We start from the raw sequence: 72,089 nt of genomic DNA on the forward strand, positions 1-72,089 counted from the left end.
CCAGAGAACAGCTGTTACAATGTGAGTCTCTTTATTCTGATGTAACTAACAGTCTCTTTTTACTGACACTCCTAACAATCCCTCTAGAAATATATAGCAATAGTAGATCTAATCAAAGACTGGGTATCTATCTGACTCCTCATATTTCTCTGATTTGATCTCTGCTGTGCTCTAATCAAAGACGGGGTAGATACAGTATCTGACTTAACTTATTGTTCTAACTCCCCTCATTGGTCTCTGCTCTGCTCTTCTCCCAGATTCCTGTCAGCTCACACTGGATCCAAACACAGCAGACACACTCCTCTCTCTGTCTGAAGGGAACAGAAAGGTGACCTATACAGGCCAAGTCCAACCATATCCTGTTCATCCAGACAGTTTCACAAACTACTACCAGGTTCTGTGTAGAGAGGGTCTGTCTGGACGCTGTTACTGGGAGGTGGAGTGGAGTGGGTGGTGTGTTACAGCAGTCTCATATAAAGACATCAGCAGAACAGGGAGAGGTAGTGGATTTGGAGAGAATAACAAGTCCTGGTGTTTACACTACTATAGAGGTAGTTTTTGGTTCATACACAATAATGTTGAGACTAAAGTATCAGGCCCTCAGTCCTCCAGAGTAGGAGTGTACCTGGATCACAAGGCAGGTACTCTGTCCTTCTACAGTGTCTCTGACACAATTACCCTCCTCCTCAGAGTCCAGACCACATTCACTCAGCCCCTTTATCCTGGGTTTAATCTCTATAATGGTACTGCTGAGTTGGTTAAACTGTAGTAGGGTCCACATAGATACTAGTCATGCTGGTGTAGTCTATAGCTGAGCTGGTTAAACTGTAGTAGGGTCCACATAGATACTAGTCATGCTGGTGTAGTCTATAGCTGAGCTGGTTAAACTGTAGTAGGGTCCACATAGATACTAGTCATGCTGGTGTAGTCTATAGCTGAGCTGGTTAAACTGTAGTAGGGTCCACATAGATACTAGTCATGCTGGTGTAGTCTATAGCTGAGCTGGTTAAACTGTAGTAGGGTCCACATAGATACTAGTCATGCTGGTGTAGTCTATAGCTGAGCTGGTTAAACTGTAGTAGGGTCCACATAGATACTAGTCATGCTGGTGGTGATGGTCCCCAGATGTGATGATTCATTCTGCTCTGTTTTAAGTTTGCAATCTTTTATTCTCCCATACTGCTCAGTCAAGCAACATTAAACCTGTCCAGCAGGTGGTGCTATTAACCAAACAATAAAAACAGCAGATATCTTGACTTGCCACTCAGTATATCAGTAATGTTCAGAATTGTACTTTAATATCATTGGAGATTGATGGTCTTTTTAATCCACTATCTAGAGTCAGGAACAGATGAAGTTAGGTCTGCTACTGTTCAGTTATTAAATATGATTCATGGTGATGGGAAATAAAAAATACATCTAGTAGTAGTTTTCCTTTGCTATTTATTCCAAGGTGTTTCTTTAACTTGTAAATGGATTGTGTTGAAGCTGGCATGTGGTGTGGATGATAGAATAGAGTGAATAGAGGAGAGAAGAGAGGAGGAGAGGAGAACATAATATAGAAGACAGATAAGATAGAGAGAGAATTCATACCCAGGGGAGTTACTGACTCTGGCCCAAATGACACCCTGTTCCCTACGTAGTGCACTAGGCTACTTCTGACCAGATCTAAAGTAGTGCACTACATAGGGAATAGGGTGGAGATTGGAGATTTGTGTGTCTTTAACTAGTAAATGTGTGGAAGCTGGCTAGTGGTGTGTCTTTAACTTGTAAATGTGTTTAAGCTGGCTAGTGGTGTGTCTTTAACTTGTAAATGTGTGGAAGCTGGCTAGTGGTGTGTCTTTAACTTGTAAATGTGTGGAAGCTGGCTAGTGGTGTGTCTTTAACTTGTAAATGTGTGGAAGCTGGCTAGTGGTGTAGGTGATATAATAGAATGAATAGGGAGGCTGGGAGGGGAAATGGGCAGATATATAAGACAGATGAGGGAGAGAGAGATTTCCATACAGGAGTTACTGACTCTGTCCCAAATGACACCCTGTTCCCTACGTAGTGCACTAGGCTACTTCTGACCAGATCTAAAGTAGTGCACTACATAGCAACAGGTGAGGAGGGCCTCATCCTCCAGCTGCACAAAGAAAGCCAGGGACTGCCTTGTGCTCCAGTCTCCAGCAGGGGGCAGCAAAACCCTATAGACCTGAAAGGGAAAGTGAGGAGTAAAAACCTAAGGTGAATTTACATTGATGTTTCCATAGAGACCTGAGTCGTATTCACTAGGCACCAAACTGAAGATAATTAGCTGAAAGTCATCATTAACACTATACTGAGTGTAGCCTATGGATATAATATATTATCATATAATATAATACAATGATCTTTGACATCGTTCAGTAATTGAGTCATGTAGGGGATGGATGATCTTGGACATCGTTCAGTAATTGAGTCATGTAGGGGATGGATGATCTTTGACATCGTTCAGTAATTGAGTCATGTAGGGGATGGATGATCTTTGACATCGTTCAGTAATTGAGTCTTGTAGGGGATGGATGATCTTTGACATTGTTCAGTAATTGAGTCATGTAGGGGATGGATGATCTTTGACATCGTTCAGTTCTTGCTCTGACGGGTCTGAGTTTGTGTGAGGGGCGTGTTTTTCTTTCAGAGGTTGTGATGATTGGTTGTGGTAGGAAGTTCCTGTTGTCAGACTGGACGAGAGGATGGTCAAACTGGAGGCAGACTGTTGGGTTCTTCTCTCAATCAGGGGTCAGAGGTTGAGGGTTCAGTGTGCTGATGCATAGCTGCTGTATCATGTGTGACTTTATACATCTCAATTTGATTGAAATTACAGCTTATATACTCAGTGAATGCATCTGAATAGATAAGGCCTGACAAAATACTAACTCTATATGCTGTGGTCTACATCCTGGGGTTTACCCAGGACATCCTCCAGTATTACTACCATCACCACAGCAGCTAGATAACTGTGGTCTACATCCTGGGGTTTACCCAGGACATCCTCCAGTATTACTACCATCACCACAGCAGCTAGATAACTGTGGTCTACATCCTGGGGTTTACCCAGGACATCCTCCAGTATTACTACCATCACCACAGCAGCTAGATAACTGTGGTCTACATCCTGGGGTTTACCCAGGACATCCTCCAGTATTACTACCATCACCACAGCAGCTAGATAACTGTGGTCTACATCCTGGGGTTTACCCAGGACATCCTCCAGTATTACTACCATCACCACAGCAGCCAGATAACTGCCTATGCAAGACTCTAAGCCAAACATACTGCAAGCCAAACATGTTGAATAGCAGGTTTATTCATAGGGGCACAGTCATCATGTGACTCCCTAATGGATTACAATGAAAACCTTGTAGACTGATGTAGGACACTTTTATCCAAAGGTGAATGTCTTTAAACTGCATTTTTCTCATGATGTATAGCATGTGTCAAAGAAGTCAAGTTGGGAACCACTATGTCAAATTCTCCAAACATGTTTAATCCATCATGTGACACCTGCAGTGGCGATTTTAGCATGTAAATCTTGGTGGGGCAAATAAATAAAAAAGTGGGATGCATGCCAGCAAAGCCACTACACAACACAACACTAAACAATACATTAATTGCACTATAACGCTGACAAACGGTGCCCACAAACTGATAGAGCCTCCATAAAGCTGTCCCAACAGCAGTCCCAACAGCAGTCCCAACAGCAGTCCCAACAGCAGTCTCAATACCTTACCACTGCTACACCTGGCTATCAGTGGAGCCTTGTCTGGCTGCGAAACAGTTCATTCAGCCTAATTTACTGCCTTTAAAAAAAATATAGCTGATATGGCTGACTTGCTCAAACAAATGTGGTTTCTACTGACAATTGAGATGTACAAACTATGGCATAAGGGGACGACAAGTGGATAAGAGGCAATCCGTAATTTCGATTAAGACATTAATGAGCGATCTAGGACGGAGGTAGTCAATATAACTATTTGTTCAGCACTTTTGAAATGTACAGCGACAGAATTCAGAACATGGGCCGTTCTTACAGTGTTTTCCCTGTACACCAAGTCAGAAGCGTAGGATAAATAAAGGGGGCATATAAGCAGACAATGAAAGCTCTTACAATATTCAATGATTACATTTCTCTAAAACAGGTTATAGGCTACATGTGCACCACCAAGTCAGAACAGTAGGCGAAATTAAGAGGTGAAAATATACCAAATTATTAGGGTGAGGCACATGGGCTACTAACAGCTTACTACACAACATACATCTCCCTGGCATATTAAATCATTTATGCAGCAGCATACAAGACATGTTTGGACTCACCTTGTTGTGCTGTGCTCACTAGAACAGGAAGGTGGCGTGGCGGTCCTTCGTGGGCAAATGTTGTCATCAAACTTTGTCATCAAAGTCTGGCATTCTCTGGATTTATGGTGCTTTCAAGACAACTGGGAACTCAAAGAAAAAAAAGGTTGAATCATGATGACGTCAGTGGTCTTCAGGTCGTAGCTCTAGAAAGATGCCAGAGTTCCCGATTTACAATTCCGAGTTTGATGAAAGTTCAAAACGTATTTTCCCAGTCGTAGCTCGTTTTTCCCGAGTTCCCAGTTGACTTGAACTCAGTTGACTTGTCTTTTTTTTTGGGGGGGGGGGGGGGTGGATCAGCTTAATATTGCAGATAGATTGTATCTTCTATCAATGTAATTGTCAGCATCACTTCCAATCCCCCATGTTTTTTATATATATACTCCCCTTTATTACTTTTCAACCCCGCCATCCTTTCCCTGCTTGGAGTAAATTAGTGAACAACAATGCCCAGGCCTCTACTTCCAGCCTATACTTACTATGTACACCTTATGGACACAGTTAATTTTACAATAATTCTATTATATATATTTCTTTTTAATTTTTTTTGCTCCTGAACTTCTTCTACTCTCAACCTCTCCGATCATTTTCATGATGTCCATCCGGTTTGCTTCTATATGCCATATCTTTCTAAATGTGCTCTTTCCCAAAAGCTCCCAACATACAACCTATATACTTATTATGGACACAGTATGCTTACATTATTAGCTATCTTTGTTATTATTTGTTGTTATTTGTTATTAGTCCCATCCTTCAACTCTATTCAATACCTCCCATCTATCTCTTAACACCATCCATATAGGATTTCTATTTGCCATATATATTTCAACCGTACTGTGATGTTTTACAAAAGTTCTGAACCTTTCTATTCTCATTGCTTCTACAGATTGTGAATTAAAAATAAACATTTTTGCTAAAAGTATTATAATATTATTGATAGATTGACTATGACCTTTCAGATCACCCATTAATGCTATCTGCAAGGTTAGCTCCAGGTAAATATTGCAATCCTTTAGCCATTCCTGGACCTGTGTCCAAAAACAAGCTACAAATGGACAGAACCAAAACAAATGATCTAATGATTCTGTCTCTTCACAGCAAAATCTGCAAAGCTGGGAAGATTGTATCCCCCATTTAAATAACATTCTATTGGTAGCAAGAATTTTATATAATAATTTTAATTGAAAGATTCAAATTTTTTAATCCGGTGTCGTTTTGCGTGTCAGTTCATAAACACTATGCCATGGGATCGGTACGTCATAAATCTCTTCCCAACTATTCTGCAATCTATATGGGACGGCTGTATATCCTTTGGTCCTTAAGTGAAACTGATATACTTTTTTATTTATCACAGTTTTCCTTAACCAATTATGTTCTTTAATGCAAGGCCGACAGACAAGTTCCTTACTTTCTCCCCCTTCCACTTTCCTCTTCCACTTTTGCGGTAAGGCTGCAATTATTTGGTTGTAATTTTGGGTAGAGCAGACATTTCCATATGTTTTTGTTAGCTGCATGTGCGACATAACTCCACCAGTCCTACCGATGATATCATTTATGAAGATTATACCTTTTTTAAACATTCTGTCAAAAAATAAAGTTTTTTTGTCAATTAGTATATTTGAATTTAACCACAATATTTGTTGCATTATTTGTTCTGTCGTTTCTGGAGGATTAAATTGAAATTGCAACCAACTTTCTATGGCTTGTTTTAGAAATAGTGATATTTGGGAGATTATTTCCTTTTCAAATAACTGCAAATGAGTTGTTGTAATCTGAATAAAGGGAAAAAGGCCTTTCTTGAACATTGGGTGAGACAATCTTACTAATTTGCTTGAGAACCAATTCGGATTTAAGTATAACTTTTGTATGACTGAAGCTTTTAGTGATAGGTCTAATGCTTTAATATTTAATAATTTCTGTCCTCCGAATTCATATTCATTATATAAATATGCCCTTTTAATTTTGTCTGGCTTGCCGTTCCAAATAATATTTTTTTCTCATATAATTTAAAAAACTGTTCGCTAGGCGTAGGCAAGACCATAAGCAAATAGGTAAACTGGGATAATACTAAAGAGTTAATCAGGGTGATTTTTCCACAAATTGACAGGTATTTTCCTTTCCATGGTAGTAAGATCTTATCTATTTTTGCTAACTTTCTATTAAAATTTATTGAAGTGAGATCATTTATTTCCTTTGGGATATGTATTCCGAGTATATCCACATCACCATCAGACCATTTTATTGGTAAACTACATGGTAATGTAAAAATTGTATTTTTTAGTGATCCAATACGTAATATAGTACATGTGTCATAATTTGGTTGTAATCCAGAGAGGTTAGAAAATGTATCTAGATCCTCTATGAGGCTGTGGAGGGATTCTAGTTGTGGATTTAAAAGAAAACATGAATCATCAGCATACAATGACACCTTTGTTTTTAAGCCCTGGATTTCTAATCCTCTGATATTATTATTGGATCTGATTTTAATAGCTAACATCTCGATGGCCACAATAAATAGATATGCCGATAGTGGACAACCTTGTTTCACTCCTCTTGACAGTTTAAAACTTTCTGAGAAATAGCCATTATTTACTATTTTACACCTAGGGTTACTATACATGATTTTGACCCATTTTATAAGAGATTCTCCAAAATTGAAATGCTCCAGGCATTTATATATAAACCCCAGTCGAACTTTATCAAATGCCTTTTCGAAGTCTGCTATGAATAGCAGGCCTGGTTTCCCATATTTTCCATAGTGTTCTATTGTTTCCAATACTTGCCTTACAGTATATTATCTCCAATGTATCTTCCATGTAAAAAACCTGTCTGATTAGAATGAATAATATCCGACAATACCTTTTTAATTATATGCGCTATACATATTGCTAGAATTTTTGCATCACAACACTGAAGTGTAAGGGGCCTCCAATTTTGTAAATGGACTGGATCTTTATATTTTCCACTTGTATCCTGTTTCAGTAATAATGAGATCAGACCTTCTTCTTGAGTGTCAGATAATCTACCATTTCCATAGGAGTGGTTAAAACATGCTAATAACGGTCCTCTTAGTATATCAAAAAAGGTTTGGTATACCTCGACTGGTATGCCATCCAACCCTGGAGTTTTCCCAGACTTAAAGTATTTAATTGCATCCAGAAGTTCCTCCTCTGTAATTTCACCTTCACATGAGTCTTTCTGTGTGGCTGTTAATTTGACATTATCAATAGAAAAAAAATCTCTACAATTAGCTTCAGTTAGAGGAGATGGAGGCGACTGAAAAGAAAACATATGCTTAAAGTACTTTGTTTCTTCCTTCAAAATGAGTGGCGCAGTGGTCTAAGGCACTGCATCGCAGTGCTAACTGTGCCACTAGAGATCCTGGTTCGAATCCAGGCTCTGTCGCAGCCGGCCGCGACCGGGAGACTCATGGGCGGTGCACAATTGGCCCAGCGTCGTCCAGGGTAGGGGAGGGAATGGATGTAGCTCAGTTGATAGAGCATGGCGTTTGCAACGCCAGGGTTGTGGGTTAGATTCCCACGGGGGGCCAGTATAAAAAAAAAAAAAAATGTATTCACTAACTGTAAGTCACTCTGGATAAGAGCGTCTGCTAAATGACTAAAATGTAAAATATCATTTGGTGAATTATGGGTGACTCCGTCAATTGTAACCAGTTTCATTAAGTTCTTTTTGGTAGCATTCCTATGTTGAAGATTAAAAAATAATTTTGTGCATTTTTCCCCATATTCCATCCAGTTTGCTTTATTTTTATAACATATTACACTTGATCTTTCTTGAATAAGTTTCTCCATTTCTTTTTGTTTTTCCTCTAATTTATTCTGAGCCTCTATGTTACAGTTTTTATTGCCATCTATATGTTCTGTTAGACTTTCTATTTCCTTTGTTAGTATAAACTATTTTGACCTAAATTGCTTTTGTTTTCGAGATGAGTACTGAATTGCATGGTCTCTAAAGGCACATTTAAAGGTGTCCCATACCATAAGGGGATTTGCTGTACCTATGTTATGTTGGAAAAAGTCAGTTATAAATTCCTTTGTTCTAATTATAAATACATTATCATCCAATAGGCTTTGATTAAATTTCCAATATCCTCGCCCACGTGGAAATTCAGTAAGAGTAATGTATATGCCTATTATATGATGGTCCGACCGCATTCTGTCCCCTATCAACACTTTTTTTTACTTTTGGTGCCAACGAGAATGACATAAGAAAGAAGTCAAGACGACTAGCTTGATTGAGTCTCCGCCATGTATATCTCACTAGATCAGGATATTTAAGCCTCCATATATCTACTAGTTCTAATGTATCCATGACGTTCACGATTTCCTTAAGAGCATGTGGGTGATTGTTTGTGGTGTGATTTCCTTTAAGGTCCATTGAGCTATTTAAAACAGTATTATAATCACCCACCATAATAATATTGTCTTGAATTGCTTGCAGGGTTGATAATTTATTATATATATTGTCAAAGAATTGTGGATCATCATTATTTGATCCATAAAGGTTAATGAGCCATATCTGTTTATGGTCCAATAACATATTTAAAATAATCCATCTACCTTGCGTATCTATTTGGACAATTTGCACATTCGGATCGAAATTACTATTAATTAATATCATCACCCCTTTTGAATTTCTTTGCCCATGGGAGAAGTATATTTCCCCCCCCCCCCCCATTCTTTTTTCCACACAACTTCATCTCGAATTGTTGAATGAGTTTCCTGTATACAATAGATATTATATTCCTTCTCTTTGAGCCATGTAAATATTGTTCTTCTTTTGTTATTATCAGCTAAGCCATTACAGTTATAACTGGCTATACTTATTTCACCATACACCATAATGAGATACAAGTTTCAAGTCTATTTATCATTATATATGTTTGTAAATTTACCAATAAAAAAATACCGTAATGATTGAGTGTCCATATAGCTGTACCGTGATATTTGCATTGCTACGGAGTAACCCTTCAATTGTTCTCCACTAATTCCCCCGCTAAAGCCCCTCCCCATCCCAAATGAGCCGTCATCCCAGTGATCAGCATCCCACACACGTCCCTCTGGATCCCTAAGGCCCCGAGAGGCCAGGACCCATCCATCGAAAACAGCACACAGTGCCACCCACAAAACAGAAGCAGATTAACCGCCAAAAGCATTTCCAATGCTGTCACCTCTATATATATATATATATATATAACTATAAAAAAAAATATGCATATCCTATTTTCCATCATTATCAATTAATATGCGTAATAATGTCGGCAGTTCACGCGTAGGATTTTAACATTTAACCCGGATTGCCATTGTATTACATTTAATTAATTGACAAGCAATTATTATCCTAGCAAATAATTCCCGTGGTCCATCCCATACCCCCCCCCCTCCCCCCCAACATCCCCACCCCCCAGAACAGATGCCAGACAAGCACACACGCACATACTCACATACTCCAACACACTCAACCCCCCTCCTCCACAATCCACCATAAAATCAGATACTCAACGGCTGTTATATCCCAGAGCCCAACTCGAGAAATAACCTGATTTACGAGTGCACATACAGTTAAAGCTGATTGAGAAAGCATGCAGGATGAGCAGAAATTGATAAGAATGTGAGATTTGATTAATCTACTTAATCTATGTCAAGTCCTAGGTGATGGAGATCAGATCCACCCTCTTCACCTGAGACACAAACACTCTGATCCCCTGTTGTAACCATTTTCCCAAGCATCTCCGTGCGGTCAGACCTTTGATTATTTTGTGCCACCTGGGACACAATGATAAACCCCCTCTTTGAGTCGATTTTCTTTCTAGTTCCGAGTTAACAGTTGTTTTGAGCTTGGCACAAATAATGCTTCATTGACAGCATGGCAAATGTTGAATGTTTATCATTTTAAACTAGGAAAAGAGACCCTTAATCTAAGACTTGGGACCACACAGCCACCACTGAAGCAATGCTTGCAGTTAGCCACTGATTCCTTCCAAACCACTCATTGTTGAATTTGCGATTTCCAACTTGTTGTGTAATGTTTATGTCCAATGGCCGATGAGCACCGATAGGTTTTATCTATAATTTCTCTTCATTATTTCTCTTCATATGACAAGGATTAAAAAGCATTTGCCAGTAGATTGTCGACTTGATTCATAATGATGACTGCTAGCTAAGATTTTGAAAGTATGATGTTCACATGATCAGTCCAATCAAAGCTACTGTAGATATAACGTGATTTGATGTAGTTGTATCTGTGGCCAATGACCTTGAGCCTTCTTGGATGGGCATTTCTAATGTAACTCTATGGCAGCACCCAAGGGGCTTGAATTTTCTAGTTCTACCCTTAGACTTGGCGGTGACTAGTCTCCCCATGAGTGACAGAACACTGAGCCAATCACGGTGCAACGCTCCGTATTTTCTGCTGGCTTGTCCCACCACCACAGAAAGCACTGAGCTAGGCTGAAACACCTGCATTTTGGAGCTGCCTTACTCAAGAAAACAAAAAAGAGAACATGTTTGTATGCAGCTTTATTAATTCAATGACATATTATTGTTTAATTTTTTTTACATTGTTTGCAAACTGATATGTGACACATTATTGCCAAAATAACATGCAAAACAGGCAAGCCCCCCCCAAAAACAAAAAACATGTTTATTTTTTCATTTTCTTTAGCTAAATATGTGGGTCTCAAAACAGAATGACGGGTCGCCACTGGACACCTGTCCTTGTTCTCATCACATAAAGGGCTGTGAAAACAATGAACACAATATATTTTGGGATGTAAACCAGAAATATGAATCACTGATGATCCATACTGTTCTGATCTAATGAGATGGATGTAGGGTCTTCTGGGCCTTTCCCAGTCATGGAGGACAGAAACATGCAGCTGTGCACCTCACTGAAGACCACTACTGAATTGGGGGTAGGGAGGATATTGTGTCAGTAAATACATTTATGACAGGTTAGGGTTAGGCAGGATATTCCATGTCAGACTCTTTAATGCCACTTTTCTCAACATCATAGACCCCAAAGGATGTTAATTAACCCTTTTTAAGCTCATATGACTTGTAATATTTTGATAGAGGGCTGAAAACCTCAGCCGAATGGGTTACAATTGACAATTTCTCTCTAGATGTCGCCTCTTCCACAGATCGCAGGTTAGGGTATATATTCTGTCAGACTTTTCAATACCACTTATCTCAACATATTAACACCCCAAAGGATGCCAGGTCAAGCTGTTTCTCGTAAGAAAAAACCAACATGTACAGAAATACAGTGATGAAAAAAAGCAGAAGTCCATTTTATAAAAAAGCATGAGTAAAAACACTGTCTAAGCTCTGTCCCACTCCCAAAATAATATGACCCAGGAATACACTGGGTATGTACCACACCGCTCATTCAGCTCTCCTCTCCTTCTTTCCTCTCCTTCTCCTCTCCTCTCTCAGCTCATCCTCCACTCTCACCCCAATCTAGGTCAAGTGAGGGCCGAAGGAGAGTGTATTGAGAGACCTGCTGCTGACTGTCAGGCAGTGAGTGATCCGGAGGGCCGAAGGAGAGTGTATTGAGAGACCTGCTGCTGACTGTCAGGCAGTGAGTGATGCGGAGGGCCGAAGGAGAGTGTATTGAGAGAGCACAACAGCTATTGGCTGAGTCACGTGAGCGAGAGGAACGAGAGCATTACGCACGTTGTTAGAACTTTTTCCCAGTTGTAGGTAGGATATTTAGATTCTCATTATGGAGACACCTATTTCCAACTGTGGTGTATTAACATTATGACTGTTTTGGAGGAACAATGAATGTTGTTTATGTTAGTATCAAAAGGGAATGTTTTAGGGTGACGCCCCCGGGGAGACTGGTGATTGGCCAGAAGAGGGAGCATCATTGTTATAAATAGGGGGGAAAACGAAGGAGAGGGCAGAACGAGCAGCCATTCTGAGGCGTCACTCTCCGGGTGTCATGTCACCTGTCACTCATGCTGAAGCTTGTGGTCTGAATAAACCTTATGATCAACGTTCAGTATGAGCAGACTCCTTTTGTTCATCAGCAATAATTGCCACCACTCACTCGATACGACACAACCCTTTTCCCATTAAACATATTAATACGCTACAACTGATGCACGTCAAGAAATAATGGAGACAAAGCACTGGAAAACGACTCTGAGGTGGTTTAAACTGCATTCTAATGTTGACTGCTTAAAGAAAACAGTATGAAGTGAAGCGCTTTATGCATGCTCAGTTCTTGGGTCTCGGGGGCTGCCAGAGTGGAACTTTGAAATGGAAGTTATGGAACTCCCTCGCGTGGTTCTTTTTATGGGGGAAATTCCTCAATGAAACTGACATTAAATGAGGAGAATGATACATTTGCCTCTGTTGGCCATCAAGTAGCCTATTAATGTATATGCCATTATAGGCTACCATTTGATACAATAAATATGTTGAAATGACGATATCACTCAATTAGTGCCACTTGTGTAGCCTACCTGGAGCTGAAAAACCTATTTAATAAGTAGCCTATAACTTCAGTTTGTTGTTGTTGTAGACTTGTGTTATTACGCAATTATTAATGGACATTTTTAGTTAATTAAATTGGAAATTATCAAAGCCGATCAGTTGTTAGAACGCATTAGATTGATGGTAACAGTAGTCAGATTAGGCTATAGGTAAAACTAATTCTAAAAAATAAACACTGGCTGTTGTTGACAAGCATATTTAGTTCATATACATATTATTAATATTTAAATCAGTGATTGGTAACCAGTTTATAATAGTAATAAGGCACCCCGGGGTTTGTGTATATGGCCATATCCCATACCCCATTGTGCCTTATTGCTTAATCATAGCAGTTAAACGAGTTAAATCAACGTCCATTGATGGAAAATGATCTGGCGATTTTAATTAGGGCGAATTATCTTTTCTCTTGCCACATATTCAAATTCCTTTATTATGTTATGTCATAGCTTGCAAAAATTATTATTTTGAGGAAACTCGAATTTTGCTTCTAAAGCTGTTACAAGTTACTATGATATTCCTTCTTAATTGGCTTGATAACATTATGGAAAAAGGGTTTATTGTATAATTATGGCAAGTCCTCTTGCTGTGAAAAAAAAAATGGACACGAAGCCGGCGCAGAAGAGTGTTATTGGTGGGAGATGGCACAATGATGCCATCTGTTGGTAAATGTTAATTACTGCAACTCCAGTGTTTTACCGGTGTACTTGAGATACCCGGATGTATTGCAATATACTGAACAAGACTGGTTACTCGCATCAATGCCTCTGTCTCGTCATTGAACATTCAAACATGGTGTCAGAGTCGGATAACTAACCATGCTTTCCGCAAATTAGAGTCACCTGTTCTGGTTTACAAAAAAAAAAAAAAAGCTTAGTTGAGTAAAACTTTGCCGGAATTGTCCTTAGCTAGATTGAGTTTGCTAGTTAGCTTCCGTGTTGTTAGCACCGTTTAGACATGGCAGCGAACATTCCCCCTCCCGCCGTTATGAAGCTCAGCGGAGATTGGAGCACAAACTGGGATACGTTTAGAGGTGAATGGGAGGACTATGCACTAGCAACGGGACTTCGGGAAAAGGACGATGAGGTAGTGGCTGCCACTTTGAGGACTATAATGGGAGCTGAATGCCGACACGTATACAAACACAACCTGAACCGAACAGCAGCTCAGCAAGGTAACGCTACAGCTATTCTTGATGCTCTCGAACTTTACTTTAAGCCAGCAAAGAACGTTATCTACGAGCGTTATGTTTTCGGTTGTTGCAAACAGGAGGACGGGGAGTCCATTGACAGCTTTGTCACTAGGCTAAGGGAAAAGGCAGCTACATGTGACTATGGTGCTTTAAGAGATGAACTGATCAGAGATAAGATAGTGCTTGGCATAACTGATGAGGTCACCCGCAGACGTTTGCTGAGAGAGCGTGACCTGACACTGGTCTTGGCAGTGGAGACATGCCGTGCAGCAGAGCTTACTGATATACGGATACGGTCCATGGAGCTAGAAAGGCAACATATGGACAATGTCAATGCTACATTCAGGCAGCCAGTAAAGAAATTCCCTTTTGCCACAGCTAATGCTAATACTACAGCCAACTCTGCAGTAGACAACCCCAATGCATGCCAATATTGTGGCATTTCTCATGGACGAGGAAAAGAACACTGCCCAGCCTATGGAAAAATATGCAAATCCTGTGGTACAGCCAATCACTTCGCAAGGGCCTGCATGAAAAGCAAGAGAAAGGAGGGTAAAGTGCACTCCATTGAAATAAACACAGATGAAGGGAACAACAGCACAGAGGATGTATATGCTAGCGAGTGCATAGGGGCAGTAAGGGCAAAAGGGAAAAAATGGTTTGTCACTCTGCTACTTAATAATAAACCACAGCAATGCCAGCTAGATTCAGGGGCCACATGTAACGTTATGAGCCTTAAAGATAAAAGGAGGCTCGCGCCCAGAGACAAACTCACACAGAGAAGCACCAAGCTGAAACTGTATTCAGGCCAGTTCATGACCTCTTTAGGCCTGTTTGTGACAGAGTGTGTTTTACGTGGCCAGAAACACACTCTTGAGTTTGAAATAGTTGAGGCTAGTCAACAGCCATTACTGTGAGGTTCTACATGCGAGCGCCTTGGGCTTATTAACTTCACCATCCCAGCTGATCTTAACATTATAGACAAAGTCCAGGCTGGGCCCCTGAGCAAGGAGACACTCCTAAGCAAGTACCATGATGTCTTCAACGCACCGGTCGAGTCAGTTCCCGGCGAAGTCCACTTTGAGTTGGATGCAGCAATCCAAAACAACTGGTCACCCAGACACCTGTACTGCGATACTACGATGTGTCAAAACCTGTCACGATTCAGAGTGACTCAAGCCAGTGGCATTCGCCTCTAGGGCACTCACTCCAACAGAGCAGAACTATGCCCAGATAGAGAAGGAGTGCCTCAGCATTGTGTTTGCATGCCAACGCTTCCACCACTACCTGTACGGGCGTGACAATATTACCGCAGAGACAGATCACAAGCCCCTTATTGCTATATTCAGCAAGCCTCTCCTGAATGCCCCGAAACGACTGCAGAGCATGCTACTGGCCCTACAAAACTACAACCTCAAGGTGGTGTATAAGCCAGGGCCAGAGATGTATGTGAGTGACACGCTCAGCAGGGCTACTGCATCAGGCACTCACACACGCTCCATGCATGAACAACACGCAGTGTGCAGCTTACAAACAGAGCAAGTGGATGTTGAACACATCAACCAGGCTGACTACCTCAATGTTACGGACCAGCGCCTTATACAAATCAGACAGCACACAGACAGGGACGAGCAACTCCAGGCATTGAGGTCTGTGATTCTGATGGGCTGGCCCGACTGCAAGGAAGAAACTGCTTTAGCCACCAGAGAATATTGGCCAGTCAAAGAAGAGCTCAGTGTTCAAAACGGAGTAATATTCAAGGGTCAGAGAGTCGTTATTCCCCGGTCTCTACGCCCTGAGATGTTGGCGCGCGTGCGCTCAGGTCACATAGGAGGTGAGGCCTGTTACAGACAAGCACGTGACACACTGTATTGGCCAGGAATGCAGAGTGAAATCAAAGACTATGTCAGTAAATGCACAATCTGCAATGAATATGCCATTGAGCAACAGAGAGAGACGATGATGTCCCACGAGCTACCAATGCGCCCCTGGCAGATAGTAAGTCTAGATCTCTTCCAGCACAGTGGCAAAGACTTTCTGCTGGTAGTTGATCATTACTCAGACTTCTGGGAGATTGACCTCCTTCCCGACCTCTCAGCAGAGACAAGAGAGTATCAAAATGTGTTAAGTGGTTAACTGAAAAAAATATATATATCTAAACTGTTCATATTGGAAATTACTACTAGGTTTGTTCTGTTAGTGAATTGACAGTTCCTGTCCTATTTTATAAAAGGGAAGATGTTATGGGTGGAAGATGGCACAATGATGCCATCTGTTGGTAAATGTTAATTACTGCAACTCCAGTGTTTTACCGGTGTACTTGAGATACCCGGATGTATTGCAATATACTGAACAAGACTGGTTACTCGCATCAATGCCTCTGCCTCGTCATTTAACATTCAAACAAAGAGTGGGAGATCTCAGCTTAATGCACGATTCTTGTACGGCTCCGGTTAACTTGAATAAAGAAGTACTTATGTTTTAAAGAACAGTTGTTTTCTTTAGTATTTCTTAGACAAGAAGATACAACATGGTACCAGGAGTGAAATAACTCGCCTTTGACTCATCCATCATCGAGTTTTGGTCGAAAATGCTGAACGCCGCCAAGAGGCTTCACGTCAACTAGCTAACTTGACTAACGTTAGCTAACTAGCCACTGGGCTAACGAGACTGAGGTAAAAATAACCACGCCGGAGTTAACGGAGCGTGCAGTGCATGTAGCTAGTCGTTTTGCAGTGCTAGCTGGCTAACGACATGGAGCAGCTAAAGCCGCCAACAGAACTGAAACTGAACGTCAACGTTGAAGAGCAATGGAAGCGGTTCAAGCAGCGTTTCACCCTCTATCTGACGGCGATATTAGCGGCTGGAAAAGACGACGCACAGAAAGTCGCACTGTTTCTCACAGTCTAGGACACTATTGATGTCTACAACAGCTTTCAGCTAATGGATGAAGAGCAAGCAGATTATGAACTGGTATAAATCAAATTTCTGTCTTTTTGAACTCCCAGAATAAATTATTATGGACTTGAATCTGAAATGTCAGTGGTGTAATTTCAGTCAAATTGCAGACTTTCTGATATGAGAGAATTGTCATGGGGGTGAGAGACAAGGGGCTGAGAGAAGTTATTTGGTGAGAATGAATTGACACTAGAAAGAGCGATACAAATGTGTCAAGCTAGAGAGGTGACTCAGAGTCGCATACGGCCAATGGACAGCGGTGTTCTTAGTGACACCGTATGCAAAGTGGAGTACGTTAGCGAAGGAAGAGCTACAGCTAAACGGCTAACTTCAAAGGACAGCAGCGCACTTCAGGGAACCAGCGCTCCTGCAGCAGTTGTGGAGGAGAGCACAGACCTTGCCTGTGCCCAGCATATAGAAAAGAGTGTTATAACTGTGGCATGAAGAACCCCTTCTCACTCAAATGCAGGCAGCTGAGACAACAAAATACAGTACACTGTGTCAACGATGACCAGGACAACAGTGGTGACAACAAGTACAGTGAGGGGTCTTTGGGTGACCTCTTTGTGGGAACAGTCGCACTTGCAGGACCAGACGAGGACTGCTACCTACAAGACTAATGGAACTGATATTGTGTTCAAACTTGACACTGGAGCACAGGTCAACATCATTCCAGAGACTGAATTGTTACGGTTACAGGTAAAACCAGTGGTCTTCAGGGACATGCAGGTTGGTGCTGGAGGTAGGTGGCATATCTACTGAGGATAGAGTCCTTAGATATCCTAGACAAAGTAGAAGAGCCTACTGAATGGGTCCACTCACCTTACTCACTTACCTCTCAAAGCTAGACGCCTCATCAGGGTTTTGGAAGATCAGTCTAGACAAGGAGAGTACAAGGCTTTGTACTTTCAATCCTCTTTTTGGTAGGTAGTCATTTAAAAGGTTCCCATTTGGTCTCACTTCAGCACCAGAAGTCTTTCATAGGACAGTCCAACAGATATCTGAGAGTGTGTCAGGCACCACGGTGTCCATTGATGATGTGCTAATATGGGCTCAGACTCTTGAAGAGCACAACACCAGGTTGAAAGCAGCACTTGATCTAGCCAGAGATAATGGGCTAAAGCTAAACGCAGACAAATGGGAATTCAGAAAGACAGAAATAACCTTCTTGGGTGAAAAACTAACATGCGAAGGTGTTCAGATAGACCAGAGCAAAGTGACCGCCATCAAGAACATGCCACTGCCTACAGATCAAGAGGACATACAAAGGTTCTAAGGGCTGGTTAACTATGTGGGCAAATTTGTACCTAATCTGGCAACTCACACTAGTCAGATGAGAAGTCTACAGTGTAAAACTACAGATTGGTGTTGGAACAGTAATCACCAGAAAGAGTTTTGAGGAGCTCAAGGCATTGATCATGCATGCTCCAGTACTTTGGTTCTATGATAAAAAGCGCAAAACCAAAATCTCAGCAGATGCCTCTAAAGTAGGTTTAGGTGCAGTGTTGTTACAGCAGTATGGCACTAGATGGCGCCCAGTTGCATATGCCTCCAGGGCTCTGACAAATTCTGAGTTTAACTATGCTCAGATTGAGAAAGAGGCATTGGCACTGTCATATGCATGTGAGAAATTCAGTGTGTTTATCTGTGGTAAAACAGTGTGGGCTGAAGAATTGTGATACCAAGTGTGTTACAGAAAAACACACTGATCAATATATATATATATATATATATATATATATATATATATATACACACACACTCCGGACTCCAACATTGCTCGTCCTAATCTTTTCATATTTCTTAATTCCATTCCTTTACTTTTTAGATTAGTGTGTATTGTTGTGTATTGTAAGTTATTACTGCACTGTTGGAGCCAGGAACACAAACATTTCGCTACACCTGCAATAACATCTGCTAAATATGTGTATGCGACCAATAAAATGTGATTTGATTTTTGAAAGTGTTCCATAATTCTCAATCCGTGTTGCGTTGTGCCTAAGAACAGCCCTTAGCTGTGGTAGTGTATATTGGCAATATACCACACCTCCTCAGGCCTTATTGCTTAATTTAAAGAAGCAAGTGTATTATAAGGCATTATAAAGGTCATTAAAATAATTAAACATATGTACTTCATAGAAACTGTTACCCTTTATATTTTCTAACAACTCACATTTTAAGATTCATTATTTCATTTGTTCCATGTTAAGGGCTCTAACCTAGGAACAAAGCTATTTGTCTCCCTCTTCCTGTTGCATGCAGTTCCTCTCTCTCTTCCTCCATTCCTCAAAGCTCTCCCTCCTTCTAACCCCACCCCTCTGGCAGAACCAGGAAGTCCCTCCCCATCCCACAAACTGTCTTCTGAGGAAATGAAACTGATCTGAGTCTCTGTGTCGTCTGTCTGTGTGAGAGTGAACAACCGTCCAAATGGCTCAGCAGGGAGTTCTGCTGGACCAGGACCAGTTATGTTGTTCTGTCTGTCTGGACCTACTGAAGGAGCCGGTCACCATCCCCTGTGGACACAGTTACTGTAGAAGCTGTATTGAGGGCTGCTGGGATCAGGATGTTCTGAAAGGGGTCTATAGCTGTCCTCAGTGCAGAGAGACCTTCACTCCAAGGCCTAATCTGAGAAAAAATAACATGTTGGCTGAGTTGGTGGAGAAACTGAAGAATACAGGACTCCAGGCTGCTCCCCCTCCTGCTCTGTGCAATGCTGGACCTGGAGATGTGGCGTGTGATTTCTGCACTGGGACCAGAAAGCAGAAAGCCCTTATGTCCTGTCTGGTGTGTCTGGCCTCTTACTGTGAGACTCACCTCCACCCTCACTATGAATTTCCTGCTTTCAAGAAGCACAAGCTGGTCAAAGCCACCGCACAACTACAGGAGAAGATCTGCTCTCATCATGACAAACTGCTGGAGGTTTACTGTCGTACAGATCAGCAGTGTATCTGTATGCTGTGTACAATGGATGAACATAACGGCCATGATACAGTGTCAGCTGCAGCAGAGAGGACTGAGAAACAGGTAAGACCAGAACTACTTGTTGGTGACTATCTGATAAACAAAGAATTAAAGATACAGTAGGAACTAAGGCTGTTTGAATATGAGAGAAATCAAATGAAATTGATCCTCAGCAGAACAAATATGAACACAAACCTTGAGTATATTGAGTTTGATCCAAATGTATCACCATTTTCTGTGGTCTACATCCTGGGGTTTACTCAGGACATCCTCCGGGATTACTACCATCACCACAGCAGCTAGATAACTGTGGTCTACATCCTGGGGTTTACCCAGGACATCCTCCAGTATTACTACCATCACCACAGCAGCTAGATAACTGTGGTCTACATCCTGGGGTTTACCCAGGACATCCTCCAGTATTACTACCATCACCACAGCAGCTAGATAACTGTGGTCTACATCCTGGGGTTTACCCTGGACATCCTCCAGTATTACTACCATCACCACAGCAGCTAGATAACTGTGGTCTACATCCTGGGGTTTACCCAGGACATCCTCCAGTATTACTACCATCACCACAGCGGCCAGATAACTGTGGTCTACATCTTGGGGTTTACCCAGGACATCCTCCAGTAGTACTACCATCACCACAGCGGCCAGATAACTGTGGTCTACATCCTGGGGTTTGCCCAGGACATCCTCCAGTATTACTACCATCACCACAGCGGCCAGATAACTGTGGTCTACATCCTGGGGTTTACCCAGGACATCCTCCAGTATTACTACCATCACCACAGCAGCTAGATAACTGTGGTCTACATCCTGGGGTTTACCCAGGACATCCTCCAGTATTACTACCATCACCACAGCAGCTAGATAACTGTGGTCTACATCCTGGGGTTTACCCAGGACATCCTCCAGTATTACTACCATCACCACAGCAGCCAGATAACTGTGGTCTACATCCTGGGGTTTACCCAGGACATCCTCCAGTATTACTACCATCACCACAGCAGCTAGATAACTGTGGTCTACATCCTGGGGTTTACCCAGGACATCCTCCAGTATTACTACCATCACCACAGCAGCTAGATAACTGTGGTCTACATCCTGGGGTTTACCCAGGACATCCTCCAGTATTACTACCATCACCACAGCAGCTAGATAACTGTGGTCTACATCCTGAGGTTTACCCAGGACATCCTCCAGTATTACTACCCATCACCAGAGCAGCTAGATAACTGTGGTCTACATCCTGGGGTTTACCCAGGACATCCTCCAGTATTACTACCATCACCACAGCAGCTAGATAACTGTGGTCTACATCCTGGGGTTTACTCAGGACATCCTCCGGGATTACTACCATCACCACAGCAGCTAGATAACTGTGGTCTACATCCTGGGGTTTACCCAGGACATCCTCCAGTATTACTACCATCACCACAGCAGCTAGATAACTGTGGTCTACATCCTGGGGTTTACCCAGGACATCCTCCAGTATTACTACCATCACCACAGCAGCTAGATAACTGTGGTCTACATCCTGGGGTTTACCCAGGACATCCTCCAGTATTACTACCATCACCACAGCAGCTAGATAACTGTGGTCTACATCCTGGGGTTTACCCAGGACATCCTCCAGTATTACTACCATCACCACGGCAGCTAGATAACTGTGGTCTACATCCTGGGGTTTACCCAGGACATCCTCCAGTATTACTACCATCACCACGGCAGCTAGATAACTGTGGTCTACATCCTGGGGTTTACCCAGGACATCCTCCAGTATTACTACCATCACCACAGCAGCTAGTTAACTGTGGTCTACATCCTGCTAGTTAACTGTGGTCGACAGCTGACACTCGTTGCCTCTGATTGGGAGTCACTCTAGCCAACATAGAAATAAACACACCAGAATTACCAACATAGAAATAAACACAAAGAATGAACACACCCTGGCTCAACATATAGAGTCCCAGAGCCAGGGTGTGACAGTACCCCCCCCTAAAGGCGCAGACTGCGACCGCGCCTCAACCTGAACAAAACAGGGGAGGCTGGGCGGGCATACCTCCTCGGCGGCGGTTCTGGCTCCGGCCTTGACCACCACCCTCCAATAAACCCCCCGTAGCGCCCCTGGTCCAGTCTGGCCCCGCCGGCTGGAGCTGAACTGGACTTAGCAGGAGCGGTTAGCTTCAGCTCCGTAGTGGAGCAGTTGACCGGTACCTTCCCAGGCACAGGTGGCCCAGGCACGGGTTGTGCTGGACTGACGACGCGCACCCCTGGCCTGGTGCGTGGAGGAGGAACGGGCCTTACCAGGCTGACGACTCGCACCCCTGGCTTGGTGCGTGGAGGAGGAACGGGCCTTACCAGGCTGACGACTCGCACCCCTGGCTTGGTGCGTGGAGGAGGGACGGGCCTTACCAGGCTGACGTCTCGCACCCCTGGCTTAGTGCGAGTGGCAGGAACAGGCCGGGCCGGGCTGGCGACGCGCACCGTAGACTTGGTGCGAGTGGCAGGAACAGGCCGGGCCGGGCTGGCGACGCGCACCGTATACTTGGTACGAGTGGCAGGAACAGGCCGGGCCGGGCTGGCGACGCGCACCGTATACTTGGTGCGAGTGGCAGGAACAGGCCGGGCCGGGCTGGCGACGCGCACCGTAGACTTGGTGCGAGTGGCAGGAACAGGCCGGGCCGGGCTGGCGACGCGCACCGTAGACTTGGTGCGAGTGGCAGGAACAGGCCGGGCCGGGCTGGCGACGCGCACCGTATACATTTTCTGGGGTTGCCTCTCGCCTGTCCGACGTTGACCCGTTTGGCGCCGCTGCTCCTCTCTACGGCGCGCCTCCACCTTCTCTTCTCCCGGCGCTTCCTCCCATGTCCAGCCCAAGAGCTGCCCCTGGACACGCTGCTTGGTCATTGCATGGTGGGTTCTTCTGTCACGATCGTCATATTGAACAGACCAAGGCGCAGCGTGATGAACGAACATACTTTAATTAGTTAAAGTGTAAACACGATACAAAAACAAGAAACGACTCGTGAAGTCCACGGTAACAATGACCGAACACGGAACAAGAACCCACAAACACAAAGGGAAAATAGACAGTATAAATATGGCTCCCAATCAGAGACAACCAACGACAGCTGACACTCGTTGCCTCTGATTGGGAGTCACTCTAGCCAACATAGAAATAAACACACCAGAATTACCAACATAGAAATAAACACAAAGAATGAACACACCCTGGCTCAACATATAGAGTCCCAGAGCCAGGGTGTGACACCTAGATCGCTCATTAATGTCTTTTACGGATTGCCTCTTATCCGCTTGTCGTCCCCTTATGCCGTAGTTTGTACATCTCAATTGTCAGTAGAAACCACATTTGTTTAAGCAAGTAGATTGTATCTTCAATGTAATTGTCTGCATCACTTCCAATCCCCCATATTTTTTATATATATACTCCCCTTTATTACTTTTCAACCCCGCCATCCTTTCCCTACTTGGAGTAAATTAGTGAACAACAATGCCCAGGCCCCTACTTCCAGCCTAGACTTACTATCTACACCTTATGGACACAGTTAATTTTACAATAATTATATTATATATATATATTTATTATTATTTTTGCTCCTGAACTTCTTCTACTCTCAACCTCTCCGATCATTTTCATATTATTTGTTGTTATTTGTTATTAGTCCCATCCTTCAACTCTATTCAATACCTCCCATCTATCTCTTAACACCATCCATATAGGATTTATATTTGCCATATATATTTCAACCGTACTGTATTTCAATCCTTCAGTAGCCTCCAACTGCTCTTAAATACTAGTAAAACTAAATGCATGCTTTTCAATCGAACGCTGCTGGCACCCGCCCACCCGACTAAAATCACCACTCTCGACGGGTCTGACCTAGAGTATGTGGACAACTACAAATACCTAGGTGTCTGGTTTGACTGTAAACTCAACTTCCAGACTCACATAAAGAATCTCCAATCCAAAGTTAAATCTAGAATCGGCTTCCTATTTCGCAACAAAGCCTCCTTCACTCATGCTGCCAAACATGCCCTCGTAAAACTGACTATCCTACCGATCCTTGACTTCGGCGATGTCATTTACAAAATAGCCTCCAACACTCTACTCAGCAAATTGGATGTAGTCTATCACAGTGCCATCCGTTTTGTCTCCAAAGCCCCATACACTACCCACCACTGTGACCTGTACGCTCTTGTTGGCTGGTCCTCACTACATGTTCGTCGTCAAACCCACTGGCTCCAGGCCATCTATAAATCACTGCTAGGCAAATCCCCGCCTTATCTTAGCTCATTGGTCACCATAGCAGCACCCACCCGTAGTCTGCGCTCCAGCAGGTATATCTCACTGGTCATTCCCAAAGCCAACACCTCCTTTGGCCGCCATATATTCCAGTTCTCTGCTGCCAATGACTGGAACGAATTGCAAAAATCTCTGAAGCTGGAGACTCTTATCTCCCTCAATAACTTTAAGCATCAGTTGTCAGAGCACCTTACTGATCACTGCACCTGTACACAGCCCATCTGAAATTAGCCCACCCAACTACCTCATCCCTATATTGTTATTTATTTTGCTCTTTTGCACCCCAGTATCTCTATTTGCACATAATCTCTTGCACATCTAGCATTCCAGTGTTAATACTATTGTAATTATTCTGCACTATAGCCTATTTATTGCCTTACCTCCATAACTTGCTACATTTGCACACACTGTATATATATTTTCTGTTGTATTTTTGACTTTATGTTTTTTACCCCATATGTAACTCTGTGTTGTTTTTATTGCACTGCTTTGCTTTATCTTGGCCAGGTCGCAGTTGTAAATGAGAACCTGTTCTCAACTGGCTTACCTGGTTAAATAAAGGTGAAATAAAAAATAAAAAATAAACTGTGATGTTTTACAAAAGTTCTGAACCTTTCTTTTCTCATTGCTTCTACAGATTGTGAATTAAAAATAATATTTTTTGCTAAAAGTATTATTATATTATTGATCGATTGACTATGACTTTTCAGATCACCCAGTAATGCTATCTGCAAGGTTAGCTCCAGGTAAATATTGCAATCCTTTAGCCATTCCTGGACCTGTGTCCAAAAACAAGCTACAAATGGACAGAACCAAAACAAATGATCTAATGATTCTGTCTCTTCACAGCAAAATCTGCAGAGCTGGGAAGATTGTATCCCCCATATAAATAACATTCTATTGGTAGCAAGAATTGTATATAATAATTTAAATTGAAAGATTCTAATTTTTGAATCCGGTGTCATTTTGCGTGTCAGTTCATAAACACTATGCCATGGGATCGGTACGTCAAAAATCTCTTCCCAACTATTTTGCAATCTATATGGGACGGCTGTCGATCCTTTGGTCCTTAAGTGAAACTGATATACTTTTTTATTTATCACAGTTTTCCTTAACCAATTATGTTCTTTAATGCAAGGCTGACAGACAAGTTCCTTACTTTCTCCCCCTTCCACTTTCCTCTTCCACTTTTGCGGTAAGGCTGCAATTATTTGGTTGTAATTTTGGGTAGAGCAGACATTTCCATATGTTTTTGTTAGCTGCATGTGCGACATAACTCCACCAGTCCTACCGATGATATCATTTACGAAGATTATACCTTTTTTAAACATTCTGTCAAAAAATAAAGGTTTTTTGTCAATTAGTATATTTGAATTTAACCACAATATTTGTTGCATTATTTGTTCTGTCGTTTCTGGAGGATTAAATTGAAATTGCAACCAACTTTCTATGGCCTGTTTTAGAAATAGTGATATTTGGGAGATGATTTCCTTTTCAAATAACTGCAAATGAGTTGTTGTAATCTGAATAAAGGGAAAAAGGCCTTTCTTGAACATTGGGTGAGACAATCTTACTAATTTACTTGAGAACCAATTAGGATTTAAGTATAACTTTTGTATGACTGAAGCTTTTAGTGATAGGACTAATGCTTTAATATTTAATCATTTCTGTCCTCCGAATTCATATTCATTATATAAATATGCCCTTTTAATTTTGTCTGGCTTGCCGTTCCAAATAAAATTGAATATTTTTTTCTCATATAATTTAAAAAACTGTTCGCTAGGCGTAGGCAAGACCATAAGCAAATAGGTCAACTGGGATAATACTAAAGAGTTAATCTTTCCACAAATTGACAGGTATTTTCCTTTCCATGGTAGTAAGATCTTATCTATTTTTGCTAACTTTCTATTAAAATGTATTGAAGTGAGATCATTTATTTCCTTTGGGATATGTATTCCGAGTATATCCACATCACCATCAGACCATTTTATTGGTAAACTACATGGTAATGTAAAATTTTTATTTTTTTGTGATCCAATACGTAATATAGTACATTTGTCATAATTTGGTTGTAATCCAGAGAGGTTAGAAAATGTATCTAGATCCTCTATGAGGCTGTGGAGGGATTCTAGTTGTGGATTTAAAAGAGAACATGAATCATCAGCGTACAATGACACCTTTATTTTTAAGCCCTGGATTTCTAATCCTCTGATATTATTATTGGATCTGATTTTAATAGCTAACATCTCGATGGCCACAATAAATAGATATGCCGATAGTGGACAACCTTGTTTCACTCCTCTTGACAGTTTAAAACTTTCTGAGAAATAGCCATTATTTACTATTTTACACCTAGGGTTACTATACATGATTTTGACCCATTTTCAGGGGCGCTGTGTTCATTAGGGCTATATGGGCGACGCACTGCCAAACGGGAAAAGGAAGGGATTTTTTTTCTAATCAATTATATCACGGCAACAGTAGTTATCAGTGTTCTAATCTAGACGTCTGATCTGCCACTAAATGTCCAATCAGGCTAAAGTCGTGCTTCAAATGGCCCCGCCCCTTTTGGGGCGATTTCAGTCAGGTTGAAAATCGCCCAGGAGTCTCTCATAGACTATCATGTAAAATATATATATTTTTCAAATATCAGAGCTTTCAATACAATCTCTATGGGTTCCGGGAGGGCTTGCACTTACGCGCTTTCGTCATACGTAACATAAGTAACCAGGAACATAACTAAGAAAAGAGCGGGTAGCAGCGTCAATCAATTCACGTACAACTGTCAAGATGGCTAGCTTTGCGAGGCAAAGATGAAACTGAGGGCTCCACCAACCCTGGTATTTTTCTTGGACTTTTCAACTTTGTGGCACAATTAGATGAGGTGTTTGATGACCATCTTAAAAATGCTAAAGTTTTCAAGGGCACATCAAAGACCATTCAAAGCGAGCTACTGGAGTGTATGCTAGCGGTCATGAGGGAACATATTGTGGAAGAGGTGAAGTCGGCGAACTTCGTAGCTATCCAAGCTGACGAGACCACGGACGTTTCTACACAGACACAGCTGGTGCTTGTGCTGAGGTACATAGATAGCAACCACAAAGTGCAGGAGCGCTTTTTTGAGTTCCTTCCCATCTCGGAATCAACCTCAGTCTCAATCGCCAGTGTGCTTTTGGAGAGACTGAACGGTCTTTTTGCCGACGACGAGAAAGTCAAACTCATTGCGCAAGCTTACGATGGAGCCAGTGTGATGAGGGGAGAGAAGGCTGGTGTGCAGCAAAAGGTGCGTGAGCATTTCAAGAATGCCCATTACGTGCATTGCTATGCGTATCAGCTGAATTTGATCATGCAGCAAGCTAGAACAGTTTCAGTACAAGTAATGTAGCCTCTCTCTCTCTTTGTCCCTCCCTGTCTGTCTCTTTAACACACACACGCCCAAATCAGTTCACAGTTGATGTTGTTTAAAATAGTTATTTTTCATTTTAAAAAAAGTAAAAAAAAAAAAAAAAAATCTGTTAATGTTCATTTTTACAAATCTATACAATTGGCCAGAATATGGTTGTTCATATTTACAAATCTATACAATTGGCCAGAATATGGTTGTTCATTTTTACAAAGCCATACAGATAGCTGTGTTTACCTTTTCTATAAATTATTTTCAAATTCTGTTTTCAGGCAAAATGTCTATCACTGTTCATTTTCACAAATCTATACAAGAGGGCAGAACATTTTTATTACCAATAACTTGCATCAATGTTTTCAGTAGCCTCTATCAAAAGCTCCTGCTTGCTTGTTGTGAATTATGCTCAGGTGCACATATTTCCAATTCAACCATGAGGCCTTTTTGAAGCAAGTAATGTGTATATCAGTATTGACTTATATGCTGCCCCTGTCTTCATGTTGTTGCTGGACATATCTTTTTTAAAATGTGTGTAGGTCACCTAAATCATCAGAAAAATTGCCCCCCCTGAGAATTTTTTTAGGAGCCGCCACTGCCCATTTTATAAGAGATTCTCCAAAATTGAAATGCTCCAGGCATTTATATATAAACCCCAGTCGAACTTTATCAAATGCCTTTTCGAAGTCTGCTATGAATAGCAGGCCTGGTTTCCCATATTTTCCATAGTGTTCTATTGTTTCCAATACTTGCCTTATATTATCTGAATAATATCCGACAATACCTTTTTTATTCTATGCGCTATACATTTTGCTAGAGTTTTTGCATCACAACACTGAAGTGTAAGGGGCCTCCAATTTTGTAAATGGACTGGATCTTTATATTTTCCACTTGTATCCTGTTTCAGTAATAATGAGATCTTCTTCTTGAGTGTCAGATAATCTACCATTTACATAGGAGTGGTTAAAACATGCTAATAACGGTCCTCTTAGTATATCAAAAAAGGTTTGGTATACCTCGACTGGTATGCCATCCAACCCTGGAGTTTTCCCAGACTTAAAGTCTTTAATTGCATCCAGAAGTTCCTCCTCTGTAATTTCACCTTCACATGAGTCTTTCTGTGTGGCTGTTAATTTGACATTATCAATAGAAAAAAATCTCTACAATTAGCTTCAGTTAGAGGAGATGGAGGCGACTGAAAATAAAACATATGCTTAAAGTACTTTGTTTCTTCCTTCAAAATATCATTTGGTGAATTATGGGTGACTCCGTCAATTGTAACCAGTTTCATTAAGTTCTTTTTGGTAGCATTCCTATGTTGAAGATTAAAAAATAATTTTGTGCATTTTTCCCCATATTCCATCCAGTTTGCTTTATTTTTATAATATATTACACTTGATCTTTCTTGAATAAGTTTCTCCATTTATTTTTGTTTTTCCTCTAATTTATTCTGAGCCTCTATGTTACAGTTATTGTTGCCATCTATCTGTTCTGTTAGACTTTCTATTTCCTTTGTTAGTATAAACTCTTTTGACCTAAATTGCTTTTGTTTTCGAGATGAGTACTGAATTGCATGGCCTCTAAAGGCACATTTAAAGGTGTCCCATACAATAAGGGGATTCGCTGTACCTATGTCATGTTGGAAAAAATCTGTTATAAATTCCTTTGTTCTAATTATAAATAAATTATCATCCAATAGGCTTTGATTACATTTCCAATATCCTCGCCCACGTGGAAATTCAGTAAGAGTAATTTATATGCCTATTATATGATGGTCCGACCGCATTCTGTCCCCTATCAACACTTTTTTTTACTTTTGGTGCCAATGAGAATGACATAAGAAAGAAGTCAAGACGACTAGCTTGATTGAGTCTCCGCCATGTATATCTCACTAGATCAGGATATTTAAGCCTAAATATACAGTGGGGAGAACAAGTATTTGATACACTGCCAATTTTGCAGGTTTTCCTACTTACAAAGCATGTAGAGGTCTGTATTTTTGATCATAGGTACACTTCAACTGTGAGAGACGGAATCTAAAACAAAAATCCAGAAAATCACATTGTATGATTTTTAAGTAATTAATTTGCATTTTATTGCATGACATAAGTATTTGATACATCAGAAAAGCAGAACTTAATATTTGGTACAGAAACCTTTGTTTGCAATTACAGAGATCATACGTTTCCTGTAGGTCTTGACCAGGTTTGCACAAACTGCAGCAGGGATTTTGGCCCACTCCTCCATACAGACCTTCTCCAGATCCTTCAGGTTTCGGGGCTGTCGCTGGGCAAAACGGACTTTCAGCTCCCTCCAAAGATTTTCTATTGGGTTCAGGTCTGGAGACTGGCTAGGCCACTCCAGGACCTTGAGATGCTTCTTACGGAGCCACTCCTTAGTTGCCCTGGCTGTGTGTTTCGGGTCGTTGTCATGCTGGAAGACCCAGCCACGACCCATCTTCAATGCTCTTACTGAGGGAAGGAGGTTGTTGGCCAAGATCTCGCGATTCATGCTCCCATCCTTCCTCCCCTCAATACGGTGCAGTCGTCCTGTCCTCTTTGCAGAAAAGCATCCCCAAAGAATGATGTTTCCTCCAAACACCGCGAGTGGAGTTTAGACCAAAAAGCTCTATTTTTGTCTCATCAGACCACATGACCTTCTCCCATTCCTCCTCTGGATCATCCAGAAGGTCATTGGCAAACTTCAGACAGGCCTGGACATGCGCTGGCTTGAGCAGGGGGACCTTACGTGCGCTGCAGGATTTTAATCCATGACGGCGTAGTGTGTTACTAATGGTTTTCTTTGAGACTGTGGTCCCAGCTCTCTTCAGGTCGTTGACCAGGTCCTGCCGTGTAGTTCTGGGCTGATCCCTCACCTTCCTCATGATCATTGATGCCCCACGAGGTGAGATCTTGCATGGAGCCCCAGACCGAGGGTGATTGACCATCATCTTGAACTTCTTCCATTTTCTAATAATTGCGCCAACAGTTGTTGCCTTCTCACCAAGCTGCTTGCCTATTGTCCTGTAGCCCATCCCAGCCTTGTACAGGTCTACAATTTTATCCCTGATGTCCTTACACAGCTCTCTGGTCTTGGCCATTGTGGAGAGGTTGGAGTCTGTTTGATTGAGTGTGTGGACAGGTGTCTTTTATACAGGTAACGAGTTAAAACAGGTGCAGTTAATACAGGTAATGAGTGGAGAACAGGAGGGCTTCTTAAAGAAAAACTAACAGGTCTGTGAGAGCCGGAATTCTTACTGGTTGGTAGGTGATCAAATACTTATGTCATGCAATAAAATGCTAATTAATTACTTAAAAATCATACAATGTGATTTTCTGGATTTTTGTTTTAGATTCCGTCTCTCACAGTTGAAGTGTACATATGATAAAAATTACAGACCTCTACATGCTTTGTAAGTAGCAAAACCTGCAAAATCGGCAGTGTATCAAATACTTGTTCTCCCCACTGTATCTACTAGTTCTAATGTATCCATGACGTTCACGATTTCCTTAAGAGCATGTGGGTGATTGTTTGTGGTGTGATTTCCTTTACGGTCCATTGAGCTATTTAAAACAGTATTATAATCACCCACCATAATAATATTGTCTTGAATTGCTTGCAGGGTTGATAATTTATTATATATATTGTCAAAGAATTGTGGATCATCATTATTTTGTCCGTAAAGGTTAATGAGCCATATCTCTTTATGGTCCAATAACATATTTAAAATAATCCATCTACCTTGCGTATCTATTTGGACAATTTGCACATTCGGATCGAAATTACTATTAATTAATATCATCACCCCTTTTGAATTTCTTTGCCCATGGGAGAAGTATATTTCACCCCCCCCTCCCATTATTTTTTCCACTCAACTTCATCTCGAATTGTTGAATGAGTTTCCTGTATACAATAGATATTATATTCCTTCTCTTTGAGCCATGTAAATATTGATCTTCTTTTGTTATTATCAGCTAAGCCATTACAATTATAACTGGCTATACTTACTTCACCACACACCATAATGAGATACAAGTTTCAAGTCTATTTATCATTATATATGTTTGTAAATTTACCAATAAAAAATACCGTAATGATTGAGTGTCCATATAGCTGTACTGTGATATTTGCATTGCTACGGAGTAACCCTTCAATTGTTCTCCACTAATTCCCCCGCTAAAGCCCCTCCCCATCCCAAGTTGAGCCGTCATCCCAGTGATCAGCATCCCACCCACGTCCCTCCGGATCCCTACGGCCTCGAGAGGCCAGGACCCATCCATCGAAAACAGCACACAGTGCCACCCACAAAACAGAAGCAGATTAACCGCCAAAAGCATTTCCAATGCTGTCACCTCTATATACAGTTGGGAGAACAACTATTTGATACACTGCCGATTTTGCAGGTTTTCCTACTCACAAAGCATGTAGAGGTCTGTCATTTTTATCATAGGTACACTTCAACTGTGAGAGACGGAATCTAAAACAAAAATCCAGAAAATCACGTTGTATGATTTTTAAGTAATTAATTTGCATTTTATTGAATGACATAAGTATTTGATCACCTACCAACCAGGAAGAATTCCGGCTCTCACAGACCTGTTAGTTTTTCTTTAAGAAGCCCTCCTGTTCTCCACTCATTACCTGTATTAACTGCACCTGTTTGAACTTGTTACCTGTATAAAAGACACCTGTCCACACACTCAATCAAACAGACTCCAACCTCTCCACAATGGCCAAGACCAGAGCGCTGTGTAAGGACATCAGGGTTAAAATTGTAGACCTGCACAAGGCTGGGATGGGCTACAGGACAATAGGCAAGCAGCTTGGTGAGAAGGCAACAACTGTTGGTGCAATTATTAGAAAATGGAAGAAGTTCAAGATGATGGTTAATCACCATCGGTCTGGGGCTCCATGCAAGATCTCACCTCGTGGGGCATCAATGATCATGAGGAACGTGAGGGATCAGCCCAGAACTACACGGCAGGACCTGGTCAATGACCTGAAGAGAGCTGGGACAATAGTCTCAAAGAAAACCAGTAGTAACACACTACGCCGTCATGGATTAAAATCCTGCAGCGCACGCAAGGTCCCCCTGCTCAAGCCAGCGCATGTCCTGGCCTGTCTGAAGTTTGCCAATGACCATCTGGATGATCCAGAGGAGGAATGGGAGAAGGTCATGTGGTCTGATGAGACAAAAATATAGCTTTTTGGTCTAAACTCCACTCGCCGTGTTTGGAGGAAGAAGAAGGATGAGTACAACCCCAAGAACACCATCCCAACCGTGAAGCATGGAGGTGGAAAAATCATTCTTTGGGGATGCTTTTCTGCAAAGGGGACAGGACGACTGCACCGTATTGAGGGGAGGATGGAAGGGGCCATGTATCGCGAAATCTTGGCCAACAACCTCCTTCCCTCAGTAAGAGCATTGAAGATGGGTCGTGGCTGGGTCTTCCAGCATGACAATGACCCGAAACACACAGCCAGGGCAACTAAGGAGTGGCTCCGTAAGAAGCATCTCAAGGTCCTGTAGTGGCCTAGCCAGTCTCCAGACCTGAACCCAATAGAAAATCTTTGGAGGGAGCTGAAAGTCCGTATTGCCCAGCGACAGCCCCGAAACCTGAAGGATCTGGAGAAGGTCGGTATGGAGGAGTGGGCCAAAATCCCTGCTGCAGTGTGTGCAAACCTGGTCAAGACCTACAGGAAACGTATGATCTCTGTAATTGCAAACAAAGGTTTCTGTACCAAATATTAAGTTCTGCTTTTCTGATGCATCAAATACTTATGTCATGCAATAAAATGCAAATTGTTACTTAAAAATCACACAACGTGATTTTCTGGATTTTTGTTTTAGATTCCGTTTCTCACAGTTGAAGTGTACATATGATAAAAATTACAGACCTCTACATGCTTTGTAAGTAGGAAAACCTGCAAAATTGGCAGTGTATCAAATACTTGTTCTCCCCACTGTATATATATAACTATTTGTAAAAAAATTATGCATATCCTATTTTCCATCATTATCAATTAATATGCGTAATAATGTCGGCAGTTCACGCATAGGATTTTAACATATAACCCGGATTGCCATTGTATTACATTTAATTCATTGACAAGCAATTATTATCCTAGCAAATAATTCCTGTGGTCCATCCCATACCCTCCCCCCCCAACATCCCCACCCTCCCAGAACAGATGCCAGACAAGCACACACGCACATACTCACATACTCCAACACACTCAACCCCCCTCCTCCACAATCCACCATAAAATCAGATACTCAACGGCTGTTATATCCCAGAGCCCAACTCGAGAAATAACCTGATTTACGAGTGCACATACAGTTAAAGCTCATTGAGAAAGCATGCAGATTGAGCAGAAATTGATAAGAATGTGAGATTTGATTAATCTACTTAATCTATGTCAAGTCCTAGGTGATGGAGATCAGATCCACCCTCTTCACCTGAGACACAAACACTCTGATCCGCTGTTGTAACCATTTTCCCAAGCATCTCTGTGCGGTCAGACCTTTGATTATTTTGTGCCACCTGGGCCACAATGATAAACCCCCTCTCTGAGTCTGATTTTCTTTCTAGTTCTGAGTTAACAGTTGTTTTGAGCTTGGCACAAATAATGCTTCATTGACAGCATGGCCAATGTTGAATGTTTAACATTTTAAACTAGGAAAAGAGACCCTTAATCTAAGACTTGGGACCACACAGCCACCACTGAATATCAGGCTAATTATTGATTTTTGCAATGCTTGCAGTTAGCCACTGATTCCTTCTAAACCACTCATTGTTGAATTTGCGATTTCCAACTTGTTGTGTAATGTTTATGTCCAATGGCCGATGAGCACCGATAGGTTTTATCTATAATTTCTCTTCATTATTTCTCTTCATATGACAAGGATTAAAAAGGATTTGCCAGTAGATTGTCGACTTGATTCATGATGATGACTGCTAGCTAAGATTTTGAAAGTATGATGTTGACATGATCAGTCCAATCAAAGCTACTGTAGATATAACGTGATTTGATGTAGTTTTATCTGTGGCCAATGACCTTGAGCCTTCTTGGATGGGCATTTCTAATGTAACTCTATGGCAGCACCCAAGGGGCTTGAATTTTCTAGTTCTACCCTTAGACTTGGCGGTGACTAGTCTCCCCATGAGTGACAGAACACTGAGCCAATCACGGTGCAACGCTCCGTATTTTCTGCTGGCTTGTCCCACCACCACAGAAAGCACTGAGCTAGGCTGAAACACCTGCATTTTGAAGCTGCCTTACTCAAGAAAACAAAAAAGAGACCATGTTTGTATGCAGCTTTATTAATTCAATGACATATTATTATTTATTTATTTTTACATTGTTTGCAAACTGATATGTGACACATATTATTGCCAAAATAACATGCAAAACTGGCAAGCCCCCCCAAAAACAAAAACATGTTTATTTTTTCATTAGCTAAATATGTGGGTCTCAAAACAGAATCGCGGGTCGTCACTGGACACCTGTCCTTGTTCTCATCACATAAAGGGCTGTGAAAACAATGAACACAATATATTTTGGGATGTAAACCAGAAATATGAATCACTGATGATCCATACTGTTCTGATCTAATGAGATGGATGTAGGGTCTTCTGGGCCTTTCCCAGTCATGGAGGACAGAAACATGCAGCTGTGCACCTCACTGAAGACCACTACTGAATTGGGGGTAGGGAGGACATTGTGGCAGTAAATACATTTATGACAGGTTAGGGTTAGGCAGGATATTCCATGTCAGACTCTTTAATGCCACTTTTATCAACATCATAGACCCCAAAGGATGTTAATTAACCCTTTTTTAAGCTCATATGACTTGTCATATTTTGATAGAGGGCTGAAAACCTCAGCCGAATGGGTTACCATTGACAATTTCTCTCTAGATATCGCCTCTTCCACAGATCGCAGGTTAGGGTATATATTCTGTCAGACTTTTCAATACCACTTATCTCAACATATTAACACCCCAAAGGATGCCAGGTCAAGCTGTTTCTCGTAAGAAAAAACCAACATGTACAGAAATACAGTGATGAAAAAAAGCAGAAGTCCATTTTATAAAAAAGCATGAGTAAAAACACTGTCTAAGCTCTGTCCCACTCCCAAAATAATATGACCCAGGAATACACTGGGTATGTACCACACCGCTCATTCAGCTCTCCTCTCCTTCTTTCCTCTCCTTCTCCTCTCCTCTCTCAGCTCATCCTCCACTCTCACCCCAATCTAGGTCAAGTGAGGGCCGAAGGAGAGCGTGTTGAGAGACCTGCTGCTGACTGTCAGGCAGTGAGTGATGCGGAGGGCCGAAGGAGAGTGTATTGAGAGAGCACAACAGCTATTGGCTGAGTCACGTGAGCGAGAGGAACGAGAGCATTACGCACGTTGTTAAAACTTTTTCCCAGTTGTAGGTAGGATATTTAGATTCTCATTATGGAGACACCTATTTCCAACCCTTTTCCCATTAAACATATTAATACGCTACAACTGATGCACGTCAAGAAATAATGGAGACAAAGCACTGGAAAACGAGTCTGAGGTGATTTAAACGTCATTCTAATGTTGACTGCTTAAAGAAAACAGTATCAAGTGAAGCACTTTATGCATGCTCAGTTCTTGGGTCTCGGGGGCTGCCAGAGTGGAACTTTGAAATGGAAGTTATGGAACTCCTTCGCTTGGTTCTTTTTATGGGGGAAAATCCTCAATGAAACTGACATTAAATGAGGAGAATGATACATTTGCCTCTGTTGGCCATCAAGTAGCCTATTAATGTATATGCCATTATAGGCTACCATTTGATACAATAAATATGTTGAAATGACGATATCACTCAATTAGTGCCACTTGTGTAGCCTACCTGGAGCTGAAAAACCTATTTAATAAGTAGCCTATAACTTCAGTTTGTTGTTGTTGTAGACTTGTGTTATTATGCAATTATTAATGGACATTTTTAGTTAATTAAATTGGAAATTATCAAAGCCGATCAGTTGTTAGAACGCATTAGATTGATGGTAACAGTAGTCAGATTAGGCTATAGGTAAAACAAATTCTAAAAAATAAACACTGGCTGTTGTTGACAAGCATATTTAGTTCATATACATATTATTAATATTTAAATCAGTGATTGGTAACCAGTTTATAATAGTAATAAGGCACCCCAGGGTTTGTGATATATGGCCATATCCCATACCCCATTGTGCCTTATTGCTTAATCATAGCAGTTAAACGAGTTAAATCAACATCCATTGATGGAAAATGATCTGGCGATTTTAATTAGGGCGAATTATCTTTTCTCTTGCCACATATTCAAATTCCTTTATTATGTTATGTCATAGCTTGCAATAATTATTATTTTGAGGAAACTCGAATTTTGCTTCTAAAGCCGTTACAAGTTACTATGATATTCCTTCTTAATTGGCTTGATAACATTATGGAAAAAGGGTTTATTGTATAATTATGGCAAGTCCTCTCTTGCTGCAAAAAAAAAATAATGGGGCTAGTTTTCAGCGTTTTGTACGGGTTTTGAGTTGTCATTGGGTTAGAAATGTAGCTTCACCTGGCAACCCTGCCTCTGTGGCATACTGTATCGGACACGAAGCCTGCGCAGAAGAGTGTTATGGGTGGAAGATGGCACAATGATGCCATCTGTTGGTAAATGTTAATTACTGCAACTCCAGTGTTTTACCGGTGTACTTGAGATACCCGGATGTATTGCAATATACTGAACAAGACTGGTTACTCGCATCAATGCCTCTGCTAAGGCTAAGCATAAAAAAGCTTCAGTTTAAAGTGCCAGAGGTTCGCTTTCATGGGCACATCTTGTCCTCCACCGGATTGAATGCGGATCCAGAAAAAGTGAAGGCTGTCGTGGATATGCCCCACCCATCTGACGTGAAGGCAGTGCAGCGCTTCGTCGGATTCGTCACCTACCTGGCCAAGTTCCTACCGCGGCTCTCTGAAGTGTGTGAACCACTAAGGAGGCTCATGGACAAGGACACCATCTGGCATTGGCTCCCAAAACATGACACAGCGGTGAGGGAAATAAAACAACTGGTCACTCAGACACCTGTACTGCGATACTACGATGTGTCAAAACCTGTCACGATTCAGAGTGACTCAAGCCAGTATGGACTGGGCTGTTGCCTCATGCAAGAGGGCCAGCCTGTGGCATTCGCCTCTAGGGCACTCACTCCAACAGAACAGAACTATGCCCAGATAGAGAAGGAGTGCCTCAGCATTGTGTTTGCATGCCAACGCTTCCACCACTACCTGTACGGGCGTGACAATATTACCACAGAGACAGATCACAAGCCCCTTATTGCTATATTCAGCAAGCCTCTCCTGAATGCCCCGAAACGACTGCAGAGCATGTTACTGGCCCTATAAAACTACAACCTCAAGGTGGTGTATAAGCCAGGGCCAGAGATGTATGTGAGTGACACGCTCAGCAGGGCTACTGCATCAGGCACTCACACACGCTCCATGCATGAACAACACGCAGTGTGCAGCTTACAAACAGAGCAAGTGGATGTTGAACACATCAACCAGGCTGACTACGTCAATGTTACGGACCAGCGCCTTATACAAATCAGACAGCACACAGACAGGGACGAGCAACTCCAGGCATTGAGGTCTGTGATTCTGATGGGCTGGCCCGACTGCAAGGAAGAAACTGCTTTAGCCACCAGAGAATATTGGCCAGTCAAAGAAGAGCTCAGTGTTCAAAATGGAGTAATATTCAAGGGTCAGAGAGTCGTTATTCCTCAGTCTCTGCGCCCTGAGATGTTGGCGCGCGTGCACTCAAGTCACATTGGAGGTGAGGCCTGTTACAGACAAGCACGTGACACACTGTATTGGCCAGGAATGCAGAGTGAAATCAAAGACTATGTCAGTAAATGCACAATCTGCAATGAATATGCCATTGAGCAACAATGCGCCCCTGGCAGATAGTAAGTCTAGATCTCTTCCAGCACAGTGGCAAAGACTTTCTGCTGGTAGTTGATCATTACTCAGACTTCTGGGAGATTGACCTCCTCCCCAACCTCTCAGCAGAGACAATGATCAAACGCTGCAAGGCTCAGTTTGCCCGCTATGGCCAGCCAGATAGGGTAATTTCAGATAATGGACCCCAATTCTCCGGAAGTGAGTTCCGAAAATTGCCTGGAAAGCAATCCTGCAGTGGCGCAATACCCCGACAGAAGGCATGATTAGCAGCCCGGCCCAGCGCCTCATGGCACAGCGTTTAAAAGCAGCTCTGCCAGTAGCAAGCACTCTCCTGGAGCCATGTGTGGTGACAGACGTGCTGGTGAAGCTACGTCACAGAAGACAGGTCTCCAAGTTCATCTACGACAAATCACCAAAATACTTACCTGAGCTCAGGGTGGGTGAAACGGTGCGAATGAAGCCACTACCAGGGGACCGGACGGGCCTCTGGAGACTCGGATCCTGTGTACAGAAAGTGTCACCACGCTCCTACTTGGTCGAAGTGAATGGATCACTGTACCGTCGTAACAGGGTTGACCTTCTGATTGCTGAGCCAGCATCTACTCAGAACTCTGATGGTCATAGGGGTCGCATGACAAAAGACGGAACCCCAGCAAGTCACATGGGGCCTGAGGCACTGGGCGAAATGCCAGGGGATCACAGGTCGGCCACTCCCTCGCCCATCAATACTCCCCTTAGACAGTCAGGTGACACGCCTGTGCTGGAGCCCGCAGTCCACGCAGACAAGCCCCCTGTCTTTTCACGCTGCGGGCGTCTGTCCCAGCCACCAAAAATACTTAATCTGTAGGTTTCCCATTAGGGATTGTTGACAGACAGAGATAAAAGTGAAGAGAGTATCAAAATGTGTTAAGTGGTTAACTGAAAAAATAAAAAATACTAAACTGTTCATGTTGGAAATTACTACTAGGTTTGTTTTGTTAGTGAATTGACAGTTCCTGTCCTATTTTATAAAAGGGAAGATGTTATGGGTGGAAGATGGCACAATGATGCCATCTGTTGGTAAATGTTAATTACTGCAACTCCAGTGTTTTACCGGTGTACTTGAGATACCCGGATGATTGCAATATACTGAACAAGACTGGTTACTCGCATCAATGCCTCTGTCTCGTCATTTAACATTCAAACAAAGAGTGGGAGATCTCAGCTTAATGCACGATACTTGTACGGCTCCGGTTAACTTGAATAAATAAGTACTTATGTTTTAAAGAACAGTTGTTTTCTTTAGTATTTCTTAGACAAGAAGATACAACATCGTACCAGGAGTGAAATAACTCGCCTTTGACTCATCCATCATCGAGTTTTGGTCGAAAATGCTGAACGCCGCCAAGAGGCTTCACGTCAACTAGCTGGCTAACTTGACTAACGTTAGCTAACTAGCCACTGGGCTAACGAGACTGAGGTAAAAATAACCACGCCGGAGCTAACGGAGCGTGCAGTGCATGTAGCTAGTCGTTTTGCAGTGCTAGCTGGATAACGACATGGAGCAGCTAAAGCCTCCAACAGAACTGAAACTGAACGGCAACGTTGAAGAGCAATGGAAGCGGTTCAAGCAGCGTTTCACCCTCTATCTGACGGCGATAGGAGCGGCTGGAAAAGACGACGCACAGAAGGTCGCAGTGTTTCTCACAGTCTAGGACACCATTGATGTCTACAACAGCTTTCAGCTAATGGATGAAGAGCAAGCAGATTATGAACTGGTATAAGTAAAATTTCTGTCTTTTTGAACTCCCAGAAAAAATTATTATGGACTTGAATCTGAAATGTCAGTGGTGTAATTTCAGTCAAATTGCAGACTTTCTGATATGAGAGAATTGTCATGGGGGTGAGAGACAAGGAGCTGAGAGAAGTTATTTGGTGAGAATGTATTGACACTAGAAAGAGCGAAACAAATGTGTCAAGCTAGAGAGGTGACTCAGAGTCGCATACGGCCAATGGACAGCGGTGTTCTTAGTGACACCGTATGCAAAGTGGAGTACGTTAGCGAAGGAAGAGCTACAGCTAAACGGCTAACTTCAAAGGACAGCAGCCCACTTCAGGGAACCAGCGCTCCTGTATGTCACGCCCTGGCTCTGGGGACTATGTTATGTTGAGCCAGGGTGTGTAAGTCTATGTTTTGTAATTCTATGTTGGCCTGAGTGACTCCCAATCAGAGACAACGAGGGTCAGCTGGTTGTCTCTGATTGGGAGCCATATTTAACTATCGGTCTTTTCACTTTGTGTTGTGGTTTCTTGTTCCTTTTGGTTTGTGTATCTAAGGACTTCACGTTTCGTTCTTTGTTTTGATCTATAAAATAAATATAAATATGTTCACCCGCAACGCTGCGCCTTGGTCCTCTATCGTAGACGATCGTGACAGAAGAAACCACCAAAACTGGACCAAGCAGCGTGAAGAGGAGAGAGGAAGGACCTGGGATCAGGGGAGTAGGAGTTTCGGCTGGGCCACGCTAAGTGAAGAGGAGAGAGGCTGGTCTATGAAGCAATGGATCGAGAGTCTGGCGAGAGCTAGGGAGGCCTGGTCCACGGGGAGGAGAGAACCCCAGAAAATGTTTAGGGGGGGGCTCACGACGTGGACAACGGGGCAGCAGGAGGCCGCGATGGAGCGGTCCAGCGGGTGTGAAGAGGAGGCCGCCAGGTTAAGGGGGCCACTGGTCACAGAGGAGAGGGAAAGTGTGGAGGCACGGCGAGAGGTACTGGGGTGTGTTACCAGTCCGGTCCGGCCCGTTCCTGATCCCTGCGTAGGGCCAGTGGTGTGTGTCCCCAGTACGGTCTGGCCTGTTCCTGTTCCTCGCATCGAGCCTGTGGTGCGTGTCGTCAGCCCGGCCCGGCCTGTTCCTGCTTCCCGCATCGAGCCTGTGGTGCGCGTTGCCAGCCCGGTCCGGCCTGTTCCTGCTCCCCGCACCAAGTCTGTGGTGCGTCTCGTCAGCCCTGTCCGGCTCGTTCCTGCTCTCCGCACCAAGTCTGTGGTGCGCGTCGCCAGCCCGGCCCGGCCTGTTCCTTCTCCCCGCACCAGACCTGTGGTGCGCGTCGCCAGCCCGGTCCGGCCTGTTCCTGCTCCCCGCACCAAGTCTGTGGTGCGTCTCGTCAGCCCTGTCCGGCTCGTTCCTGCTCTCCGCACCAAGTCTATGGTGTGTTTCGTCAGCCCTGTCCGGCCCGTTCCTGCTCTCCGCACCAAGTCTGTGGTGCGCGTCGCCAGCCCAGTCCGGCCCATCCAAGCTTCCCGCACCAAGTCAGTGGTGCGCGTCGTCAGCCCGGTCCGGCTCATTCCTGCTCCCCGCACCAAAGCAGGGGTGCGCTTCGTCAGCCCGGTCCGGCCCGTTCCTCCTCCACGCATCAGGCCAGGGGTGTGCGTCGTCAGTCCGGCACAACCCGTGCCTGGGTCATGTCCGGAGCCGGATCCGCCGCCGAGGCGGAGTGCCCACCCGGTCCCTCCCCTGTTGTGGTTGTTTGGCGCGGCCGGAGTCCGCGCCTTTGGGGGGGGTACTGTCACGCCCTGGCTCTGGGGACTATGTTATGTTGAGCCAGGGTGTGTAAGTCTATGTTTTGTAATTCTATGTTGGCCTGAGTGACTCCCAATCAGAGACAACGAGGGTCAGCTGGTTGTCTCTGATTGGGAGCCATATTTAACTATCGGTCTTTTCACTTTGTGTTGTGGTTTCTTGTTCCTTTTGGTTTGTGTATCTAAGGACTTCACGTTTCGTTCTTTGTTTTGATCTATAAAATAAATATAAATATGTTCACCCGCAACGCTGCGCCTTGGTCCTCTATCGTAGACGATCGTGACACTGTAGCGACTGCGGAGGAGAGCACAGACCTTGCCAGTGCCCAGCATATAGAAAAGAGTGTTACAACTGTGGCATGAAGAATCCCTCAAATGCAGGCAGCTGAGACAACAAAATACAGTACACTGTGTCAACGATGACCAGGACAACAGCGGTGACAACGAGTACAGTGAGGGGTCTTTGGGTGACCTCTTTGTGGGAACAGTCGCACTTGCAGGACCAGACGAGGACTGCTACCTACAAGACGAATGGAACTGATATTGTGTTCAAACTTGACACTGGAGCACAGGTCAACATCATTCCAGAGACTGAATTGTTACGGTTACAGGTAAAACCAGTGGTCTTCAGGGACATGCAGGTTGGTGCTGGAGGTAGATGATGAATCTCACAAGGTTCCGTTTGTCATAGTAAAGGGAGAAACAACACCCATCATTGGGTTAAAGTCATGTAACTTACTGGGTTTAGTGAAATGGGTTCATATGGTGAAATGACTAATGTTGAGGATGCATATGCTGATGTTTTTCAGGGAATAGGAAAACTCAAGGTGCAGTACAAAATGGAGTTAGATCAGCCAAATAGACCAGTGATCCATGCACCTAGAATGGTACCATTATCACTAAGAGACTAGCTAAAAGCAGAGCTGCTGAGGCTAGAGTCCTTAGATATCCTAGACAAAGTAGAAGAGCCTACTGAATGGGTCCACTCACTAGTAATAGTTGAGAAGGAAGACGGCTCGCTCAGACTGTGTATGGATCCAAAAGAGCTAAACAAGCATGTAAAAAGGGAACACTTTCAGCTGCCTACCAGAGGGGAGATGGCTAGACGCCTCATCAGGGTTTTGGCAGATCAGTCTAGACAAGGAGAGTACAAGGCTTTGTACTTTCAATACTCCTTTTGGTAGCTAGTCATTTAAAAGGCTCCCATTTGGTCTCACTTCAGCACCAGAAGTCTTTCATAGGACAGTCCAACAGATATATGAGAGTGTGTCAGGCACCACAGTGTCCATTGATGATGTGCTAATATGGGCTCAGACTCTTGAAGAGCACAACACCAGGTTGAAAGCAGCACTTGATCTAGCCAGAGATAATGGGCTAAAGCTAAACGCAGACAAATGGGAATTCAGAAAGACAGAAATAACCTTCTTGGGTAAAAACTAACATGTGAAGGTGTTCAGACAGACCAGAGCAAAGTGACCGCCATCAAGAACATGCCACTGCCTACCGATCAAGAGGACACACAAAGGTTCTAAGGGCTGGTTAACTATGTGGGCAAATTTGTACCTAATCTGGCAACTCACACTAGTGAGATGAGAAGTCTACTGTGTAAAACTACAGAGTGGTGTTGGAACAGTAATCACCAGAAAGAGTTTTGAGGAGCTCAAGGCATTGATCATGCATGCTCCAGTACTTTGGTTCTATGATAAAAAGCGCAAAACCAAAATCTCAGCAAATGCCTCTAAAGTAGGTGAAGGTGCAGTGTTGTTACAGCAGTATGGCACTAGATGGCGCCCAGTTGCATATGCCTCCAGGGCTCTGACAACTTCTGAGTGTAACTATGCTCAGATTGAGAAAGAGGCATTGAATCTGTCATATGCATGTGAGAAATTCAGTGTGTTTATATGTGATAAAACAGTGTGGGCTGAAACAGATCATCAACCTTAAGTTACTATTGTAAAGAAGGGTCTAACACACCACCAAGGGAACAGACTGTTTCTAAAACTTCAGAAATATGACTTGCAACTCGAGTACAGGCCAGGGAAAGAATTGTTAGTGGCAGACACATTGTCCAGAGCTTTTGACAGCTCAGAACCAAACTAGATATAGGAGCAGGACGAGACCATACATGTAAACCTTACCAGAAAGAGTTGCCCAGTCTCAGATGAAATGTGGACAGTTATTTCCCGTGCTACTGCAGAAGATGAGTGTTTGCAAAAGGTGATTCAAGCCATAACATGCAGGTAGTCTGTATAAGCTATACCATACCCTAATGGTCAATACAGGGATGAGCTATCTGGACTTGATGGAATTATGTTTAAGGGTTCAAGAATTGTGATACCAAGTGTGTTACAGAAAAACACACTGATCAATATATATATATATATATATATATATATATATATATATATATATATATACACACACTCCGGACTCCAACATTGCTCGTCCTAATCTTTTCATATTTCTTAATTCCATTCCTTTACTTTTTAGATTAGTGTGTATTGTTGTGTATTGTAAGTTATTACTGCACTGTTGGAGCCAGGAACACAAGCATTTCGCTACACCCGCAATAACATCTGCTAAATAAGTGTATGCGACCAATAAAATGTGATTTGATTTTTGAAAGTGTTCCATAATTCTCAATCCGCGTTGCGTTGTGCCTAAGAACAGCCCTTAGCTGTGGTAGTGTAAATTGGCCATATACCACACCTCCTCAGGCCTTATTGCTTAATTTAAACAAGTAAGTGTATTATAAGGCATTATAAAGGTCATTAAAATAATTAAACATATGTACTTCATAGAAACTGTTACCCTTTATATATTCTAACAACTCACATTTTAAGATTCATTATTTCATTTGTTCCATGTTAAGGGCTCTAACCTAGGAACAAATCTATTTGTCTCCCTCTTCCTGTTGCATGCAGTTCCTCTCTCTCTTCCTCCATTCCTCAAAGCTCTCCCTCCTTCTAACCCCACCCCTCTGGCAGAACCAGGAAGTCCATCCCCCTGCCACAAACTGTCTTCTGAGGAAACGAAACTGATCTGAGTCTCTGTGTCGTCTGTCTGTGTGAGAGTGAACAACCGTCCAAATGGCTCAGCAGGGAGTTCTGCTGGACCAGGACCAGTTCTGTTGTTCTGTCTGTCTGGATCTACTGAAGGAGCCGGTCACCATCCCCTGTGGACACAGTTACTGTAGAAGCTGTATTGAGGGCTGCTGGGATCAGGATGTTCTGAAAGGGGTCTATAGCTGTCCTCAGTGCAGAGAGACCTTCACTCCAAGGCCTAATCTGAGGAAAAATAACATGTTGGCTGAGTTGGTGGAGAAACTGAAGAATACAGGACTCCAGGCTGCTCCCCCTCCTGCTCTGTGCTATGCTGGACCTGGAGATGTGGCGTGTGATTTCTGCACTGGGACCAGAAAGCAGAAAGCCCTTATGTCCTGTCTGGTGTGTTTGGCCTCTTACTGTGAGACTCACCTCCACCCTCACTATGAATTTCCTGGTTTCAAGAAGCACAAGCTGGTCAAAGCCACCGCACAACTACAGGAGAAGATCTGCTCTGATCATGACAAACTGCTGGAGGTTTTCTGTCATACCGATCAACAGTGTATCTGTATGCTGTGTACAATGGATGAACATAAAGGCCATGATACAGTGTCAGCTGCAGCAGAGAGGACTGAGAAACAGGTAAGACCAGAACTACTTGTTTGTGACTGTCTGATAATCAAATAATTAAAGATAGAGTAGGAACTAAGGCTGTTTGAATATGAGATCATTCAAATGATATCGATCCACGGCAGAACAAATATGAACACAAACCTTGATTATATAGATATGTTAACCCAGAGTCTCCAAATGTATCACCATTTTATAAAGTCAAACACCATTGTAATTTGTTATCAAACACCCAATCAGCTCCCCTGTTTTGTGCACTGTTAAAACTATAATCATTCACATAACAACATAATAATATAATTTCACACAGACTCTTCCTCAACATTGTAATCTCTATCTTCTATGGGCCCTATGTCCCATTACTATACTATTGATCTACTGGACAAATAAAGCTTGATAGCTCATTGAAGAGTGATTCTCCACAGAGGCAGCTGGGGATGAGTCAGCAAAAGGTCCAGCAGAGATTCCAGGAGAGAGAGAAGGAGCTGAAGGAGCTCCAACAGGCTGTGGAGTCTCTCAAGGTGAGTATTGTTGACCAGAGGAGAGGCATCAATTCACTTCTCTCCTCCAGTCAGAGAGAGAGGGAGAGGGGCCCCTATCCAATCCCACTGTTGGGAACAGGCTGTCTGGACCCCTGTCAGAGAATAGACTGCTTAATGTAACTGACTGGTTATGAACCAGGTCTACCGCGGGAGAAAGCAACAGCTTGACCGTTACACCAAGAGGACATTCCGTATTGGGCTGAGGGCCGACACTGATTTTGAAATCGCAGGCGGGGCTACTTCATCACATAACCATGAGTAACCATGACTGACTCATGTCCCCTATACATTAACATGGAGCTCTCTCTCTCTCTCTCTCTCTCTCTCTCTCTCTCTCTCTCTCTCTCTCTCTCTCTCTCTCTCTCTCTCTCTCTCTCTCTCTCTCTCTCTCTCTCTCTCTCTCTCTCTCTCTCTCTCTCTCTCTCTCTCTCTCTCTCTCTCTCTCTCTCAATTCAAATCAATTCAAATGGCTTTATTGGCATGGGAAACATATGTTTACATTGCCAAAGCAAGTGAAATAGATAATAAACAAAAGTGAAATAAACAATCAGAAATGAACAGTAAACATTGCACTCACAAAATGTTCAAAGGAATAGAGACATTTCAAATGTTATAATTCAAGTGCAAACAGAGTGAGCCATTCGCCAGACTGAGTTCTGGAGGTGAAATGGAAATGAATGAGGGAGAGTTAAGTGAGGTAGAAGGTGTGGTGAAGAGCTCAGAACCAGAGCCTGGCATCAATGGACATGATATAGAAGAATCGGGTGCAGTAGGAGTTACATTGTTGGAGAAAGTGGATCCATACCTTTTGGCAGATCCATTTGTAGTTTCAGGGTGGGTGGGAAAGGAGTTGGGTGCAGTTGAATCAGTGAAGGTAACCTGTAGTGGACTTGTGATATTTGTTTGTGTTTCTTCTGACCAGAGGGAGTGGGCGCTCCGTGTCACGCAACTTGGGTCAAGATCTGTTTCTTGCTTTGCTCTTAGGAACAGGGCACCATTGAAAGGAGTGATTTCTGGGGTAATGTTAAGTGTAGAAGTGGAGCAATTAAGGTTGAAGACTGCTGGTGTTTGTGATTCCCGCCGTTTGGTGCAACGCAGACCCGGTGGTCTGCGTGGTGAAACATAGGAGTCACTGTCAGTCCTTTTGAGTTTTGAGTCTTTACCCGATAAAGTCATGGTAGGATATATCAGTTATCCTTAGAACTTTGCTGATTCAGGTGCAACGTTTATGGTCATGTTGCAGCAGTTTGTAGGAGGGAGATTCCAAGATGTGGGAAGTGTGCAGGAGGGCATGGGATAGAGGTTTGTGTAGTTTCGGTGGATAAAGTTGTGTGTGTCAACTGTTGGGATGCCCATGTTGCTGGGGATTGGAAGTGTCCGGTGCGAGAGAGGCAGGTTGAGGTGGCTAGAGTCAGAGTAGTGCAGAAGGTGTCGTATGCTGAGGCAGTGAAGAAAGTAGAGGAGGATGGGTCAAGGGTGAGAGATCCTGAGAGGATCCCTGAGAGTAGTAGATCTGTGCCAGCACAGAGGGATAGGCCAACGAGTGATATATGCTTTAGTAAAGATAGCTTCTTAGCGTTCATAGCAATGGTTATCAACTGTACTGCAGAAATTGAATGTAAATCACAGAAAATAGATATTGTGGTGGCAGCTGCAGAGAAGTATTTGGGCATACAAGATTTGACTTCAGAAGATTTGTTGTTTTGTTGTTTTTATTTTTTTATTTTTCCATGCCAACCGCCATTAAACTCCAAAGAAGAAGAAGAAATGCTAAATTATGGCTATGTACAGTGTTGTAACGATGTCTCTGTCTCTCTCATTCCATCACTTTTACGGTAATTGGTTGTGTGGGTCTCTGATTATGAATGGGGTGCTGATATACAGTCGTTGATGGATATTTATAGAGCTCTGATCAGGACGCCAATTGATTACTGGTGTACAGTTTATGGAACAGAGGTAAAGACTTGGCTTCAGAAGCTGGACAGAATCCAGTATATAGCTTTAAAGATATGTATTGGTGCATTTAAATCAACAGCTGTATGTGCCTTACTAGTGGAGGCAGGAGAGATGCCTTTGGATATATGGCGAAAAAAATTGTCATTCGCTTATTAGGTTGAAAGGCTGTGAGGTTGAGCATCCCACTGCTACTGTTCTAGATGACTGTTGGGAATATACTAGTAGACAAGGCAGTGGTTTTGGTTGGACAGTTGGAAAGCTTGCTGATGAGAGTGGTTTGAGGGAGTTGGAGGTTGGCCCTTCTGTGGTGATAGGGGATGTTCCTCCATTGTTACTCCCAGACCCTGTTGTTGATCTAACCTTGGTAGAGAAAAGGAAAGATTGGTCAGAAGTCAGTGATATAGTGAAACTGGTTGACAATTACATTGGTAGAAGTTTTTATGCTTTTTTACCGCTTTTCACAGATGGATCCAAGGACCCAGATAGTGGGCTCACAGGAGCAGGCGTTTACGTTCCTGAATTTGATGTGCAGATATGTAGAAGACTAACAGATGAACTGCCAGTATACTCAGTTGAACTGTTGGTGATAATAGTTGCCCTCCAGTGGGTGGAGGACGTACAACCTGTTAGAATTATAGTATTCTCAGATTCTCTGTCTGTATTGAATAGTTTATCATCTGGTAAATCTAATAGGAGTGACCTACTATTGTGTGGAAAGGAATGAAATTGTAGACCAGTTAGCTAAAAGAGCTTTGAAACGAGATATAATTGATATTAATGTTCCACTGGGTAGAGGTGAGGCCAAATGTAAGATCAGAGCCATTTTGATAGATGTGTGGCAGAAGAGATGGTACTCTGAGCACAAGGGCCGGCATTTATATGTCCTCCAAAGAAAGGTCGGTGGACCAAGATTCAAAAGTCAGATTAGGAAGGAAGATGTGGTGTTTACTTGATTGCGCTTAGGACACTGTACATTGAACTCGTCATTACATCTGGTTGGCAAGCATGGGAATGATTTGTGTCTGGAGGGTATGGTCGATGAAACGGTGGAGCATGTGTTGTTATATTGTTGTAAGTATGTTGAAGAGAGGGAAAGATTGAAGTGTAGGGTCATTGAGGTTGGACGGGGTTGGGGGGGTTTGGAAGGGATTTTGGGGATGGGGGAGGGTCTATTAGAAGTTAGTAGGGCTCTTCTTTATTTTCTCAGAAGTACTGAGTTAGGTAGGAGGATTTAGAAATGTTGGAAACCGTGATTGACCACACACTCCAGCACAGTAGGTGGCGGCATGCACCTTTAACGTTGGTTTGTGGACCGCCATTATATCATAGAAGAAGAAGTTGTAGGTGTGAGAGTTTTGTGGTTCGTGAGGAGGGCTACTATTCTTTTTTCTTTTGGTTCTTGCGTATTTTATGAATGTATTTTCTCATGGTGGAGGGTTTGTTTATTGGTTTCCACTGTTTATCGTTTAGAGTTGAGGGGGGAGTAGGGGTAGTTTGTTAGGGCGGCGTGATGGCCTCAACCGAGTGGAGAAGAAACGCTGTCGCTTCGGGTGCGTTCCGGAGAAAGGTGTGGAGGAAGTTTTGCTCATGGTCGGCGAACAGGTTGGAGCGGAACATCTGCACTCTGCATCCAGAATGAACAAGGCGGTGGTCGTGTTAATGAAAAAGGTTTGTCTTGTTGCGAGTGGGATTTTTGTAAGGGGTGTGTTGGTGCAGATTTCGCCTCTTTTGACAAGAGTTGTGGTGGCTAATCTGCCTCCGTTTATTACGTACGAACAGACCGCAAGTAGTTGGTTAGTTTTGGTAAATTTGCAAGTGGTTTTCTTGTGCTCTCGGCTGGGTGCCAAGCGGAATCCATTAAACATGTTGTCTCTTTTCGTAGACAAGTGTTTGTTTCTTAACAAACTTCAAGGTTACACAGGGGAGGGGTGGAACACAGGGTTTGCTAGCACAGATAGTTTTCGGTGTTTCTAGTGTGGGGATCATCAGTTATAGGCTACAAGCAGCAATATGATTGATAGGTAGGACAGGTATTGAACCCCGGCCAAATAATCCCTACTCAGATGCGCTAACCTCAACCCTAGTAAACATGCATTATAAAAACCTTCTATATAAAATTATCTCATATTGGGAGTAAATAGCCTCTGAATAGAAAAGAAAAAACACTGCATCTTCCAGCCCACCAATAAATTACATAATGCAACCGTCACGGTTAGCATATTTACCTCAACATGCCCCTCGCTTGCGTGAGAAGGCAGAGTGCTCGATGCTGGTTGAGGAATTTGACAATTAATGTTCTAGGAAAATACGTTTTTGTCGACCAGAGGTGACTGAATTAATGTTTAGGCTTATTGATAATCATTATAGTAATGAAGTATAATTTCAAAACATGACCATAAAAACAGGTAATAATAAACATGACTCATCATTATATTACTTCACAGTAATGTGTTAAATGCTTTTTCTGTCCTTCCTCTTGTGTTAGCAGTGTGGAAAGGGACAGTAAAAAGCTCAGGCAGGAGTTTTCCTGTGAGGTGGAGTGGTGGTGTATCCAGGGAGAGAACTAAACTAATCTTCTGAAATGTCATTCATGGTCTTATCCTTCCATCTATTGGAATTATTAAGCAACTGCAGTAGTACTGAATAAAGTGTTTTTCCTTACTAATCCGTACTAAAATAGTGATTACTCAGAATTGCAAAAAAATGGCAGGGGTACCAGGAGGGAGGAGAGTACATTTTTTACATTTTAGTCATTTAGCAGATGCTCTTATCCAGAGCGACTTACAGTTAGTGAGTGCATACATTTTCATACCATCCCCCCATGGGAAACGAACCCACAACCCTGGTGTTGCAAGCGCCATGCTCTACCAACTGAGCTACACTGTAGTAGTGCATGGCCAAGTGGTGGTGCGCAGGCCGTGGAGAAAGCGGTGGTGGGGAGGGTTGCAGCTGGGCTACATGAGCTGAGGCAGGTTTCTGTAGTAACAGAGACTCCGGTGGGCGAAGGCTTGGTGGGCTCATCCCAGGAAATATTGCCTGTCATTGGGGAAGAGACTCTGATCAGGGGGGAAGTGCAGGGGGGCAGAGACTGGGGAGAAGGAGGACGGTACCGTGCCAATGGAGGAGGAGGAAGAGGGGGGAGGTGAGTCTGTGGGAGCGGAGGACAAGGCGTCTCATTTTCAGACGGCTCATTGGATCCAGAGCTGTCAGGCTGTGGGCCCAGTATATACGGTGAGAGAACTTTCTAGGTTCCTGATGGAGACAAAAGGGGAAAAAGAAGGTTCTGCTGGAGTCTTATTTGATTGATCCTGGAAGGTTTGTAAGGTCAGTACAACACGTGATGAAGAATGAGGGGTTTAGTGTCCTCTCACCCAAGAAGCGGTATAGGCTGAGAAAATGGGTCATGGGTTCTTAAGGGCATGTCTTCAGAATCTGCTTAAATTGATGTTTTTTTCTGGCATGGCGGCTTTATGGGCTTCTCTACTGGTTTCTGATTGTGGTGATTTCCCTCCCACCTCTTATGGAGATTTCACGGTTAGACTTCCTTAACATGAACGCCGGCAAAGACTGGGGGAATATGTCAAACAAAAACATTTAAATGCCATGGCAGAAATCTTAGTGCAGGGGTAGCAAAAGAGGTGTGTAAGGGTAGGTTGTTAGTGTTTATAGCCCAAATAATGACCTTGTCTTTGCTTTCATAAATGTGTCTGCACCTGGTCCTCTGTAGCTCAGCTGGTAGAGCACGGCGCTTGTAACGCCAGGGTAGTGGGTTCGATCCCCGGGACCACCCATACACAAAAAATATATATATATAAATATGCACGCATGACTGTAAGTCGCTTTGGATAAAAGCGTCTGCAAAATGGCACATTTTATTATATTATAGTACAGGGCTTAGTTCTCTGTTTCACCAGAGGGGTTGGAAAAACAGAGTGGGGAAACCAAGAAAATCCCTTGTTTTACGTTTGTCTGATGGGCGGGTAACTTCTGTTGTGGGGAGATGAGGGAGCCTGATGGGTGGGTAACTTCTGTTGTGGGGGAGATGAGGGAGCCTGATGGGTGGGTAACTTCTGTTGTGGGGAGATGAGGGAGCCTGATGGGTGGGTAATTTCTGTTGTGGGGGAGATGAGGGAGCCTGATGGGTGGGTAACTTCTGTTGTGGGGGAGATGAGGGAGCCTGATGGGTGGGTAACTTCTGTTGTGGTGGAGATGAGGGAGCCTGATGGGTGGGTAACTTCTGTTGTGGGGGAGATGAGGGAGCCTGATGGGTGGGTAACTTCTGTTGTGGGGAGATGAGGGAGCCTGATGGGTGGGTAACTTATGTTGTGGGGGAGATGAGGGAGCCTGATGGGTGGGTAACTTCTGTTGTGGGGAGATGAGGGAGCCTGATGGGTGGGTAACTTCTGTTGTGAGGAGATGAGGGAGCCTGATGGGTCGGTAACTTCTGTTGTGGGGAGATGAGGCTGTGGAGTTGTACTCTGATTTATAGAGGGCAGAACTCTGTGGTCCTCTGTAGCTCAATTGGTAGAGCACGGCGCTTGTAATGCCAGGGTAGTGGGTTCGATCCCGGGGACCACCCATATGTAAAAATGTATGCACATTACTGTAAGTCGCTTTGGATAAAAGCGTCTGCTAAATGGCATATTATTATTATTATTATTATCCTGGGTTTTCTCAGGTTCTGCTCACAGACCTTTCCAAACTCTCTCTGTCACAGAGAAATCAAATACACCTTTCCCTGGCCTTACACAAACTCTCAGCTGCTGTCTCTCAGACGGTCTGCCTGTGGATTTTTATAAAAAGTTCTGGGGAATTATTGGACAGAACGTGTGTTGCGTGAGTGCGTCGGGGTGGGGGAGCTGTCGCTAAGCTGTAGACGGGAGGCTTTGACTCTCCTGCCCAAAATAGGGATTTGAGCGACTTAAAGAACTGGAGGCCTGTGGCATTGCTCTGTGTGGAATATAAGGTCTTTGCCAAGGTCCTCGTTAACAGACTCAAACGTACTGTGTACCAGGACGCTCAATCACAAACAATCTGTTCATAATCAGGAGAAAGCCTTTGATAGGGTGGACCATGAATATCTGTTCAATGTGTTGTTTTGGTTGTGGGGAGAATTTTGTGGCCTGTGTTCAAATGTTAAATAAATAAATATAAATAATATGCCATTTAGCAGACGCTTTTATCCAAAGCGACTTAGTCATGCGTGCATACATTTTTGTATATGGGTGGACCCGGGGATCGAACCCACTACCCTGGCGTTACAAGCGCCGTGCTCTACCAGCTGAGCTACAGAGGACCACGTAATGTCGCGGTCGTATGCTGGGGCTTCATGTATGGTCAAGGTGTGGGGAGGGCTCAGTAGGCCAGTCTGGGTAGGGAGGTGCATTCACCAGGGATGCCCTCTGTCAGGGCAGCTATACACTCTTGTTATTGAGCCCTTTCTGGGCCTGCTACGCAGGAGGCTACAGGGAGTGTGGGAGCCAGGCATAGGGTTGGGGACAGGCATAGCAGTGTCAGCATACGCTGATGACGTCTGTGTTGGTTAGGGATGAGCAGAACCTACAGGCCCTGGAGAATAGTTTGAGGGTGTACGAGGGGGCGTCTTCTGCTTAGGGAAACTGGGGCAAGAGTGAGGCTCTGTTATGTGGGGCATGGAGGGACAGGGCACCTCCGCAGCTTCCAGGGGGGTTGCAGTGGGGCTATGAGTGGCTCAAGATGCTTGGGGTGTATCTGGGCTCGGAGGGTTGGGATAGGAAGAACTGGGAAGGAGTGTCACAAGCGGTGGTGTCGAGGCTGACGAAGTGGAGGTGGCTCATCTCCCAAGTGGCATACAGAGGGAGGGTGCTGATCATCAACAACTTGGTGGCATCCTCTCTATGGCTTAAATTGGCCATTCTCAATGCCCCCGGTGGTCTGCTTGTGGACCTGCAGCGCAAGTTAGTGAATTTTTTCTGGTCAGGGTGGCAGCGTTCTGACTCAGCAGCACAGAGGCTACTGTACCGTACGGAGGTGGGCTGGAGGGAACCAGCATGTGCTCTGTTGAGGAGGGCTGGTGGTTTGGGGCTGGATCAGCAGATCTTCATCATGCGGCCGGAGAGACTCAATACAGCAGGGGTCTCTGATTTCTATGCTGCAGTACTTAGGGCTGGAGCAGCCTGAGGAGGGGCCACCACTGTTTCCACCACTGCAAGTGACAGCAGAGACTGGGGACTGGCAGGAGAGTCTGGAGGACTTACTGACTTTTAACACTCTGAGCTTAGTGGGAGTGAAGGGGCATCAGTGGCAGGGGGTTGTGGGGGCTGAGAGCATGGCAGGGTATAGGTGGAGGGTGCTCTATAAGCTCCCAGTGCTGGAAAGGTCAGGGGTCGTCCAGTGGAGGGTATTACATGGAGCCCTGGACACCAATAGCTGGTTGGCTCGGGTTGACCTGGGAGTTGGGGAGGGGTGTCCGTTTTCTGCAATTACAGACTGTTCATCATGTTTTTTCTGTGTTGCCAGGGTAATGCCATTACTGTTGACGCCTTAGGGTTGAGTTTGAGTTGTACAAAATGATCAACAGTGTGGAGATGTTTCAGGAGGTATGGGGGCTCAGGGGGGCTGTCTGTACGGCTGGAGAGGAGGGGTTGGATGGACAGTTGGAATGTGGTGCTGGTTGGTGTATTGTACTGTGGTGTTGGGTACTGGATAATGTGATTGTGTAGAGGTTGTGGTGTCACGCAATGTGCTTTTAGGGGTGGGGGTGTTAGTGTAATGAGGATGGCTCATTAAAGTAAGACAAGTCTCTCTCTCTCTCTCTCTTAACAGAGCTCTGCACAGGCAGCAGTGGAGGACAGTGATAAGATCTTTACCGAGCTGATCCGCTCCATTGAGAGAAGGCGCTCTGAGGTGAAGGAGCTGATCAGAGCCCAAGAGAAGGCTCAAGTGAGTCAAGCTGAAGGACTCCTGGAGCAACTGGAGCAGGAGATAGAAGAGCTGAGGAAGAGAAGCACTGAGCTGGAGCAGCTCTCACACACAGAGGATCACATCCATTTCCTCCAGGTAACTCAACTGCCTTGATACATGTGATATGAAATTAAAACTCAATGTGAAACTCTCAATCATTTGGTTCTGTTCTCTCTCTCTCTCTCTCTAGAGTTATCAGTCTCTCTCCAGTACCAGTGTATCTTCAGACTTACCCAGTATCGTTGTCGGTCCTCTTCAGTACTTTGGAGATGTGAGTAAGACTGTGTCTGAACTGAGAGAGAAACTAGAAGACGTCCTTAAAGGAGAATGGACCAAGATCTCCACTACAGGTGTGTTGAAAATAATAAGAACATCAACTTTAGACCATTGAAAGTTCCCTACTAGTCATATACATGTGGAATATGGTATGATGATAACATTCCCTCTCTCTGTGAATGTGTTTGTGTGTCTGTAGTGAATATAGTGGATGTTGTACTGCCTCCAGAGCCCAAGACCAGAGAACAGTTCTTACAATGTGAGTCTCTTTATTCTGAAGTAACTAACAGTCTCTTTTTACTGACACTCCTAACAATCCCTCTTGAAATATATAGCAATAGTAGATCTAATCAAAGACTGGGTATCTATCTCACTCCTCATATTTCTCTGATTTGATCTCTGCTGTGCTCTAATCAAAGACAGGGTAGATACAGTATCTGACTTCACTTATTGTTCTAACTCCCCTCATTGGTCTCTGCTCTGCTCTTCTCCCAGATTCCTGTCAGCTCACACTGGACCCAAACACAGGACACACACTCCTCTCCCTGTCTAAAGGGAACAGAAAGGTGACCTATACAGACCAAGAACAACCATATCCTGTTCATCCAGACAGATTCACAAACAACTTGATGGTTCTGTGTAGAGAGGGTCTGTCTGGACGCTGTTACTGGGAGGTGAAGTGGAGTGGGAATGTTTATACAGCAGTCTCATATAAAGACATCAGCAGAACAGGGACAGATGGTGCATTTGGAGAGAATGAAAAGTCCTGGAGTTTACAGTGTTATAGTGGTGGTTTTTGGTTCAGACACAATAATGTTATGACTAAAGTATCAGGCCCTCAGTCCTCCAGAGTAGGAGTGTACCTGGATCACAAGGCAGGTACTCTGTCCTTCTACAGTGTCTCTGACACAATGACCCTCCTCCACAGAGTCCAGACCACATTCACTCAGCCCCTCTATCCTGGGTTTAGGCTCTATAATGGTACTGCTGAGCTGGTTAAACTGTAGTAGGGTCCACATAGATACTAGTCATGCTGGTGTAGTCTATAGCTGAGCTGGTTAAACTGTAGTAGGGTCCACATAGATACTAGTCATGCTGGTGTAGTCTATAGCTGAGCTGGTTAAACTGTAGTAGGGTCCACATAGATACTAGTCATGCTGGTGTAGTCTAGCTGAGCTGGTTAAACTGTAGTAGGGTCCACATAGATACTAGTCATGCTGGTGTAGTCTATAGCTGAGCTGGTTAAACTGTAGTAGGGTCCACATAGATACTAGTCATGCTGGTGTAGTCTATAGCTGAGCTGGTTAAACTGTAGTAGGGTCCACATAGATACTCTCTCTCTCTACTAGATGTCAAGATCGTCTAACAGAGTGGACCAATGCGCAGCGTTGAATGCAAACATATTTATTCTCACTGAAGGCAACACGAACAAAACAACGAACGATACGTGACAGTACACGGTTACCATAAACAGACTCGAAACAAAAACCCACAAACACGAATGAAAACCCGACTGTTTAAATATGGCTCCCAATCAGAGACAACCAGCTGACACTCGTTGCCTCTGATTGGGAGTCACTCAGACCAACATAGAAATAAGTAACCTAGACCCACAACAAAAACATAGAAACTAACACCCTGGCTCAACATACGAGAGTCCCCCGAGCCAGGGCGTGACAGTACCCCCCCCTAAAGGCGCGGACTCCGACCGCGCCAACGAAACACAACAGGGGAGGGACCGGGTGGGCACTCCGCCTAGGCGGCGGATCCGGCTCCGGGCATGATCCCCACTCGCTCTCTAACCCCCCAAAGTACCCCTGGTCCGGTCTGGTTCTGCTGACCGGAGCTGGACTGCACACTGGTGGAGCGGATTGCTCTAGCTCCGGCGTAACGCATCTGACCGGCGCCGGACCAGGCACCAGTGGAACAGGCACGTGCCGTGCCGGACCGACGACGCACACCACTGGCTTGGTGTGGGGAACAGGCACGGGCCGTGCTGAACTGACGACGCACACCACTGGCTTGGTGTGGGGAGCAGGAGCGGGCCGGACAGGGCTGACGAAACGCACCACAGACTTGGTGCTGGGAGCAGGAATGGGCCGGACTGGGCTGGCGACGCGCACCACAGACCTGGTGCGGAGAGCAGGAACGGGCAGAGCCGGGCTGACGAGACGCACCACAGGCTTGGTGCGGGGAGCAGGAATGGGCCGGACTGGGCTGGCGACGCGCACCACAGACCTGGTGCGGGGAGCAGGAACGGGCAGAGCCGGGCTGACGAGACGCACCACAGACTTGATGCGGGGAGCAGGAATGGGCCGGACTGGGCTGGCGACGCGCACCACAGACCTGGTGCGGAGAGCAGGAACGGGCAGAGCCGGGCTGACGAGACGCACCACAGACTTGGTGCGGGGAGCAGGAACAGACCGGACCGTACTAGGGACACACACCACTGGCCCTACACCGGGATCTGGAACGGGCCGGACCGGACTGGTAACACACCCCAGTACCTCTCGCCGTGCCTCTACACCTTCCATCCCTTCTTCTACCAGTGGCCCCTGTAACCTGGCGGCCTCCTCTGCAACCCCGCTGGACCGCTCCATAGCGGCCTCCTGCTGCCCCGACGTCGTGAGCCCCCCCCTAAAAATGTTCTGGGGGTCTCTCCTCCCCGTGGGCCAGGCCTCCATCGTTCTCGCCCACCTCTCGCTCCTCTGTCTCCAACCCTCGTCACTCAGCTCCTCAATGGGCTTGACCTAGTCGAAGCTGCCACGGAGATCTGCCAGCGATTTCCCTGGCGATGGCTCCTCGACTCGCTGCTTGGTCCAGTAGAGGTGGGTTTTTCTGTCAAGATCGTCTAACAGAGTGGACCAATGCGCAGCGTTGAATGCAAACATATTTATTCTCACTGAAGGCAACACGAACAAAACAACGAACGATACGTGACAGTACACGGTTACCATAAACAGACTCGAAACAAAAACCCACAAACACGAATGAAAACCCGACTGTTTAAATATGGCTCCCAATCAGAGACAACCAGCTGACACTCGTTGCCTCTGATTGGGAGTCACTCAGACCAACATAGAAATAAGTAACCTAGACCCACAACAAAAACATAGAAACTAACACCCTGGCTCAACATACGAGAGTCCCCCGAGCCAGGGCGTGACACTAGTTCCCTACGTAGTGCACTAGGCTACTTCTGACCAGATCTAAAGTAGTCTTCTAGATTTTACATGTTTTCTCCCTGTCGTTAGAAAATGACAATATGGTAATGACTTTAGTGGTTTCCTCCCCCTTTGTGTTTTTATTGGTTGTGTGTTATGTGTGTTGTTGTGTTAGGTTTTCCCCCTGTGTTCCTAATGGAAAATCCATTAACAATGAATCAGAAACAAATTATATTCCAGTTGTGTTTAGACAACTTCATGGCTGACATCCCCCAGTTCTGTTAAGACTCATTGAACTGGGTCACATTCTAAATGGTCACTTGTATTGATAGTCCATACTGGGCCTAACTGGGGTTAACCATACTTAGAGGGTGTCTTTCTGCACACATATTCCCTCATCTCCAGAACTTTACCTGATGTCCTCTCTCTCTCTCTCTCTCTCTCTCTCTCTCTCTCTCTCTCTCTCTCTCTCTCTCTCTCTCTCTCTCTCTCTCTCTCTCTCTCTCTCTCTCTCACACATATCAAACCGTATAGAAAGCAGACAACCTCAATATGGTTCCATTCCTGTAGTTATCAGGACACATGGGGTGTGGAACTATTATCTCCTTTCTAAGTTTGAACTTGTCCACTTCCCTTCATGGATTTAAAAGGAAATGACTGGTATATGTAAACTTCCTCTACCCCATGCCAACACCAATCCAATGCTTTTACATTTGAGAGGAGTAGTGAAGGAATGATACACTTCAGGAGGAAGGAGAGATTATTGGGACACACCCATGGAGTGATGATAGAGGGATGTGAAAGAGGAGAGAGGTAATGGTTGGACTTTACTTATTTATTCTCTCATTAGACTTATTCTGTTTCAATAACATAACTGCATAACACAAAATAAGTACATTTAAGGAAGTATCCATGTATTATAGATTTTATAATCACTTTTGTACTATTTTCACAAGTATGTGGTAGAATTTCACAACATACACAACTCTTAATACAAAACTCAAAACAGATCATCAAAAAGGCTGTTTTTAAAAAACTTTAAGCACATTTTCAATTGACTAAGTACAACACACAAAGGAAGTATCCTTGTATTATATCTTAATATGTGAAATGCACACTTCCTCCCATAAGTCATTAGTAGTTGATGTAGGGTTTCATCTGTCAAAAGGTAAATCACACCTGGTGACTTATGAGTTATAAATGTTATTACTGTGGAGTCACCATGATCAGATTACTGTGGTGTGTGTGTGTGTGTGTGTGTCAGTCTTTGATTAGTTTAGTCATCAAGGCTGAGAGGATGTATCTATTTGAAAGGGTGTCCTGGTCTTTGATCAGACCAAATGGTTGTAAAGTCCTCAAGACAATAGAATGGTTGTCAGGCAGTGGAGTCTGGTGGGAGGAGCTATAGCAGGACAGGCTCATTGTGATGTCTGGAATGGAATAAATGGAACTCAGTCAAACATGTGGTTTCATATGTTTGTGTTTGATACGTTCCATTGATTCTATTCCAGCCATTACAATGAGCCCGTCCTCCTATAGCTCCTCCCACCAGCCTCCTCTGGTGTCAGACCTGCATGGTGCCTCAGGGTCTGTGTAGGAACTGTGAGGTGGGTGTGTTGGGAACATTATTCCCTATTTTTCATAGTTCCACAATGCATTAATAGCCAGAAATGTGAATTAAACATTCTGCCAATCATGGTTATTTTATTTATAACCAGAGAATTAGGCTGATTCAAACAAGACCAAACATGCTTATTTTTAAAGTAAGGACATGTCCAAGAAATGTTACTTGGAAAACTAAAATAACCAACACCCTTTCTTGTGATTGTAATATATAGAAATATAATAATATATTTCCATTCACATTGTGTGTGTGTGGTCCAATGTGTGAGGGGCTTGTTGTGATCCTGGGGGTAGTGCATTGGGCTGTACACTGACTGTATGCCTTCTTAATATTGAGTTGCATCGGGTGGGGGGCTGTTAAAAATGTTTTGAATGGGGTGTGTTTTGGGGTCTGGGGGTGAAATCAAACAGTGTATTCAAACTGGTTAGGGGTAGATTTAGACCCCCCAGAACATTCACACCTGGTCCTTTGTTGCAGGATTTGTTTTAGACATGTTTGTACATTAATTGCTTAAATTTTCATTCCCAGGTTGAATGTCAATAAGAAGTAATATAATTGTGTGTATGACTTTACAATGTCCAGCTACATTATACTACACATAGCTTTATAGGAAGCAGACTTTACAATGTCCAGCTACATTATACTACACATAGCTTTATAGGAAGCAGACTTTACAATGTCCATGTCACGCTCTGGCTCCGGGACTTTGTATGTTGAGCCAGGGTGTGTTCGTTTCGTTGTGTTCTGTTTGGTTGGGTTGTCTATGTGGTTGTCTTTCCTTGTTTGTATTGAGTGACTCCCAATCAGAGGTAACGAGTGTCAGCTGTTGGCTCGTTAGCTCTGATTGGGAGCCATATTTAAACTGTGTGTTTTCACCTTGTGTTTGTGGGTTTTTGTTCCGTGTTCAGTCAGTGTTACTGTGGACTTCTCGATCGTGTTTTGTTTTGTATTTTGTGCTTTATCTATTAAAGTCATGTTCATTTCACACGCTGCGCCTTGGTCTACTCCTTCTCGTCAAGACGATCGTGACAGTCCAGCTACATTATACTACACATAGCTGTCACGGTTTCGGCCGAGGCTGCTCCTCCTCCTGGTTCGGGCAGGCTTCGGCGTTCGCCGTCCCCGGAATACTAGCTGCCACCGTTGTATGTTTCGTGTGTTGATTGCTTTGGTCTGTCTGGTACACCTGTGTCTGTTTGTGTCCTAATTACGTGTCCTATAAGTTCCCTGTTTTGTGTTAGTTATATTGTGTGTTGTTGTCCGCGTGTCTTTTGAGCTGCGTGTTTTTGCGCTCTTCATGGTATTTGTTTTACGCATGTTGCGTACTGTTTCTCGCCTCTGTATTTTCGAGGTCGTGTATGGATTATTGTGCACTTTACTAATAGTAAAGTTTGTTGGACTAAACCTCTGTGTCCTGCGCCTGACTCCTCATCACATCCACATCGGTACCAAACTGACAGAACAACACACCACTTATGGAGTCAGCAGGATCAGCGACGACAGCCTGGTCACTAGAAGAACGGCTCAGTCAGCAGGACTCCATGATCCGGCAACTGGAGGCCGTTCTAGGCGAGGTGTCCAACACTCTGCACCGGTTGGCTAGTGGAGAGGTGCCCACGTCCACATACACCATCCCATCGCCACCGGTCAATCCTCCTCTCTCAGCGCCGGAACCCAGTGGTATTCGGCTCTCGCTCCCGAGGGCATATGACGGTTCTGCAGCCGGGTGTCAGGGGTTCCTCCTGCAGATCGAACTATACCTGGCTACTATACACCCAGCGCCCTCGGGATACGAGAGCGTCTCCGCCCTCATCTCCTGTCTATCCGGTAAGGCGTTGGAATGGGCCAACGCCGAATGGAGGAGAATAGACGCAGCTACCATCACCTACCCTGAGTTCTCCCGCCGCTTCCGGGCAGTCTTCGATCACCCACCTGAAGGGAAGGCGGCGGGGGAGCGTCTGTTCTACCTCCGACAGGAGAAGAGAAGCGCACAGGAGTTCGCACTGGAGTTCCGGACGTTAGCTGCGGATGCGGGATGGAATGAGAGGGCCCTCATCGACCAGTACCGGTGTAGCCTGCGAGAGGACGTTCGTCGTGAGCTGGCCTGCAGGGACACCAACCTATGCTTCGACCAGCTGGTGGACATCTCCATCCGGCTTGACACCCTGCTGGCCACCCGCGGACGTCCCGAGTGGGGGTTGTCCATTCCATCCTCCAGCACCTCCGAGCCAATTCCTATGGAGCTCGGGGGTGCTGGCGCTAGAGAGAGGAGGAGGGAGAACCCGAGGAGGGCCACCCCCTGCACCAACTGTGGCCGTGGAGGACACACCGCGGCCAGGTGCTGGGGAGGGTCTTCTGAGAGAGGGGACAACAGGTCACGCACTGGGGAGTCATTTCAGGTGAGTAGGCGCCCCACTTACCCAGAGCTCTCTGTTGGTCACATGAGTATTCCTGTGCGTTTTCCACAGGTGGCACCTCATTCCCAGCATAAGGCGCTAGTAGATTCAGGCGCAGCTGGGAACTTTATTGATCGGGCATTTTGTGCTAGGTTAGGAATTCCCCTTCGGCCGGTAGAAGTTCCATTCCCTGTCCATGCATTAGACAGCCGGCCGTTGGGGTCGGGTCTGATCAGGGAGGTCACAGCACCGCTGACGATGACTACGCAGGGGGGTCATGAGGAAATCATTCAGTTCTATCTGATTGACTCTCCTGCGTACCCAGTGGTGTTGGGGCTTCCCTGGTTAAGCACCCACGATCCTACCATAGCGTGGCAACAGAGGGCTCTTATGGAGTGGTCTGCCCAGTGTGTAGGGAGATGTCTAGGTGTTTCCATAGGGGCGACCTCGGTAGAGAGTCCGAACCAAGTGCCCGCACTGCGCATTCCCCCCGAGTATGAGGATTTAGCACTAGCGTTTAGCAAATCGAGGGCAGCACGGCTACCTCCTCATAGACAGGGGGACTGTGCGATAAATCTCCAGACCGGAGCAGCTTTTCCCAGGAGTCATGTGTATCCCCTGTCTCAAGAGGAAACTGCGGCTATGGAGACTTACATAGCCGAGTCCTTGGCACAGGGATACATACGGCCCTCTACTTCTCCGGTCTCCTCGAGTTTCTTCTTTGTGAAGAAAAAGGACGGGGGATTGCGCCCGTGTATTGATTACCGTAGTCTCAATCAGATCACAGTAAAATACAGTTACCCACTTCCACTGATTGCGACGATGACGGAGTCATTACGCGGAGCGCGGTTCTTCACAAAGTTGGATCTCAGGAGCGCGTACAATTTGGTGCGCATTAGGGAGGGGGATGAATGGAAAACAGCATTTAGCACCACCTCGGGTCATTACGAGTATCTCGTCATGCCGTACGGGTTAATGAATGCTCCTTCAGTCTTCCAATCCTTTGTTGATGAGATTTTCCGGGACATGCATGGGCAGGGTGTAGTGGTGTACATTGACGACATTCTAGTGTATTCTTCTACACGAGCCGAGCATGTAGCCTAGGTGCGCCGAGTATTGAGACGACTGTTGGAGCATGACTTGTATGTCAAGGCAGAGAAATGCCTGTTCTTCCAGGAGTCCGTCTCCTTTTTGGGTTATCGGTTGTCCGCGTCTGGCGTGGAGATAGAGGTAGATCGGGTATCGGCTGTGCGTAATTGGCAAACTCCAACCACCGTAAAAGAGGTGCAGCGGTTCTTGGGTTTTGCTAATTACTACCGGAGGTTTATCCGGGGCTTTGGACAGGTTGCAGCTCCCATTACGTCCCTGCTAAAGGGGGGTCCGGTGCGCTTGCAGTGGTCAGCTGAGGCGGACAGGGCATTTGTCAAGCTGAAGAACCTGTTTGCCTCGGCCCCGGTGCTGGCGCATCCGGATCCCTCTTTGCCTTTCCAAGTAGAGGTGGACGCGTCCGAGACCGGTATTGGGGCAGTCCTGTCACAACGGTCCGGCACGCCACCTAAGCTCCGCCCCTGTGCGTTCTACTCCAAGAAGCTCAGCTCGGCGGAGCGCAAATATGACGTTGGGGACAGGGAGCTGTTAGCTGTAGTCCAGGCCCTAAAGGTGTGGAGGCATTGGCTTGAGGGGGCTCAACACCCTTTTCTCATTCTGACTGATCACCGTAACCTGGAGTACATCCGGGCAGCTAGGAGATTGAACCCTCGTCAGGCTAGGTGGAACATGTTCCTGACCCGGTTTGTTTTTAAGATCACATACATCCCTGGGTCCCAGAACGGTAAGGCAGACGCACTGTCCCGGCAGTATGACACGGAGGAGAGGTCCATTGAGCCTACTTCCATACTGCCAGAGTCTTGTCTGGTGGCTCCGGTAGTATGGGAGGTCGATGCGGAAATCGAGCGGGCACTGCGTACCGACCCTACTCCCCCCGAGTGTCCTGTGGGGCGGACGTACGTTCCGCTCGAGGTTCGTGATCGGCTTATTTATTGGGCTCATACATCACCCTCCTCTGGACATCCTGGTATTGGTCGGACGGTGCACTGCCTTAGCGTGAAATACTGGTGGCCAACGTTAGCCAGGGATGTGAGGGTTTATGTCTCCTCCTGCTCGGTGTGTGCCCAGTGTAAGGCACCTAGACATTTGCCCAGGGGTAAGTTACATCATCTGCCCGTTCCACAACGACCATGGTCCCACCTCTCGGTAGATTTTGTGACCGATCTACCCCCTTCCCAGGGTAATACCACCATTTTGGTCGTTGTGGATCGGTTTTCTAAGGCCTGTCGTCTCCTCCCACTGCCGGGTCTCCCTACTGCCCTACAGACCGCCGAGGCCCTCTTTACCCACGTGTTCCGGCACTATGGGGTCCCCGAGGATATTGTGTCCGACCGAGGTCCCCAGTTCACCTCCAGAGTCTGGGGGGCTTTTATGGAACGCCTGGGGGTCTCGGTTAGCCTTACCTCGGGGTACCACCCAGAGAGCAATGGGCAGGTTGAACGTGTGAACCAGGATGTGGGTAGGTTTTTGAGGTCCTATTGCCGGGACCGGCCGGAGGAGTGGTCGAGGTATATCCCCTGGGCAGAGATGGCCCAGAACTCTCTCCGCCACTCCTCCACCGGATTAACACCTTTCCAGTGTATTTTAGGGTATCAGCCGGTCCTGGCACCGTGGCACGAGAGCCAGACCGAGGCCCCTGCGGTGGACGAGTGGATTCGGCGCTCGGAAGAGACGTGGGACGCTGCCCATGTCCATCTGCAGCGTGCCATCCGTCAACAGAAGGCGAGCGCCGATCGCCACCGCAGTGAGGGGCCGGTGTACGCACCGGGAGATCGAGTCTGGCTCTCGACTCGAAACCTGCCTCTCCGCCTGCCCTGCCGGAAGCTGGGTCGGCGGTTTGTGGGGCCCTTCAAAGTCCTGAGAAGATTGAACGAGGTGTGTTACAGATTACAACTGCCTATTGAGTACAAAAATATTAACCCCTCGTTCCATGTGTCTCTTCTCAGGCCGGTGGTAGCTGGTCCACTCCAAGAGGAGGAGATAGGAGAGACCCCTCCACCCCCTTTGGACATCGAGGGGGCACCGGCGTACAGGGTCCGGACTATATTGGACTCGAGGCGCCGGAGGAGTGGTCTCCAGTATCTCGTGGAGTGGGAGGGGTACGGTCCGGAGGAACGGTGCTGGGTGCCTAGGAGGGACATCCTCGACCCATCCCTCCTGACAGAGTTCCACCGTGGGCATCCCACGCGCCCGGGTCTGCGTCCTCCTGGCCGTCCCCGAGACCGGGGTCGGCGCACGGCTGGAGCCGCGCGTCAAGGGGGGGGTACTGTCACGGTTTCGGCCGAGGCTGCTCCTCCTCCTGGTTCGGGCAGGCTTCGGCGTTCGCCGTCCCCGGAATACTAGCTGCCACCGTTGTATGTTTCGTGTGTTGATTGCTTTGGTCTGTCTGGTACACCTGTGTCTGTTTGTGTCCTAATTACGTGTCCTATAAGTTCCCTGTTTTGTGTTAGTTATATTGTGTGTTGTTGTCCGCGTGTCTTTTGAGCTGCGTGTTTTGCGCTCTTCATGGTATTTGTTTTACGCATGTTGCGTACTGTTTCTCGCCTCTGTATTTTCGAGGTTGTGTATGGATTATTGTGCACTTTACTAATAGTAAAGTTTGTTGGACTAAACCTCTGTGTCCTGCGCCTGACTCCTCATCACATCCACATCGGTACCAAACTGACAATAGCTTTATAGGAAGCAGACTTGACAATGTCCAGCTACATTATACTCCACATAGCTTTATAGGAAGCAGACTTTACAATGTCCAGCTACATTATACTCCACATAGCTTTATAGGAAGCAGACTTTACAATGTCCAGCTACATTATACTACACATAGCTTTATAGGAAGCAGTTCCTAATCTACTGAAACTTCTACATTATGGGAATAATTTTGACCTACCCTTGGTTTTTTAATTTATTAAACTTTGAATTTGGCTCTATACTCCAGCATTTTAGATTTGATATTAAATGTTTTATATGAGGCGACAGTACAAAATGTCACCTTTTATTTGAGGGTATTTTCATACCTATCTGTTTTACTGTTTAGAAATAAATATACTTTATTTACAGTTGAAGTCGGAAGTCGAAGTTTACATACACTTAGGAGTCGTTAAAACTCGTTTTTCAACCACTCCACAAATTTCTTGTTAACAAACTATAGTTTTGGCAAGTCGCTTAGGACATCTACTTTGTGCATGAGACAAGTAATTTTTCCAACAATTGTTTACAGACAGATTACTACATTTAATCACAATTCCAGTGGGTCAGAAGTTTACATACACTAAGTTGACTGTGCCTTTAAACAGCTTGGAAAATTCCAGAAAATGATGTTATGGGTTTAGAAGCTTCTGATAGGCTAATTGACATCATTTTAGTCAATTGGAGGTGTACCTGTGGATGTATTTCAAGGCCTACCTTCAAACTCAGTGCCTCTTTGCTTGACATCATGGGAAAATCAAAAGAAATCAGCCAAGACCTCAGAAAAACAATTGTAGACCTCCACAAGTCTGGTTCATCCTTGGGAGCAATTTCCAAACGCCTGAATGTACCACATTCATCTGTACAAATAGTACGCAAGTATAAACACCATGGGACCACGCAGCCGTCATACCGCTCATGAAGGAGATGAGAGAGAGATTAACGTACTTTGGTGCGAAAAGTGCAAATCAATCCCAGAACAACAGCAAAGGACCTTGTGGAGATGCTGGAGGAAACAGGTACAAAAGTATCTATATCCACAGTAAAATGAGTCCTATATCGACATAACCTGAAAGGCCGCTCAGCAAGGAAGAAGCCACTGCTCCAAAAAGCCAGACTACGGTTTGCAACTGCACATGGGGATAAAGATCATACATTTTGGAGAAATTTCCTCTGGTCTGTTAAAACAAAAATAGAACTGTTTGGCCATAATGACCATCGTTATGTTTGGAGGAAAAAGAGGGTCGCTTGCAAGCCGAAGAACACCATCCCAACCGTGAAGCACAGGGGCGGCAGCATCATGCTGTGGGGGTGCTTTGCTGCAGGAGGGACTCGTGCGCTTCACAAAATAATTCGCATCATGAGGAAGGAAAATTATGTGGATGTATTGAAGCAACATCTCAAGACATCAGTCAGGAAGTTAAAGCTTGGTTGCAATAGAATTGAATGGTAAATAATGTATGGTGTCATTTTGGAGTCACTTAAACATATTATGTTCTTATTTACAATACAAGTGACTCCAAAATGACTCGATAAGTAATTTACCATTCAATTCTATTGGGATTTTGTTTTTATGCAGATTTTTGAATATTCGCATGAAAATCTGTTTCCATTCGACTGGCGACAGATTTTCATGTGAACGTTGTAAAATCTTCATAAAAACATGGTCATTTTACCAGCAGAGATGTTTCCATCAAATTGACGTGTTGAAGATAAATGGCTGTGCGTGATGACGTAATGCACATACAAATATATATTTTAGAAAATACTAATATATTTTTGCAGTTAAATTCCCATGTACCGGTTTAAAAAGTTATGTTAAATGGATTTCCATCACATTTTCAACTCTACTGATGGTTTTGTCAGATTTGGTTGTGCATTATATAGCAAACGTGCCCACTCTGGACAGGCTACCTACATGATGACATTATTATGGACAAAAAGACCCTTGATATTTATTGGAAAGGAGCATCAAGCTCTTCACTGTGAACTTTCACCACCCTGTGAAGTTCAGCATAACTTATTTCATCTGTAGCTTAATAAACTGCATGGTTTCCCGAGTCGTAGTGGGAGGACCACACCACATATCATCGTGTGACTCCAAGTTTACTTCAATATGATGGTTATTATATCAATATTTGTGCATAAAGCCATTTCCACTGCCATTTCTCGCTTAATTAATTCTACAGAGGTATTTGCACCCCACTGCATCCACGTTTCTTTACAATTTATGATCATTTTACATGACTGAAAATGAAATAAAACTTTTGATTTTACATATTCATCATTCACCACTGTGGCTTCTGAATAGGTCACTGTACATTTATGGAACCTTTAAAACGTTGTAATGTTTTACCACAACCTTATATTTGGTTACACGTCACTATGGCTTCCATCCCTATATACCTCAGTGCATCCATCCAGGACTAACGTCTCCAAACAGATCTAAAAGGCCTCCCCCACCACTCAGACTTTCAAAGAAATTAAAGTTATCTCTGATACTCTGCTGTGCAGTTTGTTGTATGGACATTGCAGAGGCCCTTTTAAAATATCCACTCTGCTGTCTGGATCTACCAAAGGATCCAGTTACTATTCCCTGTGGACACAGCTGTATGCAACGTCATCTTCTTAGCTTGACTTCCATCCCCCAAAAACCTGTAGATACAGAGTACACAGTCAAGAGGAAGCCACTCTCTGTCCTCTGGTGTAGAGTTCAATGAAACAGAAAGTCATCTTTGACACCCTGTTGCTCAACCTTCAGGTGAAAGCACTAAAATGGCTGACAATCTAGAACTGTTCTGTTGCTCCATGTCTGGATCTACTGAAGGATCCGGTGACTACTGCCTGTGGACACAGCTACTGTATGGGCTGTATTAAAGAAAGCTGGGATCAGGATGATCTGAAAGGTGTCTACACCTGTCCCCACACTCTAAACAATACTGGGTTGTTTGGTTGACCCAAATGTTGGGTTGCAGGCGTTGGGTCACTTAGTTGGGTTGTTTTCTTTAAAAACTGCTGGGTTATGGATGCTGGGTGTTGGGTTATTGTTGCTTGGTTATTGAGATATGACCCAGCAGGTCAGATCAGAAGACTGTAGGCATAGTTTAGTAGGGGTGTGGCTTTCAGATAGTTATTTTTAGCCACCCATGAGAGTAAATATAATTCCTGTTCATCTGGTCTGTTGCGTAGTTAGCACATGTTAAGGTTGAACATTGACATTTTTGTAACTTCAATGATGCTTATAGAGTTTCCTAAAAGTCCACGTATGTCTCATTGTTGGGCTATGATACAGTGGTATACCTTATTATAATATGTAATAAATACTCTACATATTATAGAAGAATTTAATAAGGAAAAATTGAGTTTACAGTATGTAAACGCCTTAAAATAACCTACAGTAAGGATGACATTAAAACAGACCCAGTTGCTAAGGCAACCAAGCATGACATTAAAACAGACCCAGTTGCTAGGTCAACCAAGCATGACATTAAAACAGACCCAGTTGCTAGGTCAACCAAGCATGACATTAAAACAGACCCAGTTGCTAGGTCAACCGAGCATGACATTAAAACAGACCCAGTTGCTAGGTCAACCAAGCATGACATTAAAACAGACCCAGTTGCTAGGTCAACCAAGCATGACATTAAAACAGACCCAGTTGCTAGGTCAACCAAGCATGACATTAGAACAGACCCAGTTACTAGGTCAACCAAGCATGACATTAAAACAGAACCAGTTGCTAGGTCAACCAAGCATGACATTAAAACAGACCCAGTTGCTAGGTCAACCAAGCATGACATTAGAACAGACCCAGTTACTAGGTCAACCAAGCATGACATTAAAACAGAACCAGTTGCTAGGTCAACCAAGCATGACATTAAAACAGACCCAGTTGCTAGGTCAACCAAGTATGACATTAAAACAGACCCAGTTGCTAGGTAAACCAAGCATGACATTAAAACAGACCCAGTTGCTAGGTAAACCAAGCATGACATTAAAACAGACCCAGTTGCTAGGTCAACCAAGCATGACATTAAAACAGACCCAGTTGCTAGGTCAACCAAGCATGACATTAAAACAGACCCAGTTGCTAGGTCAACCAAGCATGACATTAAAACAGACCCAGTTGCTAGGTCAACCAAGCATGACATTAAAACAGACCCAGTTGCTAGGTCAACCAAGCATGACATTAAAACAGACCCAGTTGCTAGGTCAACCAAGCATGACATTAAAACAGACCCAGTTGCTAGGTCAACCAAGCATGACATTAAAACAGACCCAGTTGCTAGACAGGACTCCAAGCTGCTTCTCCTGCTCACTGTCATGCTGGACCTTTAGATGTGGGGTGTGACATCCTCAGTGCAGAGAGACCTTCACTCCAAGGCTTACTCTAGAACACCATCTAGAAGACATAGACATATCATTACATACAGTATAGAACACCATCTAGAAGACATAGACATATCATTACATACAGTATAGAACACCATATAGAAGACATAGACATATCATTACATACAGTATAGAACACCATATAGAAGACATACACATATCATTACATACAGTATAGAACATAATCTAGAAGACATAGACATATCATTACATAAAGTATAGAACACCATCTAGAAGACATAGACATATCATTACATAGAGTATATCATAGATGACATGTATAAATCCTTCCTTTATATTTCCTGTAACACTTTCCATTACAGTAGCCTTATTACTGGCTAGGGTTACTGCTGCTAGTACAGTGTAAGAATGAGGCATCACAGTACTTTTACACCACTGTACTAACAGGAATAATTACACACCAATAAACACACTGTAATGTAAAGTGTTACATAATTCCCAATGATCAGTCAATACATACGGTATTCATTTCAGCTACAGTGCATTGTATCCCCTATTGTAGATAATTCTCTCTCTCTCTCTCTCTCTCTCTCTCTCTCTCTCTCTCTCTCTCTCTCTCTCTCTCTCTCTCTCTCTCTCTCTCTCTCTCTCTCTCTCTCTCTCTCTCTCCTCTAACCCCTCCCTCCCTCTAACCCCACCCTTCTGGCAGAACCAGGAAGTCCCTCCCCCTCCCACAAACTTTCTTCTGAGGAAACTAAACTGATCTGAGTCTCTGTGTCGTCTGTCTGTGTGAGAGTGAACAACCGTCCAAATGGCTCAGCAGGGAGTTCTGCTGGACCAGGACCAGTTCTGTTGTTCTCTCTGTCTGGATCTACTGAAGGAGCCAGTCACCATCCCCTGTGGACACAGTTCCTGTAGGAGCTGTATTGACGGCTGCTGGGATCAGGATGTTCTGAAAGGGGTCTATAGCTGTCCTCAGTGCAGAGAGACCTTCACTCCAAGGCCTAATCTGAGGAAAAATAACATGTTGGCTGAGATGGTGGAGAAACTGAAGAAGACAGGACTCCAGGCTGCTCCCCCTCCTGCTCTGTGCTATGCTG

General features: G+C 44.3%; 3 protein-coding genes across 4 annotated transcripts in view; all 3 read left to right on the plus strand.

Annotated features, from left to right (window-relative positions):
* Positions 1 to 19,473: 19,473 nt before the first annotated feature.
* LOC311148722 (E3 ubiquitin/ISG15 ligase TRIM25-like) lies at positions 19,474 to 36,095 on the plus strand (the record flags this gene model as incomplete). Its single annotated transcript, XM_084185699.1, has 2 exons — positions 19,474 to 20,070; positions 35,976 to 36,095. The coding sequence occupies 2 exons, from the start codon at positions 19,474 to 19,476 to the stop codon at positions 36,093 to 36,095; spliced, it is 717 nt and encodes a 238-aa protein (XP_084041825.1).
* Positions 36,096 to 45,278: 9,183 nt separating this feature from the next.
* On the plus strand, positions 45,279 to 66,560 carry LOC311149187 (tripartite motif-containing protein 16-like). Of its 2 annotated transcripts, XM_084186271.1 has the most exons (7): positions 45,298 to 45,956; positions 46,370 to 46,465; positions 55,247 to 55,480; positions 55,575 to 55,734; positions 55,860 to 55,919; positions 56,156 to 56,226; positions 65,898 to 66,560. In XM_084186271.1, the coding sequence occupies exons 1-7, from the start codon at positions 45,360 to 45,362 to the stop codon at positions 66,081 to 66,083; spliced, it is 1,404 nt and encodes a 467-aa protein (XP_084042397.1). In that variant the 5' UTR covers positions 45,298 to 45,359; the 3' UTR covers positions 66,084 to 66,560. The 2 variants fall into 2 exon arrangements, with proteins under 2 accessions (XP_084042396.1, XP_084042397.1); XM_084186270.1 differs by lacking the exon at positions 65,898 to 66,560 and having other exon boundaries at positions 45,279 to 45,956; positions 56,156 to 57,153.
* Positions 66,561 to 71,731: 5,171 nt separating this feature from the next.
* Positions 71,732 to 72,089, plus strand: part of LOC311149184 (tripartite motif-containing protein 16-like) — a 10,958-nt gene continuing 10,600 nt past the window's right edge. The window contains exon 1 of the mRNA XM_084186267.1: positions 71,732 to 72,089. This exon is cut by the window's right edge and continues 308 nt beyond it. Within this exon, the coding sequence (XP_084042393.1) occupies positions 71,801 to 72,089 (289 nt within the window). The 5' untranslated portion in view covers positions 71,732 to 71,800.

Source organism: Coregonus lavaretus, assembly GCF_964263955.1.
Source record: "Coregonus lavaretus genome assembly, chromosome: 21".
Taxonomy (NCBI): domain Eukaryota; kingdom Metazoa; phylum Chordata; class Actinopteri; order Salmoniformes; family Salmonidae; genus Coregonus; species Coregonus lavaretus.

Bases quoted from the DNA above. Each gene is read 5' to 3' on its own strand.
- LOC311149187 (XM_084186270.1), top strand. From the start codon at position 45,360: ATGGCTCAGCAGGGAGTTCTGCTGGACCAGGACCAGTTCTGTTGTTCT. The intron at 55,735-55,859 runs GTGTGTTGAAAA...GTGTGTCTGTAG, and splicing joins GACCAAGATCTCCACTACAG to TGAATATAGTGGATGTTGTA. The intron at 55,920-56,155 runs GTGAGTCTCTTT...CTCTTCTCCCAG, and splicing joins CAGAGAACAGTTCTTACAAT to ATTCCTGTCAGCTCACACTG.